The sequence below is a fragment of the Chiloscyllium punctatum genome, chromosome 36 (assembly GCF_047496795.1).
Source record: "Chiloscyllium punctatum isolate Juve2018m chromosome 36, sChiPun1.3, whole genome shotgun sequence".
Taxonomy (NCBI): domain Eukaryota; kingdom Metazoa; phylum Chordata; class Chondrichthyes; order Orectolobiformes; family Hemiscylliidae; genus Chiloscyllium; species Chiloscyllium punctatum.
Window position 1 is genome coordinate 32,885,385 of NC_092774.1, and position 72,089 is coordinate 32,957,473.

The 72,089-nt window shown below is 46.2% G+C and overlaps 3 non-coding genes across 3 annotated transcripts; 2 read left to right on the forward strand and 1 right to left on the reverse strand.

Annotated features, from left to right (window-relative positions):
* Positions 1-17,664: 17,664 nt before the first annotated feature.
* Positions 17,665-17,736, forward strand: trnae-uuc (transfer RNA glutamic acid (anticodon UUC)). Its single transcript has one exon. It is a non-coding gene; the product is annotated as a tRNA-Glu (tRNA).
* A 15,623-nt stretch (positions 17,737-33,359) lies between these two features.
* Positions 33,360-33,433, forward strand: trnan-guu (transfer RNA asparagine (anticodon GUU)). Its single transcript has one exon. It is a non-coding gene; the product is annotated as a tRNA-Asn (tRNA).
* An 8,651-nt stretch (positions 33,434-42,084) lies between these two features.
* Positions 42,085-42,157, reverse strand: trnaw-cca (transfer RNA tryptophan (anticodon CCA)). The gene has a single exon. It is a non-coding gene; the product is annotated as a tRNA-Trp (tRNA).
* Positions 42,158-72,089: the final 29,932 nt, after the last annotated feature.

A 72,089-nucleotide genomic window follows, 5' to 3' on the forward strand; every position in this document is an offset into this window, starting at 1 on the left:
AGTCCTTTAACCTGCAAACAACTGCCCCCAATCAGCTTTTGAAAGATCTTGCCTAATACCTGAGTCTTCCTCCAATTTAGAACTTCAACTTTTAGATCTGATATATTACTTTGAATCACTATTGTAATGTTAATAGAATTCTGGTTGCTGGCCCTTAGGTTTTGCACCCTCGCCAGTATGTACATCCTCAGTGTGAATTAGAAAATTTCCTTGTGCACACTTTAAAAATTTCTCTATTTGGCGGATAAGTAAATGGGCAGAAGTTATAGCTTGGGTCAACTCTTCCTTCATTCCAATCAACCCTAACCCCATTCCCACCCCAATAGTCCAACGGCACTTTACCTTGCAACTGCCGAATGTGTGACACCAGCCCATTTACCTGCTCCCTCCTCACTATCCAAGGGCCAAACTTACCTTCCAGGTGAAGCGGCACTTAACCTGCTCTTCCCACAACCCAGTCTACTGCATTTGCTGCTCACAATGTGGCCTCTTCTACATTGGTGAAAACGAAACATAAACTGGGTAACTGATGCACAGAACATCTACGTTCTGCCCGCAAAAAGACCCTGAGCTTCCAGTTGCCTGCCAATTCCACACCCCATCCTGTTCCCTGGCCAACATCTCTGTCTCAGGTTTGCTGTCGTGTTCCAGTGAAGCTCAGCACCAGCAGAACGAAGAACACCGAATATTTCACTTGGGGACCATACATCCCTCCGGTCCCAATATCGAATTCAATAATTCTAGGGCCTGAAATCCATAGTATCCTCGTCCCGACCATACACACCAAGACTTGTTATCACACAGTCTGTCATTGCACACTATGTATTCTGAGCCACGAACAGTCACCATTCACCCTCCCACACGGATCGTTATCAACTCCCTTTCCTGTCCAACAATTCTTCCCTCACTTTGGGGTCTGTCCTGATCTGTCATTTACTGCATCTGCCTTCCTCTCACAATATCTTCTGCATATAAACCAACGTTTTCCCAATTACAATCAGTTCTGTGGAAGGGTCACCGGCAACTCCTGTCTTTTTTGTTTCTGATATACAGCATCCACAGTTCTTTCAACTTTTTATTGAGGTAGAGTTGGCAATTGTTTCGGGAGACAGAAGGAGAGGGGGGAGAGACAGAACAGACATGAACTATTTATCTCCGTTGTTACTCATAATGTAAAATCATTGCAGTGCGATCACTTCCCTGAAGTATGAATAGAAGGAAGGAGCCATCCGTGACCGTGTAGCTGAAAGGTAGCGTGTCTGACTCCAGATCGGAAGATGGCGTGTTTGAATTACGTCAGATTCACTGACGTCGTTGTTGGGCTAAATGCTCATCTCCCCCAGTTCATCACGGGGTTTAAACACAGCCGTCTCCCTCTGGCAGCCGCTTCGTTCAGTTGGTGACAGTGCGGTGTGAATAACATAATACCAATATTCTTACAACATAATCCAGAGACTTCCGTCTTTATGTTTCAATCTATCAGGAGAGTGACAGCGAGTTCAGATAGAAATGTTTCTCACCAACAGCAAATCCTTTCCTCTCACTGGACACAGTTAAAATTATCTTTATTCATCAGAAGGAGCGGAAACCCTAGTCTGACGACCCCTCTCCACATTAACGGTGAGCCTGAATTTTATCAACGGTGTCAGTAAAATCCAGTGGCGGACACTGATTTGGTTCAATCGATTTTTTTTGCCAAGCGTAATTTACCGAGAGGATGTTGCTGTGTGAAACAGCGTGGGGAATTACTGCAGGGCCTCCTGCGCATGGAACACTCCGCAACTGATGTGTTTCACCTTCACCAGTTTATTCCTATCTCGGAGAAGAGAGGTTTGATGATTCGGATCATAGCAGCCAGACAGAGAACTGGAGAAGAGCACTCAGACCTTCACAAAATTGTCACCACAGCTGGGTCATCGTGGCCTGTGTATCAGTATGGGATAGAAATCTGCATCTACTGACTGGAAGCACAGCAAATTGGAGTGCTGGTGGGACTATCATACAGGAGAAAACGGCTTCGACCTATCAACTGGAGTGGTTCCCAATGCGCAACTCCGCTCACCTCAACTGAATAACTGTAAACAAATTACTCAGTGATTCAAAGGAATACTCGGTTTTGAATCTGCATTGTGTCATGTACCTTCGAGAATGATGTCAAAACACCTTCATTGCTGTGATGGAGTATCCTGTTGGGTAGAATATACCAGTTGTCAAATTTCCCACGTTCTGTTGGTCCAACTCCGATTTCACTCAGAATCACGAAATGTGTGACAGTGCAGACTGAGGCCATGCAGCCCACCTTAGCTCTGCTGGCTCAACACAATATGTAAATAAGTGTCTCATTCTGTCGCCTTCTCCCTGTAAATCTGCACATTGTTACATTGAACATGCCCACCGAATTCCCTTTTGTGTCCATTGAATCTGCTTCTTTCTCACTGTCAGACAGCGACTTACTGACCCCACTCCCTGTGCGAAAACGGTCTTCCTAATGTCACTTTTACTTATTTTCCTGATGACCTTAAATCTCTGCCAAATCGTTCTCGATCCTTTCAGGCCTGGGAGCATTTTCACTGCATTATTTCCTCTCTCTAAAACTCTCATGACGTGGAAAACTTCAATCAGACAAGCTTTCAGCCTTCTGTTCACCAAAGAGAGCTGCCCCAAACTTTCCAATCTCCCTTCATTGCTGACATTCCTCAGGACGGTATCATTCACGTTAACCTGTTCAGCGCCGTCTGCAATCACTTCACTTCCCCTCTTCCTGAAGTATCATCCTCAGAATTGAGGGTAATACAGTTGGAGGATTCATTCAGACTCGGATTGCGCGGGCGAAAAATCTGCAATACTTGTTCTCACTTTCACCACGTGTTTCCCTTCGCCGTGTTCACTGCAATGGCAGCTCTGCGCCGTCCCAAATTCAGGCAGTCCGATCTAAATTAACGAAGCGGCTTTAATTGACAAAATTGATCGGGCATTTTTGCTCATATCAATTTAAGGAATGATGGTTCGCCTGGGATTGGAACCCGGGAACTCTCACACGGCTGTATATGCTCGAAGACCCAAAGCAAGAATCACATCGCAGACTAACGAGCCACCAGCCATGGGAGTAGCCACCTCCTGGAGCAGCTGAGACTTGCTCAGTACGAAATTCATTGTACATTGCTCCCAGAATTGCAAGCAGGGAAGAGTTTCAAGAACATCTGCTTCTCAATCTGTCTCCCTGCTCCCAGGACGCTGCTGTTTGTACTGTCCCCAGGAACCGGGCTCTCTCCACTGTTGGATAATTGAACCATTTCGTTTCTACTTACAAGCTGTGCTGGTGGAAGGCAGAGCCCATTCACTCTTCTGCTCTCTCACACTATTACGTGAGGCAGGTTAAGTCAGTTACAGTCATGCGTAGGAAATGGGCAACTTTGAACTTGATCCAAAGGTCTTGTTAACGGAGAGACAGAAAGATGCTGTGCTGTCGGGACAGAGAGAAATGGACAGGAGACTCTTCCCTCAGGTAAATTGATATGAGTGAATTTTTGTGCAGCCTGCTTGGTGTTCAGAATTTGTCTTGACACAGCAATCCTGTAGAAAGTCATTTATTACACGGACGTTCGTTTCTTTACTGCAGGAAATGGACTAAAACAGCAAGTCATGTGTTTCAACTTCACCGGTTCATTGCCATCTGAGATAAGAGTTTTCACACGAGATCAGGCCACAGCGACGGAGAACAGGACAAGACATCTCAGATCTCCACAAGGCTGCCAGCGCAACTGTGTAAATTTGACTTGTGTATCGATATTGAGCTCAGATACCCGAAGTTTTGGGAAGCAAACGACATGGCAAGGAAAAGAACAAAGCGCCGTAAAAGATATTTAGACACTCCGGAAGTCGTTTGAAAGGCAAGATGCTGAACAGAGTACCACCACCAATGAAAGTCGCTCAAGGAGGCACTGAACGATAAGAGAGGACAGCTCCGATCCATCGACCTCTAGGTTATGGGCCGAGCACGCTTCCCGCTGCACCACTCTGCTCCTACTCGCCTAAGCCGTTGCCACCGGTCCTTTCAGCCTTTCGTCAGGCGCGTGGCATGCACGTTAGAGACTGATGTCAAAGATCTCCACTGCTGTCATCTTATATGGTGTTCCACAGACATATGGAGACTGTGTCAATATAAACTATTTCTAACTCCCCTCATTCTCTTGTGATTTCACTCTGATTAGACGTCATGCGGCCCACCTTCGTTCTGCTGGGTCGACACCGAAAGTAAACGTGGGTCTCTATTCGTATTCGTCTCTCTTGCCTTCTCCATGTAATTCTTCACATTGTTCCTTTCAACATGATCACCGAATTCCCGTTTGCGTCTAATAAATCTGCCTCTTTGTCAGTGTCAGTTATGGGTTTACTGACCCCAACCACTCCCTGTACGAAAGCATTCTTCCTCATGTCACTTTTGGTTCTTTTCCTCATGACTTTAAAACTCTGCCGAATCGTTGTCGATCCTCTCAGGCGTGGGAACATTTTGACTACATTACTTTCTCTGGCTAGACTTTGCATGACTTGAAAAGCTTCAATCGTGTCAGATTTCAAACTTCTGTACTCCGAAGAGAGCTGTCCCAAATTTCCAATCGACCCTCATCGCTGACATCCCTCAAACACCGCACCACTCACGTCAACCTATTCAACGCGATCTCCAAACATTTCACTTCCCTGTTTTCTGCCCCATCCGTATTCCTGGCAGCCTAACCTCGTTTCACGAAGGTGCTTTTTGAGAAAATTAATGGGCCATTTTTCCACAAATCAAGTTATGAGACGCAGCCTTTTTTGGGAGTTGAATCTAGGACCGCGCACAAGTCTGTACAGTTAAAGACTCTCCCTGAGAATCATGCCCCTAGACCAACAAGCCAAAGAGCGGCTATTTCCCCACCACACACTTCTTGAGCCAGCTGAGACTTGCTTAGTGTGAAATACATTTGACATTGCTCTAAGAATTGCAAGTGAAAAAGAGTTTCCAGAACAGCTGCTTCTCATTCTGTCCCCCTGCTGCTGTTTGTCCCGTCCCCAGGAACCGGGCTCCCTCCACTGTTTCGAAACTTTTCTCTGACACCCGAGTGGCCAGTGACAAGCATTGCCCTCCTCAACATAGGGTACAGAGAACAGGAGACCCCTCAGAGGTTGTCACCTCAACTGTGCACATTGGGCCAGTATATCATTGTGAAATATTTATGTCGAAGCTTTTTTGGGAAGCAGATGAGAAGGCAAGGTGCAGAACAGAGCGCTGTTATACGGGAAAGCTGCTAAACACGACGTTGAATGAATAGGAGAGAATGGTCTCTCTTTTGGGTTATGATCCCAATAAGCACGCGTTGTGCCATTCTCCTGCATTGCTCGGCTGTATTTCCAGAGAAGTATTCAGCTTTTCATCTGGCGTGTGGCAGGCACGTTTGAGAATGACTTCAAAAGATCTTCTCTGCTGTCGTGTCATTTGCTGTTGTGCAGACACATCGTCGATGTGCAAATATAAACTCTGTCTAAATTCCCACATTCTGTTTTTCGAACTGTGATTTCGCCCAGAATCGCTAATTTTCAAAACTCGCAATATTCAAACTTGAACAAAGTGCTCATAGAAATGATTAGTGAACACGTGGAAGAAATTCTTCCAAACTTAACTGGGGAATTTCGCTTTGAGTGGTTTTGAACTTTAACTGGAAGGAAGGGAAGTTTGCCTCGAGGCTGTTCAATGTGGAGATGTGTTCTCCATGTAAACTGGTCGTAGTTGACCATCCCAGTGCTTCCCGATGCAGGGCTGCGTGACCCCCAGGGAGGTTTACTTGTAGCAACTGGAGAGAATCCAGAGATGGTGCAGATTCTGCAAAGGTGCTCAAATACTTTCTATCTCTCTTTTTGGTATTTTCCTTGTGTATTCCCTCAGATTGGCACGTATGCAGTTTGCACTCTTGTAAATGATTGCTTTTTTCCTCATGTTCATAATTAAAAGTGTAGTTTCTCATGGAATTGAGCCGCATTGAAAGGATTGGCATATTGATATATATATGTACACGTATTTAGTTTAGGATCAGATTAGATTTCAATGAAGTTTTCCTCGAAACACACCTAAGCCTATCTGGCTGAATGAGTGATTTCAGGTTTCTGTGTGCTGGGTATTATGTGATCAGCAGGCATCTGGCAAACTACACGAACTGCCACCAATATTATGTTCGTTTAAGTATACTGACAATGATCACTTATTTTGTGATTTTTTTTGCAGGAAGACGTGCCGAAAGAAATCTGAAAACAAATGATACATCAACTTCTGACAGAGCCACTTGATTCATTGGGACTTGAATATCAGCAGCCATTCCAATCAAGAAGACATTGTTGCTTTTGTTTGCTTGAGAGATTTTGGACACTGGTGCGGCAGGAAGAACACTGAGACACCGAGTGAGGGAGATTCAGTGCGCTGACTGTGAAAAGTGCTTCACATCATTTACTCAGCTTGGAGGAATCAAAGTCTCATTCCTCACGGTGGGGATAGACTATGTCCTCGTTCTGATTGTAATATCAAACCCAGACCAACACATGGAAAGCTCCCCCAATGGGGAAACTGTGGAAATGTGGGGACTGAGGGAAAGGATTCCCTTCCCCATCCGTGTTGTAAACCCACAGATGTATTCACAGCGGGGAGAGGCCATTCACCTGTTCGGTGTGCAGGAAGGGCTTCAGTCGGATCAGCCATCCGGAGATGCACGAGTGGGTCCACAAATGAGAGAAGCCATTCACGTGCCCCATGTACGGAAGGGGGTTCACTCAGTCAGCTGCACTGCTGACCCACCAGTGGGTCCACACTGGAGAGAGGCCGCTCACCTGCTGTCAGTGCCGGAAGGGCTTCACCTGCTCCTCCTCCCACCTGCGGAGGCACCAGCGCGTTCACGTGCCATCGCAGGGGGGATGGAAGGAGCGATGGCCGAGCGCCGCTAACAACCCAGCTCTGGGGACTCTCAGGTTCGAATCCCGTCGCGGCAGACGGCAGAATTGGGATTCGCTCAGTCATCTGGACTTCAGAATCTCCGGATGAAACCATTTTCAGAGGGCAAAAACCCACCTGATTCACTCATGTCCTTTTCAGTGATGGAAACTGCCGTTGCCGGAAAGGATTCACTCAGTCGTCCCAGCTGCATGCTTTACCCGGCTGTACGAAGGATCCAGTTACAAATCGACAACTCAACTGACCAATAATAAAGAAAGTGTGGTGGGAGGAGTGGGCGTCAGTGTGTGCACTTTGAGCTTCAGGTGCGTTTTTTTAAGAAAAGCTAGTATTTGTACGCCTTGTGATGTGGAGACCTGAAGCTGCAACAAAGTTGGGTCGCAGTAAAGGTTACCTGAACTTACCGTCAGGCTTAAACTCTCATTGAAAGCTGGGAAATCCAACAGCTTCTCATTTCTTTCAGCCACCAGGACCGAGTTTCCAATGTCGTGTCTCAGAAGGAACAGTGAATGAGTCGATGGTATTGTTCGAAATTGTAAATTTTTTAGCACTGCAGCTTTATTGTTTCATTGGCATTGCAAAGTTTACTGGCAACAGTGGGAGGTGCGGGCTGTATTCACTTGAAACAAAGTTTTAAAATGACACAAACACCAGGGTATAGTCCAACAGGTTTATTTGGAAGCACTAGGTTTTGGAGCGCTGTTCCTTCATCAGGTAGCTGTTGAGTAGAATGGTAAGACACAGAATATATAGTAAAAGATTATAGTGTCATGCAACATAAATGATACATTGAAGAAACCTGTTAAGTCTTTCATCTTTTAAAATGGGTTGCAGATTTCAGTTCATTAATCTGTAAATCCTAGAACTTATTTTTAGTAACATTCTCCAGTTAACTTAATGTTTTACAAAGGGAGGTGACACCTGAGTTCAGATAACGCATGAGAGCTGTGAGGTTAGAGTCTGTCTGTATCCCAGTCTTGAGTCAGACTTTTACTATTTCCAAACATATAATCCTGCAAATGCAATTCACCCCAAAGACTTCTGTGTGTGAGTGCATTCATGAGACAGAGAGTCTGTGTGTGTGTGTGTGTGTGTGTGTGTGTGCATGCTGGGTAAAGTGTGCGTGTGATGGAGTTTCATTGTGTGAGAAGGTGTGTGCATGAATGTTAGTGTGAGGGGTTTATCAATGTGTTTCTGAGAGAGAGCCTGTCGATCAGAGAGGGTCTGCACGACCGTGTGAGTACGTCTGTGTGTGCGTGTGTCTGTGTGTGTGTGTGTGTGTGTGTGTGTGTGTTTGTGTGTGTGAGAGACAGAGAGAGAGATAGAGTTTGTGTGTATTGTGTAGCTGGGTCTCCTGTAGTGAGACATGAATCCAACGTTTCAGCTGAATTAATTCTCGTGTGTTCCAAACTTGTTATCAGCCTCTGCTCGGCCATTAGAAATGATTAAGCAGTTAAGCAGTTTCACAACACACACTGGAGAGGGCAAGGTGAAGGGCTTATATCTGAAACGTTGATTCTCCTGCTCCTTGGATGCTGCCTGACCTGCTGTGTTTTTTCAACACCACACTCTCGACTCTGATCTCCATCATCTGCAGTTCTCACTTTCTCCTCATGGGCGAGGTGGGATTTGTCTTTTATTCACTCATTCACTCTTACAGCCTATCCTTGGTTGTGGCCCAACTGTGCATCTGCAGTCCTCACTTTCTCCTCAGAGAATAGGGCCCCTCAAAGATCAGAAAGGCGGCCTTTGTGTGGAGCCACAGAAAATGGGGGAGATACTAAATGAATATTTTGCATCAGTATTTACTGTGGAAAAGGATATCGAAGATATAGACTGAAGGGAAATAGATGGTGACAACTTGCAAAATGTCCAGATTACAGAGGAAGAAGTGCTGGATGTCTTGAAACGGTTAAAGATGGATAAATCCCCAGGACCTGATCAGGTGTAACCACGACCTCTGTGGGAAGCTAGAGAAGTGATTGCTGGGTCTCTTGCTGAGTTATTTGTATCATCGATAGTCACAGGTGAGGTGCCGGAAGACAGGAGGTTGGCAAATGTGGTGCCACTGTTTAAGAAGGGCGGTAAAGACAGTCCAGGGAACTATAGACCGGTGAGCCTGACCATGGTGGTGGCCAAGTTGTTGGAGGGAATCCTGAGGTGCAGGATGTACAGGTATTTGGAAATTCAAGGACTGATTCGGGATAGTCAACATGGCTTTGTGCATAGGAATTCATGTCTCAGAAACTTGATTGAGGTTTTTGAAGAAGGAACAAAGAAGATTGATGAGGGCAGAGCAGTAGATGTGATCTATATGGACTTCAGTAAGGCGTTCGACAAGGTTCCCCATGGGAGATTGATTAGCAAGGTTAGATCTCAGGGAGAACTAGCCATTTGGATACAGAACTGGCTCAAAGGTAGAAGGCAGAGGGTGGTGGTGGAGGGCTGTTTTTCCGGCTGGAGGCCTGTGAGCAGTGGGGTGCCACAAGGATCAGTGCTGGGCCCTCTGCTTTTCGTCATTTTAATAAATGATTTGGATGCGAGCATAAAAGGTACTGTTAGTAAACTTTCAGATGACACCAAAATTGGAGGTGTAGTGGACAGCAAAGAGGGTTACCTCAGATTACAACAGGATCTGGACCAGATGGGCCAAGGAGCTGAGAAGTGGCAGATGGAGTTTAATTCAGATAAATGTGAGGTGCTGCATTTTGGGAAAGCAAATCTTAGCAGGACTTATACAATTAATCATAAGGTCCTAGGGAGTGTTGCTGAACAAAGAGACCTTGGAGTGCAGGTTCATAGCTCCTTAAAATTGGAGTCGCAGGTAGACAGGATAGTGAAGAAGGCGTTTGGTATGCTTTACTTTATTGGTCAGTGTATTGAGTATAGCATTTGGGCGGTCATGTTGCGGCTGTACAGGGCATTGGTTAGGCCACTGTTGGAATATTGCGTGCAATTCTGGTCTCCTTCCTATCGGAAAGATGTTGTGAAACTTGAAAGGGTTCAGAAAGATTTACAAGGATATTGCCAGGGTTGGAGGGAGAGGCTAAACAGACTGGGGCTGTTTTCCCTGGCGCATCAGAGGCTGAGTGGTGACCTTATAGACGTTTACAAAATTATGAGGGGCATGGATAGAATAAATAGGCAAAGGTTTTTCTCTGGGATTGGGGAGTCCAGAACTAGAGGGCATAGTTTTAGGGTGAGAGGGGAAAGATAGAAATGAGAGCGAAGGAGCAACTGAATCACGCAAAGGGTGGTACGTGTATGGAATGAGCTGCCAGAGGAAACGGTGGAGGCTGCTTCAATTGTCACATTTTAGAGGCTTTTGGATGGATACATGAATAGGAAGGGTTTGGAAGTATATGGGCTGGGTGCTGGCAGATGGGACGAGATTGGGTTGTGATATCTGGTCGGCATGGATGGGTTGGACTAAATGGTCTGTTTCCATGCTGGACATCTCTGTGACTCTATGATTTTGTTTGGCAGCTCAACGTTTGTATATCTATTCCCCAGGGTGGAGGAAATCCAAAACTAGAGGTGTTTAGACTGAGAGGGAAAAGGTTTAAAAGGGACCAAACGGGGTAACTTTTTCACGCAGAGCGTGGCGTGCGTTTGGAATAAGCTGCGAGAAGCAGTGGTCGAGGCTGGTAGGATTGCAACATTTAAAAGCCATCTGGATGACGTATGAATAGGAAGGGCTGAGAGAGATATGGGCCAAATGCTGGCAAATGGATCACTTGGTTAATTTAGGCAATGTTGTAGGCGTGGATCGAAAGGTTTGTTTCTGTTCTCTGCAACTTTATGACTGTATTTCTACATATTCTGAACCAATTTCACAAGACTCGGAATAGGCCATTCCAAGTTTCCCGGCTGTCCTCAATTGTGGCCGAACTGCGCAGATTTCAAAGCAAGTTTCAGAAAGATGTCTGCAGCTTTTTTTAAACATTTGAATGTGCTTTCAGACATTACTGATGTTTCTGAATACATCATTTTAGCTATTCTCAATGTTAAAGGTCAGCCATTTCTCACGCTTCCCTTCCCCACCCCCACCCCAGGTCGCCATCACCATCCATTCTCTCTCTCTATCATTAGAAGGGTTTGATCCAGAGATCAAAGAGGGCTCGAGGCACGAGAAAGGACGGGGAGGGTACTCAGAGTGAGATTTGACCGGGGGCGCAGAGACTGAGGGAAGAGAAAGAGGGAGAATGGGTAGGAGAGCAGAGCATTGGGGGTAGAGAATGCATGGGGGTACACAGGGTGGGAGCAGACAGAGAGAATGTGGTGAAGAGGATTGGGGAGGAGAGAGAGAATGCGGAGTTGCAAAGTGTGAAGTGAAAGAAATTGGTTGCAGAGTGTGGGGAGAGAGAATGGACGGGGCAGTGGGTGGAGAGTGAATGGACTGGGGCAATGGGTGGGGAGAGAATGGAAAGGGTTAAATGGGTGGGGAGATAATGGACGGGGACAGTGCGTGGGGAGGAAATGGACGGGGAATGGGTAGGGAGAGAATGGACGGGGCAGTGGGTGTGTAGAGAATGGATGGGGAATGGGTGGGGAGAGAATGGAAGGGGTCAATGGGTGGGGAGAGATTGGAAGGGGAGCAGTAGATCAGGACAGAATGGACACGGGGCAGTGGGTGGGGAGAGAATGGAAAGGGTTCAATGGGTAGGGAGAGAATGGACGGGGCAGTGGGTGGGGAGAGAATGGACGGGGAATGGATAGGGAGAGAATGGACGGGGCAGTAGGTGGGGAGAGAATGGATGGGGTCAATGGGTGGGGAGAGATTGGACAGGGAGCAGTGGGTGGGGACAGATTGGGGTGAGAATGGACGGGGTAGAGGGTGGAGAAGGAGAGCAACAATGAATGGCAGGCGAAGGTGGGGGAGATAAGGAATGGATGAGGGCAGCGTGTGGGAGGTGAGAGAAAATGAGTGTAAGGGAAGGGACTGGATTGGGGAAGGCAGAGGGTGGAGCGATAAAGGGAATGGATGGGGACAGAGGGTGGATGAGGGACTGGACAGAGGGCAGAGGGTGCAGAGATAGAATGGATGGGGTGGGGAGAGTGGCATGTGTGGGAGAGAGAGAGAAGGGACTGGTAGGTTAGGGTAGAGAGAGAGAGAATGGACAGGGGATGCTATGGGTGGCGGTGAGGGAATGGACATGGAACGCTATGGGGATGATTGGATGGGGAGGTGAGAATGCATCCCACCCACTCCCAGCAACCCCTTCTCTGCACATGTGCAGTGCAGACTTTTCGGAATGACACGAGAGACGAGTCTGGAACACTGTGTGAGTGCAGTCATCCTCACATCCTGGCATCAGCAAACCACTGCCTTTCTGTTTTAAAAACTAAATAAAGATGTGGGCTATATACTAAGGATGGCGAGATGTGGCTGAGAAACTGAACAGAGGGTCAGCACTTTCAGGAGAGGGGAGTTGGGCAAAGGCAGGAGGATGGAAGGATGAATTTGGGTTAGAATACATTGAAAGGTTTAGGATTTGAGAGACAGAGATTTCAGGTAGAAGAAAGAGAACGCTGTTCTGTGCAAACCAAATTTTTTTCATCCTATTTTCTGCCCTGCACTTACAGCAGTGATCTGTTTTCTGAAGTTATTAGCGGAGGAGGATTTGATTTTCAGGCATGGACAAGAAATTTAGTCAGGGCCTGAATATCAGCAGTGTTTGAATCCAGGAGGGGAAATGTTTGTCTGCAGGAAATGATTTCAAATATCAACATGCATTGAGAATCCCTGTGAATAGATGCAGCCTGCGTGGGAGTGCTCAAGGGTTCTAATTGCGGACAGAGGTTTAACTTTTTTTTTTTTAAATTTAACCCCCACACTACCGCCTAAGTGCGGTAGTGCTTATTTTTATTCCCCAGCACCCATGGTGTGTGTGCGTGTGTGTAGATGTGCGACACAGTGAAAGACGCAAAGTGCACAAATCTTTATTCAATTTCCACCACCAGGAAGATATGAAAAATACCCGCGTGGCCAGTGACAAGCACTGCCCTCCACATCAAAGGGCAATGCTGTGTGATCAAAACAGTGAAGGGGAGGGTAGGGACTAAATCAAAATAGAGTTGGAGGGGGAAATGATGCACTCCACTCCCTGCGGCGCCCACCTCTCCCTGAACGACTCCAGGGTGTCGGTGGACACCGCGTGCTCCTTCTCCAAGGACACCCGGGCTCTAACGTAACCCCGGAAGAGGGGCAGGCAGTCGGCCCTAACGACCCCCTCCACGGCCCGCTGCCTGGACCTGTTGATGGCCAGTTTGGCCAGGCCCAGGAGCAGACCCACGAGGAGGTCCTCGGACCTGCCCTCCCTCCTCCGTACCGGGTGCCCGAAGATCAGGAGCGTGGGACTGAAGTGCAGCCAGAAACAGAGGAGAAGGTTCTTGAGAAAATCAAAAAGGGAGTGCAAACGCCCACAACCAATATATACATGGTCCACGGACTCCACAGCGCCACAGAACAAGCAGTTGGGCTGGGAGTCCGTGAACCACCGCAACCTGCGGTTGCAGGGGACTGCTGCGTGCAGCACCCTCCACCCCAGATCCCCGAGAGAAAGGGGGGACAGAGGTTTAACTTTTTAGCGAAATGCAGACTAGTGTTCTCGCTATAGACGAGCCCTTCATTGGATCGTTGAATCTGCCGAACAACAACGACCCCTGCCACGTGGAAACTCTGTGGAAGCAAATTGAATTCCTCAAACTGATTGGAGTGTCAGTTTGAAGCCAGTCGATTGCCGAGAGTTGAAGATGGGATTCCTCGCAGCGCCAGGGACCTGGGTTCAATCCCACCCTCACAGTGACTGTGTGGATTTTGCACTTTCCTACCCCTCCCCCACCCCCTGTCCGCGTCGGTTTCCTCTGGGTGCTCGGGTTTTCTCCCATGTTCCAAAGATGTGCAGGCTAGAGTGGATTGGGAGTTCTAAATTCAGGGATTAGCTGTGGGGTTATCGGGTGGGTCGGGGGGTGGGGGTATGTTCTTCGGAGGGTCAGTGTGGACTTGGTGGGCCAAACGGCCTGTTTCCACAATGAATCCCCCAACGTGTCTGCAGCCTGGCTTCCAGCTCCATCTCTCTGTGCCGAAGGTCCTCCAGTATGTGTATTCCTTCGTTTCCAGCACTCAGAACGTCCCACCTTCTGCAAATCGAAAGACAAGTCCCACCCTGCCCTCTCCAATGTGTGTTGTGTAACTGCTTAATCATTTTTAGTGGCCCAGCAGAGGCTGATAGCCAAGTTCAGAAACCAGGAGGATGACCTCAATCGCGACCATGGGTTCATGTCACATGACAGGTAACCCCACTTCACTGTTACGCTCTCTCTCTCTCTCTCTCTCTCACTCTCACACACACACACACTCTTACATACTCACACGCTCGTGCAGAGCCTTTCCGATAGACATTTCTCTCTCAGACACACACTAATACGCCCCCCCACTCACACCCACGTATACATCTTCGCACGTGATTATACTCCATCACACACACACTTTACCCAGCATGCACACGCACATACACACTCTCTCTCTCTCATGCATGCACTCACACATTTGGGGTGAATTTGCATTTGCAGGATTATATATTTGGAAACAGAGCCAGTCTGACTCAAGATTGGGATACAGACAGACTCTCACCTCACAGCTTTCATGCGTTGTTTGATGTGAGGTGTTACCTTCTTTTATAAAACATTAAGTTTCCTGGAGAACGTGACTTAAAAGAAGTTCTGGAATGTACATATTAATGAACCGAAATCTGCAACCCATTTTAAAAGATGAAAGATTTAACAGCAATCTAGGTTTCTTCAATACGTCACTTATGTTGCATGACACTCTAATGTTTTTGCGATATATTCTGTGTCTTGTGATTCTACACCACAGCTACCTGAAGAAGGAGCAGCACTTCGAAATCTAGTGCTTCCAAATAAACATGTTAGAATATACCCTGTTGTTTGTGAGATTTTAAAACTTTGTTTCCAGTGAATACAGCCCACACCTCCCACTGTTGCCAGTAAACTTTGCAATTCCAATGAAACAATGAACATGAAGTCCTGAAAAATTATACAATTTGTAACAATATTAGCTACTCATTCACTGGTCCTTCTGAGACATGACATTAGTGCTGGAGGCTGAAAGAAATGAGCAGCTTTCAAACAAAAACCTGTTGGACCTCACAGAGTCTAAGCTGGGCGGTAAGTTCAGGTAACCTTTACTCTGACCCTATTTTGTTACAGCTTCAGATTTCCCCAGGAAAAAGACATACAAAAAGTAGTTTTTAAAGAAAACACCTCCAGCTCAAAATGCACCCACTGCCCCCATCCCACTTTCTTTGTTGGTCAGCTGAGTTGTCAGTTTGTAACTGGATCTCTGGTACAGCTGGGTAAAATATGCAGCTGGGATGACTGAGTGAACCCTTTCCCGCAACGGCAGGTTCCTTCACTAAAAAGGACATGAGTGAATCAGATGGTGTTTTTTCCCCCCGAAAAGTGGTTTCATCCTTAGATTCTGAAGTCCAGATTACTGACCGACCTCCAATTCTGCAATCGACCGCAGTGAGATTCGAACCTGGGACGCCCTCGTGCTGGGTTGATCGGAGCACTGGGCCATCGCTCCTTCAATCCCCGTGTGCTGGCACGTGAACTCGATGGTGCCTCCGCAGGTGGGAGGAGCAGGTGAAGCCCTTTTGGAACTTCCAGCAGGTGAATGGCCTCCCTCCAGTGTGGACCCACTGGTGGGTCAGCAGTGCAGCTGACTGTGTGAGCTCTCCCCTGCACATGGGGCACGTGAATGGCTTCTCTCTGTCTGAACCCCTTCCTGCACACTGAGCAGGTGAACGGCCTCACCCCGTTGTGAATGCGTCTGTGGGTTTCCAGCACTGATAGGGAAGGGAATCCTTTCCCTCAGTCCCCACATTTCCACGGTTTCCCCATTGGGTGGAGCTTTCCTCGTGTTGCTCTGGGTTTGAAATTACAAACAGAGCGGGGACATAGTCTTTCCCACCGCGAGGGGTGTGATTCTAATTCCCCAATCTGAGTAAATGGTTTGAAGCACTTTTCACAGTCAGCGCACTGAATCTCCCTCACTCGGTATCTCAGTATTCTCCCTGCCACACCAGTGTCCAAAGTCTCTCAAGCAGACAAAAGCAAACATTTCTTCAGGACCATGGGGGCAATGGATGACGCATCTGACTCTACCGACTTGTTTCAACTGCAGCTCATAGCTTCTTCACACATCCCAATTAATCTTTCTCATCGTCATGAAACCGGCGTATGGGTACAATTCCTAATCTGCAGGAATGAGAATCTTTTCACTGTCTCGCGTCAGTAAATGTCCCTGAGAACATCAGAGTCAACTCACAGCGCTCTCAGAGAAGGGGATGCTGTAAAAGCCCCACACGCTGCTCATGGGCACATTTCACCTTCCCCAACACACTGCCCCAACCACTGCGGCTCTTGGGAGTGGAAAGGGAACAAACACCAAAACCCAGTCTCAGCTTTGTAAATCTTCAGGAAATAAGAAATAAGTTCATCCCTTCGGATCTTCCATCCTGGGCAGACAGTGTTGATTTTAAATGGCTGTCCAGTCAGTGTCAATTTTTTTTGGCTGAAAATATCTTCCTTATCTCATCCCAGCATTTCTTGCCACAGAAAGTTGTACGGCAGAGTTCATGTATATATTTCCTTGTATGGTATTTTGTAAATTACATTCGTTTTCTGGTTGTTTGTATCGGGTATTTCAGGTTCATTAGCCCCTGTTTAAGTGTGTTGGTAAATTTGTGGGCTACCATGATGCTGAGAGGGTTGAGTTGTCCGGACATCATTTCCCAGATGTCTTTAATGTAAAGTAATGTGGCTCGGGTTTCTGCAGACGTTGTGTCTGCTTGTGTCAGTTTGTTGATGTGAAATCGGCACACTGGGTTTATTGGGTAGGCAAAAGTGAGGACTGCAGATGCTGGAAACCAGAGTTTAGATCAGAATGATGCTGGAAAAGCACGGCAGATCAGACAACTTCCGAGGAGCTGGAAAATCGACGTTTTGGACAAAAGCCCTTCATCGGGAATAGAGGCAGGACGCTTCCAGGGGTGGCGAGATAAATTGGGGGTGGGGTGTGCTGGGCCGAAGGTAGCAAAAAGTACAATAGGTGAATGGGGGTGGGGATGGAGGTGACAGATCGGAGAGGAGGGTGGAGCGGATAGGTGGGGAGGGAGGTTGGCAGGTAGGACAGGTCATGAGGACAGCGCTGAGCTGGAAGGTTGGAATTGATGTAAGGTGGGGGGAGGGGAAATGAGGAATCTGATGAAGTCCACATTGATGGCCTGGGGTTGAATTTACCCCAAGCGGAAGATGAGGTGTTCATCGTCCAGGCATCGTAAGGTGGGGGGAGGGAGCGGCGATGGAGGAGGCCCAGGACCTGCATGTCCTCGGCAGAGTGGGAGGGGGTTTGAAATGTTGGGCCAGAGGGCGATGGGGTTGATTGGTGCGGGTGTCCTGTAGATGTTCCCTCAAGCGCTGTGACTTGACACTGCGAGGAGTCTCCAGTCTCCCCAATGTGGAGGAGACCGCATCAGGAGCAATGGATACAAGAAATGACATTGTTGGATACACAGGTGAAAGCCTTCGACTGACCACGGCCCCCATTCGATTTCCGGGCAGGGAAGAAATTTTCAGTAGAGCTATCAGACTCGGTTCGTATCTCCCTGGTGGTCTAGTGGTTAGGTTTCGGCGCTTTCGCCGCCACGGCCCGGGTTCGATTCCCGGTCAGGGAAACCGATTTCAGGGGGTTTATAGCCTACCCGTTTTTCTTAAATGCTCTGTACAGTTGTTTATTGATATTCGTAGTTGCTGGGTGCTGCATTGTATCGTGGCTCGTTGAATTCGTGTCCTAATTCAGATTTGTTTGTATGTGTAGTGGTGATTGCTTCTGTAGTTAAGTTCTTGGTTCGCGTGCATTGTTTTCCTGTAGACGCTGTTTTGAATTTACCATTGACTGTTCGCTCTAGTGTGACATCTAGAAATGGCGCTTTGTTGTTGTTCTCCTCTTTTGTGAATTTTATGCCAGTAAGGATATTGTTGATGGTGTTATAGGTTACCTCTAATTTGTTTCATTTTTTGATGACAAAAGTGTCATCGCTGCAGGGGACTCAAAGTTTGGGGTGGATTGTTGGAAGGGCTGTTTTTTCGAGTCTCTGCATTATTGCTTCTGCTCGGAATCCTGATGCTGGTGGTTTCATGCGTATTTCGTTGATTTGTTTGTAGGGCTTGTTATTGAATATGAAGTGGATGGTAAGGCACAGTTCCACGAGCTTGACAGTGCTATCTTTGCTGATGAATTTGGTGCTCTTTTGTGTTTGTGTCTTTGGTTCTTCGAGTAGTGTCTTCAGTTTTCTTTGGTCACGTTGATGTTCATGGATGTGAACAGGGCTGTTATGTCAAAAATAATGTCAAAAACATTATTCCATCCTCTTCTATCTCAGTGTCTTTGGTGTTCAGGAATTCTTGGATGGGGTCAATGGAGTGGAGTGAATCTTCGACTCGGTGTTTTAGCCTTCAGTGGAGGCCTTTGACTCGTCTGTATATTGGTGTTCCAAGTGGTGAGATTATGGTCTAAGGGGGGGCTCCTGGCTTGAAGGGGAGGAGAACAACAAGAACGTGGCATTCCTTGATGTCACAGTAGAGCGAACAGTCAATGGGGAACTTCAAACTGGCATCTACAGAAAAAAAACACACACAAACCAAATCCTTAACTGCAGAAGCAATCATCCCAACACCCACAAAGCTGCATCAGGACATTATTTCAACGAGCCACTACACACTGCAGCACAGAGAAACTACGAAGAGCACAAGAGAAATACGTATATAGTGTATTTAAGGAGAACGGGTCCCCAATAAACCCCCTCCGCCGATTTCTCATTGATGCTTTCAAGGTGACTCTCAAAAATTCGGTTTATCCCTCCATTCTTTCCTGTTTGTTTTTTGTGGGTTTTGAAAGCGTTCGCAATCCTCTGATTGAGTATTGGTGTTGGGAAGTTATGTTGTGGCTGTACAGGACATTTTTTAGACCACTTTTGGAATATTGTGTACAATTCTGGTTTCCCTCCTATCAGAAGGATATTGTGAAATTTGAAAGGGTTCTGAAGCACCAATGGGTCCAAAAATAGGAAGAGGCTCTTCTGCTGCCCTGAGTGTGGGAAGGCCTTCAGTGATTCCTCTGCCCTGCTGACGCACCAGTTGGTCCACACCGGGGAAGGCTGTTCTCCGGCCCCAAGTGCGAGATGGCCTTCAGCAGTTCTTCCCACCTGCTGAGACACCAGTGGGTCCATATTGAGGAGAGGCCGTTCTTCTGCCCCGATTGTAGGAAGGGCTTTGCTCTTTCCTCTGACCTGCTGGCCCATTGGTGGGTCCACATGGGGGAGAGGTCGTTCAGTTGCCTAAGTGCAGGAAGTCCTTCATCAATTCCTCAGCCCTGCTGATGCACCAGTCCGTCCACACTGGGGAGATGCCATTCTCCTGTCCGACTGTGGGAAGGGTTTAACCCGCTCCTCCACACTGCTGAAGCACCAGCTGGTCCACACGGGGGGATGGGGGGCGGAGGGGGGGAGTCCTTTCTGCTGCCCTGAATGTGGGAAGTCCTTCAGGAATTCCTCCTCCCTGCTGAAGCACCAGTGTGTCCACACCGGGGAGAGGCCCTTCAGCTGGCCCGAGTGTGGGAAGAGGTTCATGTTTTCCTGCAACTTGCGGAAGCACCAGCGGGGGCAACAGCGCTCCCAGCAATCAGGACCCACCGGTGACGCTGCCTTTAGTCACCCCCAAGGACTGAACCTCCTGCCAGTTCTGACAGTGGGTGCAGTGGGATTGCCTCCCCCACCCTCCACATGAGCTACAACCTCATGGTGGCTCAGGGTTAGCACTGCTGCCTCATGGCACCAGGAACCCAGGAAAGCTTCCACCCTTGGGGGTCTGTGTGCAATTTATGGAGGGTAGAAAAATGGATCTGAGTGGGTTACTCTTCGGAGAATCTGTGCAGATGTGTTGGGCTGAAGGACCTGTTTCCACACTGGAGGAGTTCAACCATCATATGAGCTTTGCTTTCATTGGAAACTGCTGCTCATTGAGCCAGGGACTACACATTGCCAAATGAAATGATCCAGAGAAACGTAAGACCGCAAGAGCATTGGAGCAGAAGTTAGGCCATTCGGCCCATCGAGTCTACTCAGCCATTCATTAGTGACAAAAGTAGTGCAGATGAGATGAGCTACATTGTGGAAACAGGGCATTTGTCCCAACAAGTCCACATCGACCCTCTGAAGAGTAACCCATCCAGAACCATTTCCCTCTGACTAATGTACCTAACTCTATGGGCAATTAAGCATGACCAAGCGACATGACCTGACCGTCTTTGGACTATGGAAGAAAACAGGATCACCCAGAGAAAACCCACGCAGACACTGGGAGAATATGAAAACTCCTCACAGACAGCCACCCAAGGCTGGAATCAAACCTCGGTCCCCGGCACGGTGAGCCTGCAGTGGTAAACACTGAGCCACTACATGTTGCAACCCGAAGTCAGCAAGCAGGAGGCTGGGAGAATGCAGCAAACCAGGCAGCACCAGGATGTGGAGTAGTCAGTGTTTTGGGTACTAACCCTTCTTCCGGACTTAAACGTTGACTTCTCAGTGAGAAACGATTTACGGGAATGTTGCTGGGGGTTGGAGGGTTTGAGCTACAGGGATAGGCTGAATAGGCTGGGGCTGTTATCACTGGACCATCAGAGGCAGAGGAGTGACGTAATAGAGGTTACAAAATCATGAGGGGCATAGACAGGTTAATAGACAAGGTCTTTTCCCTGGGATGGAGGAGTCCGGAACTCGAGGGCACAGGTGTAGGGTGAGAGGCGAAATATATTAAAGGGACAACTTCTTCATGCAGAGGGTGGTGCTTATATGAAATGAGCTGCCAGAGTATATGGGTCAGGTGTTGTCAAATGGGATTAGATTAGTTTAGGATATCAGGTCAGCATGGACAAGTTGGACCGAAGGGTCTGTTTCCATGCTGTATGTGTCTCTGACTACTGGTCCTGATGTAAGTTTAAAATAGACTCCAAGTAACTTTGAATTGTTCAATCTTGTTGAGCTCACCTCCTGAAAAGTTTCAAATGAATCCCTGTTTAAACATGCTGAGTTGGACAAAGTATCCCATCAAGTTCAACACAAACCCAGAGTTGAAGAAGTCAGAAGTCAGAACACCAAGGGGACCAAAACTGATCACAATATTCCAGGTGCAGCCTCATCAACGTCCTGTATACCTACAACATAACTTGCCAACATCTATACTCAATTCCCGAACTGATGAAGGTTAGCGTGCCTAAAGCTTTCTTCACAGCCTTGTGTACCGATGTAATCAGAGATATCGGACCTACTTAAAACTGATCCACAATCCTGCTTCTGGGAGCACAGTGACTAATAGGGAAGGCAAAAGGGAGATTGGCCTTTAAATGTAGTATAAAAGTAGGGAGGTTATAGTGGAGGTTTTGATTGAAAGTGCAGTGAAGATTCAACCAGCTGGCAGTGGTTCTGAATCACATGTAGATCAGACCAGGTTCGGACAGCAGGAAACCTGATAGGTTTTTACAACAAATCGCAATGATTTCATCATTAGACTCTTAATTCCAGATTTATATTGAATTCAGATTCCACCATCTGCCGTGGAAGGTTGTGAATCCAATTCCCCGGAACATTATCTGGGTGAATAGTCTGGTGACAATAAAGTCGGCCATCGCCTCCCCTGAACACATTGGCTTATTCTGTTTAGAGGTAATCAAGGAGCAAGAGGTTTCAGCAGTTGCTAAGTTGTTGATATTACACAAGGGAACATCAACACTCTCAGTAATGGCACACACTGAAGTCAGTGTCCTGTCACAGAGGTAAGGGCTCGGGAACGGTAAGAAATAGGAACAGGAATATGCCATTCAGCCCCTTGAGCCTGCCTCTCCCTTCAGTAGGATTCTGGGTGATCTGGCATTCCCCACATTCACTTTCCTGCACTTTTCCTGCAACTGTTCATCCCCCGACTCTTCACAAATCTATCGATCCTAGTTTTAAAGTGACATGAAGGCTCTCAACAGAGTTACTGGGGTGGGGGGTGGGGACGGAGGCTCAGGTCGAACTTTGGGGCTAAAACAATGGCTTCACACTTCACAACATTTAACTAAGGGAATGTTTATGGTTATCCAATGCTGGAAATTGAGCAGGCATTCAGATGAAATTATTGGTAAATTATGAATGACAGAGGAGTCGAGAGAGAAGTGGTGATCAGGCACAGTTGGATATCATCAGTATAGATGCCAACACCAGCAGCTACGGTTAAACAAATAAGAACGGAAGACGCTAAAAGCAGACTCTCCCAGAGGATAGAGTGATGTTGGAGAGGGTCAGTACTGTCATTAACCCTGATCAAGGCTGTCCACAGTTCGATGAGGGAATGTTTAGCCCTGTCATTGTTACAAAGGATGTCAAATATGACCTTGATAAGAACTGTTTCAGGGGTAGAAACCAGACTCGAGGGCTTTAAACACAGAATTCTGGAAAAGATGGGAATGGCTAATTCAACAATGATACATCCAAACCAACACTTCCATTGGTGCGATAATAATAGAAGTGTTTTGGTTTTTATTTCGAAGATTCTCAGCATCACTGAGTAAGAAGCAACAAAATTAACACAAGAAACACTGCAACTGCTGCAATGTGCCTGCTCCCAATAGGGGGCCATCTGGTGTTCAACTAACTGTCTACAAGGGGCAATATTGGAAAGGAATTACCCAGTTCATAGCTATAAGAGGGGAGACACAGACTGTTTGATACAAACATATAATGGGCGGAGTAGGCCACTCGGCACTTCGAGCCTGCTGCAACATTCAATAAGATCATGGCTGATCTGAATTCAACCTCAACTCTACATTCCAACACATCCCCGACAATCTTTCATCCACTTAGTTATCAAGAACCTATCTACCTCTGCCTTAAAGATTTTGAATCCACTGCCTTTTGAAGAAGACACACAACCCTCAGAAAGAAAAGAAATCATCCTCATTTTTGTCTTCTACATTTAAAATATGACCCTGTACTTTCAGGTATTAAGATAGGGTCACAAGCTACATTCAAATAATACCTGTGGTACAGTTTACTATGTCAAAGTGCTTCACATGAACATAATGAGAATTCAATTAAAAATCACAAGACCGGAGCACAGATTAGGACAGGTGACCAAATACATGGTCAAAGGGACAAGTTTAGGGCAATCTTTTAAACAGGTTCAATTTCCCAAACATCAGAGGACAAAGACGTGAACAGCAAACACAAAATAGCAAAGAATGGGAAACAACAGTAGAGTCATAATGTCACAGGATGAGTAATCCAGGGAACATGAGTTCAAATCCCACCACAGCAAGAGGTAAGATGTGAATAATTCAAATCATAAATGGGGAACACAAAGTTAGTCTCAGTGTGGTATCGATGGCACTGACGTCAATTGTCATAAAAACCCATGTTCACCAACGTACTTTCAGGAGGGAAACTGCCATCATTGCATGGTCTGACTTACATGTGACTCCAGACCCACAACAATGTGGTTGACTCTTAAACTGCCCTCTGAATTGGCACAAGCAAGACACCTTTCACTTAGGGATGGATAACAAACATCAACCTTGTGAAAGTGTCATTACATAAATTTCTGGAGAAACTCAGCCAGTCTGGCAACACCGGTGGAGAGAGATAGCAAGAAACAGAGTCAATATCCTGGCTTGAGTCCAGAACAGTTGTGAAGAAGGGTCACAGCACTTGAAATGCTAACTCTGCTTCTCTCTCCACATGTGCTGCCAGTCCTATTGAGTTTCTCCAGCTTTTGACGCATTTTTGTGTTTCAGATCTCCATCATCTGCAGTTCTTCATTACACTGACTTAGGGAAGCTCAAATCCCATAAAAGGGTAGAGCAGAAGGGCTGGAATTACTCAGCAAGTCTGGAACCAGCTATGGAGATAAAAACAGTTCGTACTTCGGGTCATTGAATGATCTTACATCAGGGACAAACTTTTGGGGAAGCTGCAAGGGTAAAAGGCACTGGTGCAACTTCAACATCTGGGAGAACTCTCCCAGCCATGGGGGTCAGGCTGACTCAGCATTCAGGTCCTGTTCATGACCTGTTAAATTCTCCATTTGTTGTTCTTGTTATAAATCTACATGGTTGACACATTCCTATGTTTTAAAATGAAATTCCAAACACACAAGGATTTTCCATGTAAGCAATCATACATTAGAGGGTTTGGAACGTGAATGTAACTTTTAAACAGAAAGTATTTATTCATGCATGGGGTGTGGGCATCGCTGGCAATGCCAGCATTTATACCCATTCTTAACCACCCTGTGGTTGGTTGGAAAAGTGTATAAAGGTGTCTGAGACTATCTTGATCAGCACAGCAATCTCAAAGATGGGTGTGCTCAGGTAGAAGTACCCTCCACTCCCACAGCCAAGTCTGCATTCACTTCAATTATAGATGCCATCTAAACCTCCCAGGACAAGGACAGCATGGGATGACAATCAGAATAACGCTTCCTCTACTCTTCAATTGCAAGTGAAGCTACCTCAACACTGTCCCCAACAAACACTGCCAAGACAGAGACTACACTGGGTTAGATACAGAGTAAAACTCCATCTACACTTCCCCATTCATACAGTCCCAGGAGAAGGACAGCAAAGGGTTAAATAAACAGTAGAGCTTCTTCCATTCTGACTGACACTTAGTCCGTTCTACACCAATCCTCAAGGAAAATTCAGAACTGAGACGATTATCTGTTACTGAATTCACACATCCTAATGGGAATGACAGCAACAGAAAATCATGTAGTGAAACACAGATAAAACACACACAATGTACAACACAACTGACTGTTATTGGGATCAAAGACATGTAAGTAACAGGAGATATAGTCCCTGCAATGATCCGAATGTGAGCTGAACAACATTCTCATGTGAATACTATTCTCTGGGAATGCAATATCCACCTCACTGCTGTCTGGTTAGTTCCTCTGCTCTCGTTCAGGGCTGAGGTGCGGCTGACCACATTGTGGCGTGTGGGTCAAGACTTTGGACAGTTAAGGTCAACTTGGATTGAGGGCATCCATTGTCAAACCAGTGAGGTGGAGGGTCGCTCATTTACTCAACCTATAATCGGGGACAAGGGGATGTCAGGCTGTGCTTGTGTCAGTTTGAGTTTAGAAGAAACAGATGATCCGATGGAGCTGTATAACATCTGGAGAGGACTTAATGTAAATGTAATGTCAACTCAATTCTAGCCAGAGACTAGTCTCTCATTTAAGGTAGGAGAGTTTTGTTTTTCTCACAAGTGGTCTCGAGTCTTTGAAATTCACTTCTTTAGAGAGCAGCATGTGGTGGTGTCACGGTGGTTAGCACTGCTGCCTCACGGCATCAGTGACCTGGGTTTGATCCCACCCTCGGGCCGACCTTCTGTGTGGAATTTGCACATTCTCCCCTTGTGTCTGCGTTGGCTTCCTGTGGTGCTCTGGCCTCCTCCCACGGTCCAAAGTACGTGCCGTTGAGGGTAGATTTTCCATGGAAGATGCAGGGTTACAGGGATAGGGTAATGACTGGGTCTGGGTGGGACGGTCAGTCAATGTTGACTCGATGGGCTGAATGGCCGACTTGCACGCAATTGGCCTATATCAATTAATAGTATGCACAAACCTTATGGTTACCGACATCAAATTACATGAGTGGTTTTGATTATTTCATCTCTTATTATCGTCTTAAACAAACTACGGCATCTAGAAACTTGCTTCATTACAATATCCAATATCTGCAGACTACTTTTTCTTTTTGTCACGATCATTAACTTGAACTCTGACGTGTGACCTCCTCATTGCTGTCAAAGTTCTTTATTTGTCTCTACATTGTCATGTTTTTACTTTGTCGAATGTCTTCCTGGCATTTGCAGTTAACACCCTATATTCTGCCCTTGTCAACATTTTCCCTTACAATTCTCTACTAAGGATTTCATGAAAAACCTCAGAGTGTGGTGAGACTGCGGAACTCACTACCATAGTGAATAGTTGGGGTGGAAGACACGACAACTAAGGGTAAGCAACCCAATACAAATGAATGTCACTGTCACCAGATTCACAACACAGTGAAATTTAAACATGCAATGTCCCTCAATTTCTCAACTGTTCCGAACCAGACTTGATGAAGAACAGATCTTGCTCATCAACATTATAATTTAAACAAAAACCAACAATTATAAATATGGCAAATTTTCTCGGGCAAAGTTAAAGAAGATAATCTAATTAATACCAATGATTTAAACCCTTTGATCAAGCCCCCCACCATCTCAGAGACAGAGACTTAAGCGGCAAATTAAAAAAGATTTTTTTTTTAAACTTACCAATTCAAGCAAACAGTTTCCAACAATGGATTGCCAAGCCTTTGTGCAATATTTGGACTATGACGGTTTCACAGACACGTAACTGTAAATCTAATTTAAAAGTCACTGCTGAATGTGAATAGACACCCCAGTATTCAGCCGTTTCTTACAGGCTGTGACTCATTCCCAGAAAGAGCCAACAATTCTTTAACTGGACAGTAGAATCTAGAGAGAATAGCTCCTGGTCTCAATGAGCAGCAGTGCCCAATGGAAGCAAAGTTACAGGGGTGGGGGAGCACGACGGCATAAAACAAAAACAAAACGACCGATGTCCCATGAGAAGCACTGTCAGAATGTGCAGGGGTTCAGTGCTCTCAGTGACCCACAGCAGTTTCACCAGCAGAATCAGATTGTTGGGAGCACTGGTGTGCCTGCTGGTGCTTCTGCAAGGTGCACAATGATGAGAACCTCTGCTTCCACTCGGGGCAGGTGAACGGCCTCTCCCCGGTATGGCCCCACCTGTGCCTCAGCAGTTGGGAGGAATTGCTGAAGGCCTTCCCGCACTCTGGGCAGGGGAAGGGCCTCTCCCCCGTATAGACCCGAACGTGGGAGGCCTGGGTAAAGCCCTTCCCACGGTTGAGGCAGGAGTACGGGCTCTCCCCGGTGTGGACCCGCTGTTGCCTCAGCAGGGCAGAGGTATCGTTGAAGGCCTTCCCGTACTTGGAGCAGCTTCTCTCATATGTGGACCCGGCGGTGGGTCAGTAGGACGGAGGAATAGCTGAAGGTCTTCCCGCATTCGGGGCAGGAGAATGGCCTCTCGCCTGTGTGGTCCCGCTGGTGCCTCTGCAGAAAGTAGGAACTGCTGAAGGTCTTCCCGCACTCAGGGCAGGAGAACAGTCTCACCCCGGTGTTACTGCGCCCATGAGTCTCCAGGTCAGATGGGAAACGGAAGCCTTTCCCACAGTTGCCACATTTTCATGGTTTATCCACGGGACGGGATTCCTTGGGTTTCTCCATGACCGAGGCTTCAGCTGTTCACTAACGCGTGTACAGCACCTCCCTGCCGTGAATTCCTCCTCCCAGTCTGTATAACTTTTACTGGCTCCACAATCAGAGTGCTTCAATAGTCGGGTCTCTCATCCAGTCTCACTGATGCTGAAAACGTACTGAAAGAGGAACCAAAAAGCTTGGTTCCTTCTCACAGAATCATAGTCGAAAATTGTTATAGTCCCGATGGATTCAGTGACTGCCAGACATTGACGTGAAATTGAGGACTGCAAATGCTCGAGAGTCAGAGTCAAAGCACAGCAGATCAGACAGCATCTGAGGAGCAGCAGAGTCAATGGTTTAGGCAAAGCTCTTCATCTATTGATATTGAAACTTCCGTCTTCAGATCTTCAAATAATCTGTAAAAAGAGATTACAAAAGTCATCACTGTCAGTCCAGGTTGGAAATTCCAAACAAGCAATTCTACTTTCTGCAGAACATTCTTTTCTTTTTCGACAAAATTGAAAGCACCATTCCACCTCCTCTCACCCCTCTATTCTCACTCCGCTCAAACTAATTCTCCCGACGGAACTGATTCAGGATCTTACAGAGACCGAAAAGTGAAAACATCAAGACAGACACCTCTGAATTTTGGATACCTCCATCTGAGAGTTAGTATCTTTCACGACATCGAGGAGTGAGTAAGTCTGATTTTGGGAAGCAAACAAAAGTGTCATTTCAGGATGAACCTTCAATGCAGCTTCTTGAGAAACAACCAGACATGAAATAGTTAACATCTGGGAAGGTGGAAGTGGGGAGATGGAGGAAATGAGATATCAAGGCATTGTCACCGACACCAGACAGAAACTGAACACACAGGCAGGGCAAACATTACAGGCAAGCCAGAGTCATAGAGATACACAGCACAGAAACAGGTCCTTCAGTCCAACTCATCCGTGCCGACCAGATAGCCGAAATTAATCTCGTCTCATTTACCAGCACTTGGCCATATCCCTCTGAACTCTTCCTATTCATATACCCGTCCAGATGCCTTTTAAATGTTACAATTGTACCTACATCCATCACTTCCTCCGGCAGATCATTCCTTACACTTGCCTCCCTCACCCCAAACATAATTTCGTCCTGTTCTGGACTTTTCCCATCACAGGGAAATGACCTTGTCTATTTATCCTATCCATGCCTCTCATGATTTTATAAACGTCTGTAAGATTACCCCTCAGCCTCTGGTATACCGGGGAAAACAGCTCAAGCAATGCACTGCGTTTACTTTTAGCTTCACACTCACGGAACCTAACTCCCATGTAAAACATTGTTTCCCTCCCACACACTGTCCATGGGAAAACCAAAGAGTGCTGAGACTCTGGAGTTGGGGGAATGCCACGTAGAATTCCTGCAATGTGGAAACACGCCATTAAGCCCAACAAGTCCACATCGACCATCCAATGCGTAACCCATGTGGACACATTCCCCTATCCCATTCCACTACACTTACTGCACACTATGGGCCCATTTAGTATGGCCACTTCTCCCGAAACTGCACATCTTTAGATTTTGGGAGGAAACCAGAGCACCCGGAGGAAACCCAGCAGACACGGCAGGGAGAATGTGCAAACTCCACACAGACAGTCGCCCCAAGGCTGGAATCGAAAGCGGATCCCTGGTGCTGTAAGGCAGCAGTGCGAACCGCTGATCCATCGTGCTGCCCATGTGTGCAGAAAGAGGTGGGAGCGGGGAACTTTGTTAATTGTACTGCACAGTGGATTGTTGAGTAAGGTTAAATCTCACGGCATCCAGGGAGCGCTAACCAACTGGGTACAAAATTTAGAAGCGCGTTGTTGTAGATGCTGGAATCCTTCCTGAAAACAACAAATGCTGGAGATCACAGTGGGTCAGGCAGCGCTGTGCTACTCTATGACTGGATAGTGTGGACGTGGAGATGATGTTTCCACTCGGAGAAGGGTTGAGGATGCCAAGTCATTGAGGGCATTTAAGACAGAGATAGGTTCTTGATTAGTAAGGGGTCAAGGGTTATGAGGAGAGGGCAGCATAATGGGATAGGGAAACATATCAGCCATGATCGACTGGTGGAGCAGACTCGATGGGCCAAATGGCCTCATCCTGCCCCTGTGTATTATGGTCTTAAAACTGGGCAGATGACTTAAAGGGTTATCATAAACTATTTCAGAATCCTGAAGAGGAGTTGTTGGACTCGAAACTTTAACTCTGCTTTCTCTCCACAGATGCTTCCAGTCCTGCTGAATTTTTGCAGTGTTCTCAGTTTTTGTTTCAGATTTCCAGCATCCACAGTTCTTTGTCTAATTTATCAAATTCATTCCTTGCCCTTCCCAAGTGTCTGGAACTTCATCTCCCTGATCTACAAACTGTTCACTTACCCTAGAAATGACCACTTCCTCCTTATCAAAGTAGACCCCTTTGTTGCAAAATGATTGTTCAAATCTGTGACAAAAATTATTGCATTCGTAATTACTTTCACCAAGGACTCTCAATATCTCAGGCCAGAACACAGCTAGATTGTTTCAGACGGTACATTTATGTGATTTGATGCAATTCCCTATTCCTGACTTTACCAGCGTGTTGCTGGGAATGGAGGGTTTGAATTAAGAAGAAGCTGGGACTTTTTTCCAATGGAGCCGAGGAAGTTGACAGGTAAGTTTAGAGATTTTTAAAATCAGGAGGGGTATAGATAAGGTGTTATTTCCAGGAGGCTCAGAATATTTTATTGCTCCAGAAGGTGTAAAAGGGGGTCAAAGCTTCAACAGAAATCGAGCAGAGCTGAGAACAGACAACATTTAAATCTGTGGGAACAGGGAGATCAGAGGACAGAGAAATCAGGACTTGAAATCCGAGCTGACACCAGACTACCATGCTATCAGTGCTTTGATTAGCAGTGCCCACCCTCTACCGTTACTGAGCTTCTCACTCGACTTGAATGCCACGTATTCCCTCGATATTCCAGATCCAACCCTTGTCATTCTGAAGCCATAGCTCTGTATGGAGTCTCAGATCATAATTATTCTCTTCAATGTGTGCAGTCAATTAATTCGCTTTTGTTACAATGCAGCACACATTCATATACTGAGCTTTTAGTTTTATTTTTTGTGATGGTTAGAATCCAGTTTTGCTTTCTAGTACATTTATTCTCCTTGTCCCTTTCTATCATTCTCTGGTGTTTGGTTTCCACATCACTACATTGCTCACTGGCCTTGATTTGGATTGGCGATTATAAATTGCCCAGTGTCCAGGGATGTACAGGTTAGGTGGATTAGCCATGGGAAACGCAGGGTTATGGTTTCAAAGTAATAGAAGGAGTAGGCCATTTGGCCGATCGACCCTGCTCCGCCATTCATTAAAATCATGGTGGATCGATCAATCGTCTCAGCTCCTCCTAATTGCATTATCCCAACTTCCTTTAATTCCCTTACCACGCAAAAAACCCATCCAACAGTGTCTTACTGAAGCTGCCTCTACTGCTTCCTTGAACACAGAATTCCATTAATTTACCATTAACCTCATAGGTCCTGCCCTGAGTTGCCTCATCAAAATGCAACAGCTCATATTTGTCTAAATTAAACTCAATCCACTACTCCTTGGCCCATCGACTCATCTGATCAATTATAATTTATATTAAACTTTCTTTCCTACCTTATTCATTAAAAGCTGAAAATCTCCATCCCACACTCTCACCCTCCATTCTCACTTTGTTGAATCTAATCACGGATGTCCTCACCCTGAAGGGTTTGGTTCATGCTGATTAACAGGTCCACATTCAAGGGGGATCTAACTGAAACGTACAGAACAATGAACGGCCTGGACAGAGTGGACATTGGGAAGGTGTTTTCATTGGGAGGAGAGACTAATACCCATGGGCATAGCCTCAGCATAAAGGGAGAATGGAGATTAGGAGAAATTCCTTTAGCCAGAGAGTGGTGAATCTATGGAATTCATTGTCACAGAAAACTGTGGAGGCCAGGTCACTGAGTATGTTAAACATTGAGATAGAGATGTACAGCACAAAAACAGACTGTTTGGTCCAACTTGTCCATGCCGACCAACTATCCCAACCCAATCTTGTCCCACCTGACAGCACACTGCCCCATATTCCTCCAAACCCTTACTTTTCATACACCTACCCAAATGTCTTTTAAATGTTGCAATCGTACTCGCCTTCACCACTTCCTCTGGCAGATCATTCAATAAACGTACCATCCTCTGCGTGAAAAAGTTGCCCCTTAGATCTCTTTTGTATCTTTCCCCTCTAACACGAAACCCATGCCCTCTCGTTCTGTACTCCCCCACCCAAGGAAAAGACTTTGTCTATTAATCCCATCTATGCCTCTCATGATTTTATACACGTACAGTTACGACGTTTAAAAGACATTTGGATAAGTACATGAATACGAAAGGTTGGAAGGTTTATGGGCCAAACACTGGTAGGTGCGACGAGTTTAGTTTGAGAACATACTCAGCATGGACTAGTTGGATGAAGGGTCTGTTCAGTGCTGTCTGACTCTGTGACTGACTTGTACTGGTCATAAAACCATTTTCGAACCTCCCCCCATAAGCATCCACTTCTGTGTTGTTCAAAACTCAGATGAACTTAGCCTTGAATATGTTCAATGACCCCACTTCTGAACTCAATTCCTCTTCGTAATATATCACTTGCCTTGCTCATTGCCTGATGCATCTGCCCGACAACTGGCATTGACTGGTGTGGAGGTACTCTGAGACCCCTTAGTACAACCATACATCATTCCTGATGAAGGGCTTGTGCCCGAAACGTTCCCTGTCCTTCTCCTCAGATGCTACCTGACCAGTGACACATCTCCGTGCTTTTCCAGTGCCACATTTTTCGACTTTCACCTCTAGTCATCACTTTCTCCACATTTCAATGCGTCACCATTTAATCAATGCACTGCCTGTTTAAAAAAAACAGCAAAGGGTATAATTTCACATTGCGGTACTGCACTTGCCATGTGTTTGTCAATTGAGACACAGACCTGGACCAACTTCGGGAAGAGGCAAAAGACTGAGTTCTGAACAAAAACCGTAGCACACCCAAAACGTCGGCTCTGTTTCCCTTTCCACAGATGCTGCTCGACCCGTTGGCTTTCTGCAGTATTCTCTGTGTTTGTTCGACACAAATGCTGCTTTCCATTAAAGAACTTCAATCCCTGTCCTCTGGTAACTGACCCTAGTCAGTGGCAATAGATTCTTCTGATCATTAACCTGCCCATTCACACCACGTCTTCTCCCATCATTGCCAACAGGCCCTGGAAATCTCCAGTTCACCTTGTTTGCTCCAAAGAGAACATTCCCAAACTTGGGAATGTCTCCACAAAATCGAAATTGCTCATCCCTGGACATGATGCAAATGTTACAATGGGGAAGAGGTCTTAGCAAAATATTGTCAGTTAGCAGGTGCAAAAATGTTCAGGAAGTAAAACACAAATCCCAGTCTCCAGCTTTGTGAATCTTTAGAAACTCTTTGGGAAGTGGAATTAGAGGAGAATGAAGGATGAACTGACGGACTGAGCAGAGACAGTCCAGACACTGTCCCCTTGTTTAAGAGGCTGATTGACTCTGATATTCTCGGGACATGAACTGACCCGAGACATTGAAAGAATTCTCTGTACATCAGGAATTCAAACCCATTCTCGGCTCGGGGCCAATGAGAAAATTTGGGAAGAGGCAAAACACTGAAAGGATCGGAGGGCGATGGCCCCGGTGTAGGACAGCTCGTTCCTCGTGACATGGATGTGCCTGCAGATGGTGGGATCAGGCTGTCCCCATGTCTCCATAATGAATGTCCAAGGCTTTATTATGGAAAAGTAAAACTGATAGAGGAGAATGGTAATTTTGGGCGGGGCGGGTTGAATTATGAATTGATTAGTAGGTTCCTCAAAGACATTGTGCAGGTGGTTGCTGGGGTGGTCTCTGTGGCGCAATTGGTCAGCGCGTTCGGCTGTTAACTGAAAGGTTGGTGGTTCGAAACCACCCAGAGATGCAGTGTTTCTTGTTCTCGCTCCTACCGCTTTCTTGGCTGCGAAAATGCACGTTTTTAATGGTTTCAGGAAAATGTTTCCCAAACGGAAATCTTATCCACTGAGGCAGTAAAAAGGCGTTTCTGAATTGATTTAATTTCTAACGTAAAGGACTGCGGATGCTGAGAATCCGAGACAGAAAGCGAAACTGCTGGAGAAACTCAGCAGGTTTGGATGTACTTGGATGAGGAAAAAAACGAGTTCTGAAATGTTGTCTCTGATTCTCCTTCCAAAGATGCTGCCTGGCCTGCTGAGTTGCTCCTGCAATTTCTGTTTTTGTTTTTAACTGAACGTCCATTTCATCTTTCGGGATGAAACACCCAGACTCGCCATTTGCAGATATTTAACCCTTTGGAAACCTGTGAAGTGATTGAATTCAAACAAACTCTGCAATGATTCACTCTTTCTCAGCTCCACAGGCAGAGAGACCTGGGAAATGAAGCTGTCAGTGTGGTTCTGTATTGATGGGCCGAGTGGTGAATGCGATGGACACGAAATCCATTGCGGTTCCCCCACACAGGTGTGAACCTTGCCGACTACACTTGAGAAACGACATCAAAAGAAAAGGGAGATTGCTCCACGGTTTTTTTTAAAATGCAAATTAGTGGAGGGGTTGAAATATTTCAATCACATTGGGACTGGTCGGGAATCTGTAGCCCACTCCCTGTCAGGGTGGAACAAGCAGATACCCGCAGAGCTGCTTTTGAGGCTCTGAGCCAAGAGTTTGGAAATGAGACTAGAAAAGTGAGGGGCGTGAAGTCGTGATCGAAGTTAAACAGGCACCTGAGGACAAGGGTGTTTCATTTGCCTGTGAGAGATACTGCTTCACAAAGTTGGGACTATGGAAGGGAAGCATTGACGGTGATTATCTTTGACTGTTCCTCTTGTGAATGTTCCCATTGCTGCCCATGTCCGTGTCAACGTCAGACCTCTGCTGCATGGCGCCGGCGCAATGGATGACGCATCTGACTCCACCTACCTGTTTGAAATGCAGCTCACAGCTTCTTCACACACCCCAATTAATCTTTCTCATTGTCCTGAAGCCGAAATACGGTTTGAATTCCCGATCTGCGGGAATGAGAATCCTTTCACTGTCTCGCGTCAGGAAATGTCCCTGAGAACATCAGAGTCCCGTCACAGCGCTGTCAGAGGAGAGGAAGCATAAATAGCCCCACACGCTGCTCACGGGCACATTTCACTTTCCCCCAACTCACCGCCCCAACCACTGTGGCTATTGGGAGTGGAAAGGAAACAAACACCAAAACCCAGTCTCAGCTTTGTAAATCTTCAGGAAATAAGAAAACTGTTCATCCCTTCGGGTCTTCCATCCTGGGCTGACAGCCTTGATTTTAAATGGCTGTCCAGTCAGTGCCGATTCGTTTTGGCTAAAAAAAAATCTTCTTTATCTCATCCCAGCATTTCTTGCCACAGAGAACTGTGTGGCAGAGTTCATGTATATATTTCCTTGTATGGTATTTTGTAAGTAACATTCGTTTTCCGGTTGTTTGTATCGGGTATTTCAGGTTCATTAGCCGCTGTTTAAGTGTGTTGGTAGGTTTATGGGCTACCATGATGCTGAGAGGGTTGATTTGTCTGGACATCATTTCCCAGGTGTCTTTAATGTAAAGTAATGTGGCTAGGGTTTCTGTAGACGTTTTGTCTCCTTGTGTCAGTTTGTTGATGTGAAATCGGCACACTGGGTTTATTGGGTAGGCAAAAGTGAGGACTGTAGATGCTGGAAACCAGAGTTTAGATCAGAGTGGTGCTGGAAAAGCACAGCAGGTCAGACAGCTTCCGAGGAGCAGGAAAGTCGACGTTTCGGGCAAAAGCCCTTCATCAGGAATAGAGGCAGGACGCTTCCAGGGGTGGCGAGATAAATTGGGGGGTGCTGGGCCAAAGGTAGCAAAGAGTACAAGAGGTGAATGGGGGTGGGGACGCAGGTGACAGGTCAGAGAGGAGGGTGGAGCGGATAGGTGTGAAGGGAGATTGACAGGTCCTGAGGACAGCGCTCAGCTGGAAGGTTGGAACTGAGGTAAGGTGGGGGGAGGGGAAATGAGGAAACTGGTGCAGTCCACATTGATGTCCTGGGGTTGAATGTATCCGAGGCAGAAGTTGGGGCGTTCTTCCCCCAGACATCGGGTGGGGAGGGAGGGGCGATGGAGGAGGCCCAGGTCCTGCATGTCCCAGGCAGAGTGGGAGGGGAGGTTGAAATGTTGGGCCACAGGGCGATGGGGTTGATTGGTGCGGGTGTCCTGGAGATGTTCCCTCAAACGCTGTGACTTGACTCTGCGACGGGGCTCCAGTCTCCCCACTGGAGAGGAGACCGCATCGGGAGCAATGGATACAAGAAACAACTTTGGTGGAAGCCTTCGAACTACCGTGACCCGGGTTCGATTTCCGGGCACGGAAGCAATTTTCAGTAGAGCTGTCAAACTTCGATGTCGTCTCGCTGGTGGTCTAGTGGTTAGGATTCGGCGTTTTCGGCGCTTTCACCGCTGCGGCCCGGGTTCGATTCCCGGTCAGGGAAGCTCTTTGCAGTGTGTCATTTTGGCTTCCCATTCTCCTTAAATGCGCTGCAGAGTTACTTATTGGTCTTCGTCGTCACTGGGTGCTGCACTGTGTTGTGGTTCGTTGAAATCGTGTCCTCGTTCAGATTTGTTTGTATGTGTAGGGATGATTACTTCTGTAGCTAAGTACTTGGTTCGCGTGTGTTGCTTTCCTGCAGAGGCTGTTTTGAATTTACCATTGACTGTTCGGTCTACTGTGACATCTAGAAATGGCACTTTGTTGTTGTTCTCCTCTTTTGTGAATTTTATGCCAGGAAGGAGATTGTTGATGGTGTTGTAGGTTTCCTCTAATTTGTTTCATTTTTTGATGACAGAAGTGTTTCATGGGCGTTTCGTTGATTTGTTTGTAGGGCTTGTTACTGAATATAAAGTGGGTGGTAAGGCACAGTTCCACAAGGTTGACAGTGTTATCTTTGCAGGCTGAAGTTGGTTCTGTGTTTTTGTCTTTAGTTCTTCGAGTAGTGTCTTCAGTTTTCTTTGGCCACGTTGATGTTAATGGATGTGAACAGGGCTGTTACGTCAAAGGACAACATTATTCCATCCTCTTCTATCTTCGTGTCTTTGGTGTTCAGGAATTCTTGGATGGAGTAAATGGAGTGGCATGAATCTTCGACTTGGTGTTTTAGTCCTCAGTGGAGGCCTTTGACTAGTCTGTATATTGGTGTTCCAAGTGGTGAGACTATGGCCTGAGGGGGGCTCCTAGTTTGAAAAAGAGGAGAACAACAATAAACTGCCATTCTTAGATGTAACAGTAGAGCGAACACTTAATGGGGAACTTCAAACTAGCATCTACAGAAAAACAACACACACAAACCAAATACTTAACCACAGAAGCAATCATCCCAACACCCACAAACGAAGCTGTATCAGGACATTATTTCAACGAGCCACTGCACACTGCAGCACAGAGAAACTACAAGAGAAATACGTATATAGTGTATTTAAGGAGAACGCGTCCCCAATAAACCCATTCCGCCGATTTCTCAGTGATGCTTCCAAGCTGACTCTCAAAAATTCGGTTTGTCCCTCCATTCTGTCCTGTTTGTTTTTTGTGTGTTTTGAAAGCTTTCCTAATCCTCTGACTGATTATTAGAGTTGGGAAGGTAAAACAATGACTGCAGATGCTGGAAACCAGATTCTGGATTAGTGGTGCTGGAAGAGCACAGCAGTTCAGGCAGCATCCAAGTCGCTTCGAAATCGACGTTTCGGGCAAAAGCCCTTCGTCAGGAATAAAGGCAGTGAGCCTGAAGCATGGAGAGATAAGCTTATCTCTCCATGCTTCAGGCTCACTGCCTTTATTCCTGACGAAGGGCTTTTGCCCGAAACGTCGATTTCGAAGCTGCTTGGATGCTGCCTGAATTGGAGTTGGGAAGTTATGTTGTGGCTGTACAGGACATTGGTGAGACCACTTTTAGAATATTGTGTGCAATTCTGGTGTCCCTCCAATCAGAAGGATATTGTGAAATTTGAAGGGTTCTGAAGCACCAATAGGTCCACAGAGGGGAAGAGGCCCTTCTGCTGCCCTGAGTGTGGGAAGGCCTTCAGTGATTCCTCTGCCCTGCTGACGGACCAGTTGGTCCACACCAGGGAAGGCTGTTCTCCCGCCCCAAGTGCGAGATGGCCTTCAGCAGTTCTTCCCATCTGTTGAGACACCAGTGGGTCCACACTGAGAGGCCGTTCTTCTGCCCCAACTGCAGGAGGGGCATTGCTCTTTCCTCCGACGTACTGGCCCATTGGTGTGTCCAAATGGTAGAGAGGTCGTTCAGTTGCCCTAAGTGCGGGAAGGCCTTCAGCAATTCCTCTGCCCTACTGAAGCACCAATGTGCCCACACCTGGGAGATGCCCTCCAGCTGGACCGAGTGTGGGAACAGGTTCATGTTTTCCTACAACTTGCAGAAGCACCAGCGGGGGCACCAGCGCTTCCAGCAATCAGATCCTACCAGTGATGATGCCTTCAGTCACCTCCCAGGTCTGAACCTCCTGCCAGTTCTGACAGTGGGTGCAGTGGGAGAGTAGGTGGGCTGTTTTAGACTTCTGCTGGACTGCAATTGCCTTCCCGACACCCGACAATCACAGCTCCATGGTGGATCAAGGTTGGCACTGCTGCCTCATGGCACCAGGAACCCAGGAATAATTCCACCCTTGGGAGTCGGTGTGCAAGTTATGGAGGGTAGGAAAATGGATCTGAGTGGGTTAGTCTTCGGAAGATCAGTGCAGATGTGTTCGGCTGAAGGACCTGTTTCCACATTGTGGGGGTTCTATGATTCTATGAGCTTTGCCTTCAGTGGACACTGTTGCTCATTGAGCCCGGGACTGCACATTGCCAATGAAATGATCCAGAGAAACCTAAGACCGCAAGACCATCGGTGAAGAAGTTTGGCCTACTCTGCCATTCGTTAGTAACAAAAGTATTGGCTGAGATTAGCTACAGTGTGGAAACAGGCCATTTGTCCCAACAAGTCCACACCGACCCTCTGAAGTGTAACCCATCCAGACCCATTTCCCTCTGACTAATGTACCTAACTCTATGGGCAATTAAGCATGGCCCATCCACATGACCTGCACATCTTTGGTTTATGGAAGAACACAGGACCACCCAGAGAAAACTCACTAAGACATTGGGAGAATGTGCAAATTCCTCACAGACAGCCACCCAAGGCTGGAATCAAATCTGGGTCCCCGGCACTGTGAGGCTGCAGTGGTAATCACGGAGCCACTACATATTGCAACCCGAAGTTGGCAAGCAGGAGGTTGGGAGAATACAGCAAGCCAGGCAGCACCAGGATGTGGAGTAGTCAGCGTTTTGGGTATTAACCCTTCTTCATGACTGAAAGAGTGACTTATCTATGAGAAAAGATTTACATGAATGTTGCTGGGGGTTGGAGGGTTTGAGCTGCAGGGAGCGGCTGAATAGCGTGGGGTTGTTTTCACTGGAGCATCGGAGGCAGAGAAGTGACCTAATACCGGTTATAAAATCATGAGGGGCATGGACAGTGTAATAGACAATTTCCTTTCCTTGGGTAGGGGAGTCCAGAACTAGAGGGCATAAGTTTAGGGTAAGAGGCGAAACAAATTAAAGGCACAACTTCTTCATGCAGAGGGTGGCATATGTATAAAATGAGCTGCCAGAGTATATGGGTCAGGTGCTGTCAAATGGGAGTAGATTAATATCGGATATCAGGTCAGCATGGACAAGTTGGACCGAAGGTTCTGTTTCCATGCTGTACGTGTCTCTGACTACTGGTCCTGATGTAAGTTTAAAATAGAGTCCAAGTAACTTTGAATAGTTCAATCTTGTTGAGCTCACCTCCTGAAAAGTTTCAGATGAATCCCTCTGAGAGATACTGTTTAAACATGCTGAGTTGGACAAAGTATCCCATCAAGTTCAACACAAACCCAGAGTTGAAGAAGTCAGAAGTCAGAACACCAAGGGGACCAAAACTGATCACAATATTCCAGGTGCGGCCTCATCAACGTCCTGTATAACTACAACATAACTTGCCAACATCTACACTCAGTTCCCTAACTGATGAAGGCCAGTGTGCTGAAACCTTTCTTCACTGCCTTGTGGACCGATGTAATCAGAGATATAGGACCTACTTTAAACTGATCCACGATCCAGCTGCTGGGAGCACAGAAGTAGAGAATTGCTGCGAGAGTGTGCTGGGTAGATAACCCAGAGGTCGATTGGTAAAAACCATGTGATTCTATTGCTCAATGACTCTGTAAGCTGCTTTCATATACAAAGGTTCTCTGTTCTGTATCTTGCCTTTGCATCTGCTTCCCAAAGCTTCTTCAGTGGAGGCGTGGCCGCTGGAGCCCAGGAGTTCAACAACCCCCCGGCGCTGGAGGAAGGTCCAAGCTCCAAGAAGGAGGGGTAAGGCTGGAATCTGGATTTGCTCAATGCTTGTATTTTTAACTCATTTAAATGGTACCTAATGTATGGGGCTATGGTTTACATTAAAACCGAAAAATCATATCAGAGTGTTAAAATTTAGCAGTGGTAGTTGGCAAAATGCACTCTCTGGGGGAGCACTTTCTATGATGCTGCATTTCTCGCCTTCTGCCCTTCCCCCATTTCTTATCTCCCATCTTGATTTTATATTTTTTTAGTCAATTTAATTTCAGATTAATCAGACTTGCGATTCACTGTGTGCTATTAATTTGTTTGTTCGAATATTTCAAGTCAAAATTAATGCTGTAATTTAATTTCTGATGTCAGAGTTTGACATTGAATGTGCAGGTGTGAATACCAGTAAGTTGTGAAAATAAATCAAGAACTTGTGGTTTTTAACAAAAAGAGCAGTTCACTGATATTCATGGTATCGTTTCATTTGGGAGTGATGATTCAAATCTGACCAACAAACCGTTTCATGCAGTCATCCAATTGAATAAAAATTTTCTTTAATTTAATAAAAGAAAATAATTCTGGCAGGCTAAGACTTATGCAATCTATTTATAAGATTTTGTCCATTGCTCGCAATATGGTCTCAACCACATTGGGGAAACTGGATGCCAACTAACCGAATATTTCAGGGAACAAATCTTGGACTCTAATTCTAACCGACACACCGCTCTGTGGCAGAACACTTTATCCCACCCTCCTCTAGCTTATCTCTCCACGCTTCAGGCTCACTGCCTTATTCCTGATGAAGGGCTTTTGCCCGAAACGTCGATTTCGCTGCTCGTTGGATGCTGCCTGAACTGCTGTGCTCTTCCAGCACCACTCTTCCAGTATTTGGTTTTCAGCATCTGCAGTCTTTGTTTTTACCACTTTAACTCCCCCTCCCATTCCACCAAGGACATGCAAGTCCTGGGCCTCCTCCACTGCCAACCTCTTGCTACCCGACACTTGTAGGAAAAACACCTCAACTTCGGCTTTAGGACCCTCCAACTACATGGTATCAATGCAGTTTTCATCAGTTTCCTTATTTCCTCTCCCCCCACCTTGTCCCAAATCCAACCTTCCAATTCGACACCAACCTCTTGACCTGTCATACCTGTCCACCTTGTGTCTCACCTATTTGCTCCACCCTCATCTCTGACCTATCACCATCAATCCCTACCTCCATCTACCTATTGCACTCCCAGCTGCCTTCCCTCCAGCCCCACTTCCTTCCCATTTATCTCTCAGCCCCCTTGGGCCACCCTTTATTCCTGATGAAGAGCTTATGCTCTAAACCAAGACTGTGATGAAGCAACATCCTCAACAAATAGGAAATAGCTCCCAAGTCAGATTTCATTCCCTCTTCTGTTTCCCAGTTCTTTCAGAAATAAGGAATGTATTTTCCTTCCACTAGAAAGTGGTCTTCCACTTTGCGCTGTCTGAAGTGTTGTCCCTCACCACTCCTTCAGACACCTTTTAAGAATCCTTTCAACCTGTTTTTCTAACAATTGTGGAGGTGACCAAAAGCAAACATTTCACTCCTCCTCAATGCCCCATTTCTCCTCCTATGAGCCATTTTGTCATGTTGTCTCTGTTACAAGCAGCCGAGTGCACTTGGTTTCTGAATTGAAATTTGGCCATTGAAGTGAACAGGATTAATATTTATCGATGGCTAGCTGTGTTTGCACTAACTGTAATTATCTACCAATACGATGTCTTTTGTTCCACTAAAATTGGAAAAAATGATCTGTGTTTATATTGCAGTTGGATGTAGAAAATCATCCCAGCGATCTTCACGTTATTATAGTTTACTGAGGCCATAACAGCATTACGTGGCAGTTTGATGTGACTAAAACCTGGATGGCAATCTCTAGATTATGTTGTAAAAATATCGGTATAATGTTATTCACACCCCGCGGTCACCAACTGAACGATCCGGCTATGTTTAGATCCCGTGATGAACAGTCTGTGTTTTACTTCTCACATTGTGGGGAGCTGAGCATTTACCCAAACAATGCTCAGCACACCACCTCCCTGACACAGTGTTCACAAATCAAACTGACAGCAAAGATTCACGTGAGATCGAAAGTTTCCGCAAAGAAAATTTGACACAACGGATATCCGGAGTGAACATACTCCTTTCTGAAGACGTTGACTGTAGTGAGCCTGACGTGATTTGAACACGCAACCCTTCTAATCTGGAGTCAGACGCGCTACCGTTGCGCCACAAGCTCACAGATGCACCATGCGCTCTATTCATGCTTAAGGGAAGTGATCGCCCTACAATGATTTTACGTTCATGTCTGTTCTGTTTCTCCCCCTTCTCTTTCTGTCTCTCGAAACAATTTCCAACTCTCTCTCAATAAAAATCTGGAAGAACTGCGGATGCTGTATATCAGGAACAAAAAACAGGAGTTGCCGGTGACCCTTCCACAGAACAGATGGTGATTGGGAAAATGTCGGTTTATGTTTAGGAGATATTGTGGGAGGAAGGCGGAGATCAGGACGGACCCCAAAGAGAAGGAAGAACTGTTGGACAGAAAAAGGAGTTGATAACGATCTGCGTGGGAGGGTTAATGGAGACTGTTCGTGGCTAAGTAGTGTCGAATGACAGACTATGTGATAACAAGGCTTGGTGTGTGTGGAAGTGGCGAGGATACTGTAGAGTTCAGCCCTAGAATTATTGAATTCGATATTGGGACCGGAGGGATGTATGGTCCCCAAGTGTAATATTCGATGCTCTTCGTTCTGCTGGTGCTGAGCTTCGCTGGAACACAACAGCAAACCTGAGACAGAGATGTTGGCCAGGGAACAGGATGGGGTGTGGAATTGGCAGGCAACTGGAAGCTCATGGTCTTTTTGCGGGCAGAACGTAGATGTTCTGTGCAGCAGTCACCCAGTTTATGCTTCGTTTTCCACAATGTAGATGAGCCCATATTATGATCAGCAAATGCAGTAGACTGGGTTGTCGGTAGTGCAGGTAAAGTGCCACTTCACCTGGAAGGTAAGTTTGACCCCTTGGATAGTGAGGAGGGAAAAGGTAAATGGGCTGGTGTCACACATTCGGCAGTTGCAGGGGAAAGTGCAACTCAACCTGCAACTCTACTTTGAGAAAATCCTGGACTTGAACTCCTAAGTCTCTTTGCACTTCGGATTTTGCATTTTCTCCCCATAATCCTTCTGCTCCAACAGTGACTATCTGGTGTCAGGGTAGCACCAGTGATTTCCTGACATATGGATTGTATTTGGGGATACCAAGGAATGTCAGGAACTGCGAGTATCTCAGGAGCAATCGTTATTCCTGGGGGAGGCAGAGAGGAATGTGGTGTGGTCCTGTAAACTCCAGAACTTTGATAACTTCATGAGTCAGCAATAACTCTTTCTGGACCAAGAAACGAAAGGGCCAATGAGAAACTGCTACAAGGGAGTTAATAAATAACATACATTAACTATCGCTGGGAAGGAGGAGGCAAAACAATGAGCTGTTCCTTTGGACAGATGAGATAATGGTGTTTAATAACTGTGTGACAAAAGGACAATTACTTCTGCCTGTAGAAGGAAGGCCTTGGCGTAAAGGGGTTAATTGCAGGACAGGCTGTTTCAAACAGGTGGAAAACCCTCAAGGATAAGAAGGTAAGCTACAGACCAGAGGTCTCCAGAAGAGTGGGGAGGTGGTGTAAGAATCTAAAGAAACGTTACACCACAAATCTGAAAGTGAGGGAACTCCACCAGAATTCAACTCCAGAATGATTTAGCAGCAGTACTTGGAAGAACAACACTGCATCAAACCCCTGTAAACTTTCAGAGATGGGCACTGTTAGGAGAAACAATGTTAAATTCCACCATCACTTGGGTGATAGCCAAGATGGAGGGGGTGTGGGGGCGGGGGGAGAGAGAGGCTGAACTTGCTTACTTGAGGAGTTTTATATTTTGGTTGCTACTTACAATAAAGTGAAAATCATGGTTCAACAGTTGGTTGTCTGTGCAGTTTCTGAGTCAGTATTCAAATCAAAGCGATTCACCCACAACCAGAGCGAGAGGCTGGGATTAATAATGACTGGTTTGCATTCAGCAGGACGGCACGTCAATACTGTTACAGCGAATGCTGAATCCCCTCCCCTCTCTGAGATCTCAAACCGAAGCACCAAAAGAGGAGCGCATTGCTCTATAATCTATAAAATTAGTGTGAAAAGTGGTGTCATCTTCTCTAGTCTTAAAAACAAAAATAAATCCCTGACACTTTAAAATCAAGAAAAAGCAATTTACGTATCCAACTTGAATGGTGAACAACTGAACTAATCTATTAACAAACCGAATAAATCCCTTCGAACTACTGACAATTCTGGCATAAAACAGGATTCTTGTCATATGCTGTTCCAATAAATAGAAGACCCACCAATACAACAAGAAATAGAATTTAGTCTCTCTGATTACAGCCAGGTTACATGTCTTCCAGAATATTCTATGCATCCTTCTATTGAATCTTTTGTCAGGAATGTCTCCTCCAATTCCTGCTCTTCTGGTTTGTTTGTAAATGATGCTCTCTCATTCACAGATGACTGTCAGAGCTGATGTCTCTCTCTAGTGCTGAGGACTCTTAGCTCTAGCAATGGGGAGTTAGTTCTGGGGCTCTGTCCAACTGTCCCCTTCTTTTATACCCTTGATGCTCTATTGAGTTTTTACAGTAGGATTGGTCCTCTGTTTTCAGATTTAGGCTCAATAGGTTTTGGTAGCCAAAGGACCCGATTTAAATTAATTGTCTAAATTGAAAAGTCATTATCTCGGCCTGCTAACTGTACGACCTTTTGATAGAAATGTTTCAGCTTGTGTGCACTCTGTTGTGATGATGTTACTCCTTTAAGAAGATTATGTTGTTCTTGATTTTTTTTCCCAACAGTGGTTGTAAAAGGCAGAGGGTCTGATCCGTTTGGGCTAAGGGACTTCACTAATGGCCAACAGATATTGGCAAAGGCAACAAAGGGTTTAGATCTTTTTTTTACTAAAATGTTTCTCCCACAAAACCGTCTGTAAGGTCACCCCTCAGCCTCTAACCCTCCAGGGGAAATAGCCCCAGTCTATTTCAGCCTCTTGCAGCAGCTCAAACCCACCAACCCTTGCAGTATCTTTGTAAGTCTTTTCAGAACCCTTTCATGTTTCACAACTTGTTACAAACATGTCGACTAATTCAAAGAAGCCTCTCAATTACAGCTGTAAATGGTGAAAGTGTGTTTAATAATGAGTCATGAATAAAGGCTGCATTAATCTTTTACTGTGAAGTTTTACTCCTACATCTCAAAACAGAGCATACACACCTGGTCAGAAGCAGCCTATGGGATTTAAGACACAATTGGCTGTTTTCCAATGAGGACTGACTTTGCACAGAAACCATAGACATTTTAAATGAATGGGGTACCATTCGTTTTAAGGGCAGGTAAACTTAAGTGGCACTGCATTGGCTTAGAAATGAGAGATCCTTGACACACACACAGCTGAAATCATCACTGCGCCATTATTAACAAATTGGAATTAAGGCTGGGATGTTTTCCCCTGGAGCAGAGGAGGATGAGAGGCGAAGTTTATAAAACCGTGAGTGTTATAGATAGGGTTAAGGATTGTTGTCTCTTCCCAAGTATGGATAATTTCAAGACTGGGGATACATTTGTATCGTGAGTGCGGACACATTTGCATGGTGAGAGGGGAGATATTGTAAAATGTTTGCCCCACATATTTTTTCAGAGTGTGGTTTGTGTATGGACTGAGCTGCCAGTGGAATTGGTTGAGGTAGGTACATTAACAACAGTTAAAATACATTTGGTCAAATACATGGAGAGGAAAGGCTTAGAAGGATAGTGGCCAAGTGCAGGGAAATGGGGTGACTGTTGATGGACATTTTGGTCAGTGTGAACTAGTTTGGGCCGATGGGCCTGTCTCCGTGCTGTAGCACTGACTCGTGTCTCTTTGTCGCTCCAACAGTTTTGAGTTTTCAGATCACTTAATCACCCTGAATAAAATTTGATCTCATTAGTCTGATGTGGACGTGCTGGTGTTGGATTGGGCTGGACAAGGGCAGAAGTTACACGGCACCAGGTTAGAGTCCAACAGGTTTATTTGAACTCACGAGATTTCAGAGCACTGCTCCTTTGTCGGTGAAGTGATGAAGCAGCAGCATTGAAGAAGGAGCAATGCCCCTAAAGCTTGTAATTTCAAATAAACCTGTTGGTCTGTAAGCTGGTGTTGTGTGACTTCTGATGTCTTTAGCTGTGGGTTTGCGTCGAACTCAATGAGATATTTTGTCCAACACGGAATTTTTAAACAGTATCACTTGGAGGGATTCATTTAAAACCTCTCAAGAGGTGAGTTCAACAAGACTGAACTATTCAAAGTTACTTGGACTCTATTTTAAAACTTACATCAGGACAGGTAGACATAGAGATTTACAGCATGGAAACAGACCCTTTGGTCCAACTCATCGATGCTGACAAGACATCCTCAATTAATTTGGTCCAATTTGTCAGTATTTGGCCCATATCCTTCCTGTTCATGCCTTCTCAGTGGCATAATTGTACCAGCCTCCACTTTCTCTGGAAACTCATTCCATACACGCACTACCCTCTGCATGAAAACATTGCCCCTTATGTCCCTTTTAAATCTCTCACCCAGCCAAATAGCCTCTCCCTGCAGCTCAAACCCTTCAACCCCCGGCAACATCCTAGTAAATTGTTTCTGATGCAGAAGTCAATGTTTTGGGAAGAACCCTTCTTCAGTCCTGAAGGAGGGTTAATACCTGAAATGCTACCTTCACCTCCTAATGCTAGCTGGCTTGCTGCGTTCTCCCAGCCTCCTGCTTGCGTACTTTGGGTTCCAGCAATCGCAATTTTTATTTTGTTTCTAACAAATGGCGGAGCAGACTCAGTTGGCTGAATGGCCTAAAGTCTGCTCTTATGGTCTGAGCTTTCTGTGGATTGTTTCAGTGGGAACGTGCAGTCCCAGACTCCGAGTAGTGTTGCCCACTGGAAGCAAAGTTTATGGAATCACAGAATCCCTACAGAATGTAAACAGGCTCTTTGGCCCAACAAGGCAACACCAACCCTCCGTAGAGTTACCCACCCAGACCCATTCTCTTAACCCTATTACTTTACATTTACTTGGAGAAAGTGAGGACTGCAGATGCTGGAGATCACAGTCGAGAGTGTGGTGCTGGAAAAGCACAGCAGATCAGGCAGCATCCGAAGATCAGGGGAATCAACGTTTCAGGCATCATTGCTGAGGAAGGACTTATGCCCAAAACGTCGATTCTCCTACGCCTCAAATTTTGCCTGACCTTCTGTGATTTTCCAGCACCTCACTCTCGACCAGTCTACATTTACCCATCACTAATGCACACACTTACACATCCCTGAACACTATGGACAATTGAGCTAGGCTAACTCACCCTAACTTGTACATCTTTGTATTGTGGGAGCAGAACCGGAACACCCGGAGGAAACCCATGCAGACACGGGAGAATCAAACAGTAGAATCAAACCCGGGTCCATGGCTCTATGAGGCAGCTGTGCTAAGCACTGAGCCACCAGGTCGCCCCGAACCACGTTAGGATTGCACTTGGGGGTGCGAGGCGGTGTGTAGTCCAGAAAATTGTTTTAAAAGCCCAACAACGTTCCCACTGCACCCATTGTCAGAGTGGGGCACAAGGTTTAGTCCACAGCAGCGTCACTGGCGGTATCCGATTGTTGGGAGCACTGGTGCCCCCGCTGGTGTCTTTGCAAGTTGCTGGAAAATGTGAACCTCTTGCCGAACTCAGGGCAGCTGAATGGCCTCTCCCCTGTGTGGACCCGCCGGTGGGTCAGCAAGTTTGAGGAATCGCTGAAGCCCTTCCTGCACTCAGGGCAGTAGAACGGATACACTCCCGTGTGGACCCACGGGTGGGCCAGTAGGTGGGAGGAGCGGTTAAAGCGTTTCTCGCACTCTGGGCAGGAGAAGGGCTTCTCCCCGGTGTGAACACGCTGGTGCCTCAGCAGGTCAGAGGATGTGCTGAAGGCCTTCCCACAATCAGAGCAGGGGAAGGGCCTCTCCCCGAGTGGACACGCTGGTGCGCCAGCAAGTGGGAGGAGTGGGTGAAGCTGTTCCCGCACTCAGGGCAGGTGAATGGTCTCTCCCCAGTGTGGACCCGGCGGTGGTCCAGCAGGTGGGAAGAGCGGATAAATCCCTTCCCCCACTCTGGGCAGGAGAACGGCCTCTCCCTGGTGTGACTGCGCTGATGAATTTCCAGGGCAGATGGGACACTGAAGCCTTTCCCGCAGTCACCACACTTCCACGGTTTCTCCATGGGGCGAGATTCCTCTGTTTTCTCCATGGACAAAGCTTCAGCTGCACACAAATGCATGTACAGCCCCTCCCTGCCGTGAATTCCTCTTTCCACGCTGTCTAATTGTTACAGACTGCACACTCAATGCGCTGCCGCAGTAGCGTCTCTCATCCAGCTCCACTGATGCTGAAAGCGGATTGAAACAGAAACCAAAGAGTTTTGCTCCTTCTCATAGAATCATAGTCGAAGATCGTTACAGTCCCAATGGATTGATTGACTGTCTGTCATTGACGTGAAAATGAGGACTGCAGACGCTGGAGAGTCAGTCAAAATGTGTGGTGCTGGAAATACACAGCAGGTCAGGCAGCATCCAAGGAGCAGGAGAGTTGCTGTTTCGGGCATAAGCCCTTCAACTATTGAATTTGAAACTTCAGTCTTCAGATCTTCAAATGCACTTGAAAAAAAGATTATGAAAGCCATCACTGGCAGTCAGGGCAGAAATTCAGAACAAGCAATTCTACTTTATGCGGAACATTCTTTTCTTTTGTAATTCCATGAAATTGAAAGCACCATTATCCTACTCCGATTGCTCTACATTTACACCTGATTAATGCATCTAACCTGCACATCCTGGACACTATGGACAATTTAACATGGCTAATTCTTCCAAACCTGCACATCTTTGGATAGTGAGAAGAAACAGGTGCACTGGAAGAAATCCGCCGAAAACACCAGTTGGAGAAAGTGCAATATCCACACAGACAACGGCCCCGAGGCTGGAATCGTATCTGGGGCCCTGGTGCCGTGAGGCAGCAGCACTAACCACTGAGACACCGTACCTTCCTTTTCCAGTCCCGCCACCAAGTCACTCCACTTAAGCTCAAGCAAAGCACTACCTTTAATTTTCGCTTCACACTCACTGAACTTTCAGCCCGTCCCCACTTCCCCTGAGAGCTGGGGGTTGCCACTGAAAATCCCTACAGTGCAGAATGAGGCCATTTGGCCCAACAAGTATATACTAACACTCCGAAGAGTAACCCACCCACACCCATTTCCGTACTCCTATCACTCTCCATTTACCTCCGACTGATATACCTAACCCACACATCGCTGAATACTATGGGGCAATTTAGCATGGCCAATTCACCCTAACCTGCACATATTTGGACAGTGGGAGGAAACCGGAGCACCTGGATGAAACCCACACAGCCATGGCGGAGGGGGGGTGGGGGGGTGGAGGGGAGACAATGTGCAAAGACCACACAGACATTCACCTGAAGCTGGAGTCAAATCCTTATCCCTGGTGCTGTGAGGCAGCAGTGCTAACCAGTGAGCCACGTGCTGCCCATGTGTGCTGAAAGAGATGCAATGTGGAATTTTATTGACTGTATCGCACAGTGGATTGTTGAGTAAGGTCGAGTCTCGAAGGTTCTGGGAAGAGGTAGCCAACATTCAGGAGCGCATTGCTACAGATGCTGGAATCCGTCCTGAAAACAACAAATGCTGGAGATCACAGCTGGTCAGGCAGCGTCCACATAGAGAGAGCAAGCTAACATTTCAGGTCTTCTTAGAGATTTATAAAATCTTGCTGGATACAGAGAAAATGAATCTCAGGAGTCATTTCCCTGGAATAGGGGATTTCAAGACGAGCGGACTTATTTTTAAGGTGAGAACAGCAAGATTTAAAAACAAAATAAGGGGCAACATTTCACACAGAGACTGCTTCATGTGTGGAATGAATTTCCAGAGGAAGTGGTAGATGCTCTTACAGTCACAACATTTAAATGACATTTGGAATAGTACATGAATAAGAAATGCTCAGACGGATATTGGGCCAAACACATGTAGGTGGGACTAGTTTAGTTTGGGATTATGGTCGACATGGACTGGTTGGACCGAAGGATCTGTTTCCATGCTGTGTGACTCTGACTGGAAACAGTGGATATGGGGAAGATGTTTCCACCAGTAGGAGAAACGAGGACCAGAGGACACAGGCTCAGGGTGAAGGAATGCCCTTCAGAACTGAGAGGAGGAGGAATTTCTTCAGCCAGAGGATGGAGAATCTGTGCATCTCATTGCTGCAGAGCGCTGTGGAGGCCAAGTCACTGAGGGCATTTAAGACAGGGATAGATAGGTCTTTGATAAGTTAGGGGATCAAGGGTTACGAGGAGAAGGCAACAGAATGGGGTTGAGAAACATATCGGCTATGATCGACTGGTGGAGCAGACTCAGTGGGCCAAATGGCCTCATTCTGCTCCTGTATATTGTAGTCTTAAAACTGGGCAGATTACTGAAGTGGTTTTCATGAACAATTTCAGAGTCCTGATGGAAAGTCGTAGAGGTGTACAGCACGGAAACAGACCCTTTAGTCCAACTCGTCCATGCTGACCAGTTATCCTAACCTAATCTCGTCCCATTTTGCCAGGACTTGGCCACTATTGCTCTCAACCCTTCCTATTCATATACCCATCCAGATGCCTTTTAAATGCAGTAATTGTACCATCCTCTATCACTTACATCCCATACATGCACCACCCTCTACATGAAACACTTGCCCCTGAGGTCCCTTTTAAAATCTTTCCCCTCTCACTCTAAACCTGTGCCCTCTAATTCTGGAATCCACAACCCAGGGAAAAGACTTTGTCTGTTTATAAAATCATGAGGATTATGGATAGAATAAACGTGTGGAAGGTGTATTTCCACCACCACCACCACCCCCCCTCCCCCGCCAAGGAAAAGCCACTTACGCTCCGGGAAAACAGCCCGAGTCTATTCTGCCTCTCCAGCTAAAATCTTCCAAACCCGGCAACATTCTTGTAAATCTTTTCTGAACCCTTTCAAGTTTCACAGCATCCTCCTGTTAGGAAGGAGACCAGAATTGCACACAATATTCCGAAAGTGGCCTAACCAGGTGCTCTATACAGCTGCAACGTGACCTCTCAACTTTACTACCCAATGCTCTGACCGATAATGGAAGGCATACCAAATGCAGTCCTCAATGTTGTATCTACCTGCGACTCTACTGTCAAGGTGCTTTGAACCTGCACTCCAAGGTCTCTTTGATCAGCAATACTCCCTTGGACCTTACCGGGTTTGCTTTTCCAAAATGCAGTACCTCACATTTATCCAAATTAAACTCCATCTGTCATTCCTTAGCCCGTTGTTGTGGTTCTGTTCGTCGAGCTGGGAATTTGTCTTGCAAACGTTCCGTCCCCTGTCTAGGTGACATCCTCAGTGCTTGGGAGCCTCCTGTGAAGCGCTTCTGTGCTGTTTCCTCCGGAATTTATAGTGGCCTGTCTCTGCCGCTTCCGGTTGTCAGTTCGAGCTGTCCGCTGTAGTGTCCGGTATATTGGGTCCAGGTCGATGTGTTTGTTGATAGAGTCTGTGGATGAGTGCCATGCCTCTAGGAATTCCCTGGCTGTTCTCTGTTTGGCTTGCCCTATAATGGTCGTGTTGTCCCAGTCGAATTCATGTTGCTTGTCGTCTGTGTGTGTGGCTACTAAGGATAGCTGGTCGTGTCGTTTCGTGGCTAGTTGGTGTTCGTGTAGACGGATCGTTAGCTGTCTTCCTATTTGTCCGATGTAGTGTTTTGTGCAGTCCTTGCATGGGATTTTGTACATTACATTAGTTTTGCTCATGTTGGGAAACTGAAACACCTGATCAGTGGATCCAGACAATCTATACAATCGACGCAGGAATTCTTGGACATCATCAGAAATATACACATAGACAAGGAAGAAACTATGGTCTCATTCGATGTAACGATACTGTTCACCTCCATCGACAAAACACTAGCCAAAGAAACAATTGCCAACCTGCTGGACAGACATAACAGACAATAGGACGTTGAACCTATCAACAAAGACGGCATACTTAAACTACTGGACTTGTGTCTCACAACACACTTCACATTCAATAACCAAATATACGAACAAATCAACGGAACACCCATGGGCTCACCGATCTCTGGACTCATAGCAGAAGCAGTAATGCAAAGGTTAGAACAAACAGTCTTACCACAACTTCAACCCAAACTCTGGGTCAGCTACCTTTGTAATAATTAAAAACACAGAAATAGAGAACACACACCAGATCATCAACGCCACACTCACAGGAATCCGATTCACTGCTCTGCCCTCATCAATCTCTTGTTACTTCTTCAAAAAACTCAAACAAGTTCGTGAGACATGATTTCTCACGCACAAAGCGATGCTGACTATCCCTAATCAGTCCTTGCCTTTCCAAATACATGTAAATCCCGTCCCTCAGGATTACCTCCAACAACTTGCCCTCCGGCAATGTCAGGCTCACTGGTTGATAGTTACCTGGCTTTTCCTTGCAATCTTTCTTAAATATTGGTACCACGTTAGACAACCTCCAGTCTTTCATCACCTCGCTTGAGACTATCAATCGTACAAATACCTCAGCAAGGGACCCAACAATCACTTCTCTAGCTTCCCACAGAGCTCTAGGGTACACCTGATCAGATCCTGGGGATTAATCCACTTGCATGCATTTCAAGACATCCAGCACCACCTCCTTTGTAGTATGGACATTTTTACACTTTTCAAGATATCATTATCTGTTTCCTCACATTCAATTTCTTCCATGTCCTTCCCTACAGTACACCGATGCAAAATACTTGTTTATTATCTACCCCAACCCCTGCAGCTCCACACATAGGCTGTCTTGCTGATCTTCGAGGGGCCCTGTTCTGTCCCTAGTTACCCTTTTCTCCTTAATGTATTTATAAAAACCCTTTTATTCTCCTTAACTCTACTTGTCGAAGCTATCTCATGTTCCCTTTTTGCCCTCCTGAGTTTACTCTTAATTATACTCCAACTGCCTTTGTACTGTCAGGATTCACTCGATCTCACCTGTCTATACTTGACTTATGCTTCCTTCTTTTTCTGAACCAAAAGCTCAATTCCTCGAGTCATTCAACATTCACTACACCTACCAGCCTCCCCTTTCACCCTAGGTTCTGGATTAGAGTGGTGCTGGAAAAACACAGCAGTTCAGGCAGCATCCGAGGAGTAGGAAAATCGATGGTTTGGGCAAAAGCTCTTCATCTAATCTAGAATCTGGTTTCCAGCATCTGCAGTCCTTGTTTTTATCGAGTTTTTCCCGTTTCACTGTAACAGGAATATACTGTCTCTGGACTCTCAGTTTCTTATTTTTGAAGGTTTCTCATTTTCTAGCCATCCCTTTACCTGCAAACATCTGCTCCCAGTTAGCTTTTGAAAGATCTTGCCTAATACCAAGTTAGCCATCCTCCAATTTAGATCTGGTCTATACTTTATCATTACTCTTTTATTGCTCATGCAATTATGGTCACTGGCCCCAAAGTGCTCCTCCACTGACAGCTCAGTCACCTGTCCTGCCTTATTTCCCAAGAGTCGGTCACGTTTTACACCTTCACTAGTCAGAACGTCCACTTACTGAATCAGACAATTTTCTTGTACACATTTAAATTCCTCTTCATCTAAACCCTTAACACTGTGGCAGTCCCTGTCTATGTTTGGAAAGTTAAAATCCCTGACCATAACCACCCTATTATTATTACAGATAACTGAAATCTCCTTACAATTCTTTTCTCAATTTCCCTCTGGCTATTAGGGAGTCTGTAATAAAATCCCAATAAGGTGATCATCCCTTTTCTTATTTCTCAGTTCCACCCAAATAAGCTTCCTGCATGTATACACAGGAATATCCTCCCTAAGCACAGTAATATATCCCTGATTTTAAAAAAGCCACTCTCCCTCCTCTCCTGCCCCCCTTTCTATCCTTCCAATAGCATGTGTGTTCTGGAACATTAAGCTGCCAGTCCTGTCCATCCTTGAGCTATGTTTCTGTAACTGCCATGATATCTCAGTCCCAAGTTCCTAACCATCATCTGCCTTCCCTGTTCGGCCTCTTGCAATTGAAATAAATGCAGTTTAATTTACCAGTCCTACCTTGTTCTCTGCTTTGTTACTTCCTGCTCTGATTGTTTGACTCAATCCCTTTCCCAACTGGACCAGTCACAGATTGATCTCTTTCCTCACTATTTCTCTGGGTCTAGCAATCCCTGCCCCCCACCCACCCCCACCTTACTAGTTTAAATCCTCCGGAGCAGCTCTCATAAATCTCCCAGCAATATATTAGTCCCTTTCCAATTTGGGTGCGATCCATCCTTCTTGTACAGGTCTTTTCTGCCCCAGAAGAGATTCCAATATTCACATTTTTGGATCCATTCTCCCATGCACCAGTTCCTCAGCCACGCATTCATCTGCCCTGTCCACCTATTCTCACCCTCACGAGCAACATTCCCCATTAACTGGTTGAGTCCTGGATTGCTTTTCTAAAATGCAACACCTCACGTTTGTCTAAATTAACTCCATCTGCCAATCCTCGGTCCGTTATCCCGTCCGATCGATTATAATTTATAGCAAACTCTCTTTGCTCCCTTATTCGCTAAAAGCTGAAAATCTCATCTCACACACTCTCCTTTCATTCTCATTTTACTGAACCTAATCCCTGCTCTGCCTCATCCTAAAAAGTCTGGTTCATGCTGATTAACAGGCCTACACTCAAGGGGGATTTAATTGAAACATAAGAATGCTGAATGGCTTGGATAGAGTGCATGTTGGGGGAGGTGTTTCCATTGGTAGGAGAGATGAGGACTCGAGGGCACAGCTTTCGAGTAAACGGAAGATCTTTTCGAACAGAGATAAGGAGAAACTTCTTCAGCCAGACAGTGGCGAATCTATGAAAGTTACTGCCACAGAAAGCTGTGGTACTCATGTCACTGAGTATATTTAAGACTGAAACATATAATTTCTTGAGTATCAAGGGGAGAAAGCTGGAGAATGGGGTTGAGAAACGTATCAGCCATGATTGAATGGTGGAGCAGACCCAGTGGACTGATTGGCCTAATTTCGGCTCCTGTGTGCTATAGGCTCTTGCTGTTCTGGACACAGTGAGAGAAACTTGGGAGCAGGAGTAGGCCATTTGGTCTTTCAAGCCTGCACCAGCATTCAACAGATCATGACTGGATATTAATCTACCTACATCTAGGTGGATAAACTGGGATTTTTTTTTCACTGGAGCATAGGATATTGAGAGGTGACCTTACAGAGGATGCTAAAATCATGAAGAATAGAGATGTCCTTTCGCTCAGATGTGAACTTCAAGATTAGGGAGCAAATTTTTAAGGTGAGATGAGGAAGATTTTATAAAGACATCAGAAGCACCCTTTTTTATGAGTGGTTTGTGTGTAGAATGAATGTCCAGAGAAAATCCAGAGGTCAGATCAATCCAAGGAAAGCGATGGGTCAGATGTCGGACCAGGCCGTGCACTCAGAGCATGTGCAGATCAACTGGCAGAGGTCTTCTCGGATATCTTCAACCTCTTCCTGCAGCAGGCCATTGTCCCTGCCTGTTTCAAGAGGGCCAACATCATCCCTGTGCCTCAGAAGACTCATGCAATACGTCTCAATGACTACCGCCCAGTTTCCCTAACTTTGGTGGTGATGAATTGCTTTGAAAAGCTGGTCATGGTATTAATCAACTCCAGCCTTCCCACTACTCTTGCCCCACTCCAATTTGCCTATCGACAAATTGTGATACACGTCAGATGCATTATCATTTACCCTTCCCTCCTCCCTTGAACTTCTTGACACTAAGAACAGCTACGTAAGAATCCTACTTGACTACAGTTCAGCCTTTAACACTATTATCCCCTCGAGACTGATTACGAAACTTAGTGATCTCGGACTAAGCCCCACTCTCTGCAACTGGATCCTCAGTTTCCTGACCCACGGGCCACAATCAGTGAAGACTGGGGACAACATTTGATCCTCACTAACACTCAACACTGGAGCCCTCCAGGGGTGCATACTCAGCCCCCTACTGTACTCACTGTATACCCATGACTGCATCAACAAATACAAGACTAATGCCATTTACAAGTTCACTGGTACCATCATAGTCAGTCAAATCTCAGATGGCAACGAAAGAGACTGCAGACGGGAGGTGGAAGACCTGGAAAAATTATACACTGAAAACAAACTAGATCTCAATGTTAGCAAAACCAAGAAACTCGTTATTGACTTTTGGCGGGATGTTACTCATGCCCCCATACACATTAACTGGACTACATCCACCAGTTGAACTGAATTGAATTTATTTATTGTCACATGTACTGAGGCACAGTGAAAAGCGTTGTCTTGCGATCAAAAAGGCAGATCACACAGTTAAGTGGAATCGTAAATGATAGGTAAACAGCGGCAAAAACAAAGACACAAGTTCAGGCAAATCCTGAGGTACAATGATAGGAGAGTGTCAAGCTACAGTTGTTATGGGGGATTTTAACATGCAGGTAGACTGGGAGAATCAGGATGGTATCGGGCCTCAAGAAAGAGACTTTGTGGAGTGCCTCAGAGATGGATCTTTAGAGCAGCTGGTGCTGGAGCCGACCAGGGATAAGGCGATTCTGGATCTGGTATTGTGTAACGAACCAGAATTGGTCAGTGACCTCGAAGTGAAGGAGCCATTGGGAAGTAGTGACCATAATACAATAAGCTTCAATCTGCAATTTGAGAGGGAGTGGGTACAATCTGAAGTGACAATATTTCAGTTGAATAAAGGGAAATATGGAGCTATGAGGGAGCAACTGGCCAAAGTTCAATGGTTCAATACCTTAACAGGGAAGACCGTGGAGGAACAATGGCGGATATTTCTGTGTATAATGCAGAAGATGAAGGATCAGTTCATTCCTAAAAGGAAGAAAGATCCCAGGAGGAGACATGGGCGGCCGTGGCTGACGAGGGAAGTAAAGAAACATATAAGGTTAAAAGAGAAAAAGTATAACTTAGCGAAGATAAGCGGGAAAACGGAGGACTGGGAAGCTTTTAAAGAACAACAGAGGATTAGTAAGAAGGAAATACGCAGAGAAAAAATGAGGTACGAAGGTAAACTGGCCAAGAATATAAAGGAGGATAGTAAAAGCTTTTTTAGGTATGTCCAAGGCAAAAAAAATGGTTAGGACAAAAAATGGGCCCTTGAAGACAGAAGCAGGGGAATATATTACTGGGAACGAAGAAATGGCAGAGGAATTAAATGGGTACTTCAGATCTGTGTTCACTGGGGAAGACACAAGCAATCTCCCTGAGGTAACAGTGGCTGAAGGACCTGAACTTAAGGGAATTTCTATTTGCCAGGATTTGGTGTTGGAGAGACTGTTAGGTCTGAAGGTTGATAAGTCTCCGGGACCTGATGGCCTGCATCCCAGGGTACTGAAGGAGGTGGCTCGGGAAATCGTGGATGCGCTGGTGATTATTTTCCAGAGTTCAATAGAATCGGGGTCGGTTCCTGAGGATTGGAGGGCGGCTAATGTTATGCCACTTTTTAAGAAGGGTGGGCGGGAGAAAGCAGGAAATTATAGACCAGTTAGTCTGACCTCAGTGGTGGGAAAGATGCTGGAGTCTATTATAAAGGATGAAATTACGGTACATCTGGATAATAGTAACAGGATAGGACAGAGTCAGCATGGATTTATGAAGGGGAAATCATGCTTGACTAATCTTCTTGAATTTTTTGAGGATGTAACTCGGAAGATGGACGAGGGAGATCCAGTGGATGTAGTGTACCTGGACTTTCAGAAAGCTTTTGATAAAGTCCCACACAAGAGGTTAGTGAGTAAAATTAGGGCGCACGGGATTGGGGGCAAAGTACTAGATTGGATAGAGAATTGGTTGGCTAATAGGAAACAAAGGGTAGTGATTAACGGCTCCATTTCGAAATGGCAGGCAGTGACCAGTGGGGTACCGCAGGGATCCGTGCTGGGACCGCAGCTTTTTATAATATATGTAAATGATATAGAAGATGGTATCAGCAATAACATTAGCAAATTTGCTGATGACACAAAGCTGGGTGGTAGGGTGAAATGTGATGAGGATGTTAGGAGATTACAGGGTGACCTGGACAAGTTAGGTGAGTGGGCAGATGCATGGCAGATGCAGTTTAATGTGGATAAATGTCTGGTTATCCACTTTGGTGGCAAGAACAGGAAGGCAGATTACTACCTCAATGGTCTCAAATTAGGTAAAGGGGCTGTTCAGAGAGATATGGGTGTTCTTGTCCACCAGTCAATGAAGGCAAGCATGCAGGTACAGCAGGTCGTGAAGAAGGCTAATAGCATGCTGGCCTTCATAACAAGAGGGATTGAGTATAGAAGCAAAGAGGTGCTTCTGCAGCTGTACAGGGCCCTGGTGAGACCACACCTGGAGTACTGTGTACAGTTCTGGTCTCCAAATTTGAGGAAAGACATTCTGGCTATTGAGGGAGTGCAGCGTAGGTTCACGAGGTCAATTCCTGGAATGGCAGGATTGCCTTACACGGAAAGACTGAAGCGACTGGGCTTGTATACCCTTGAGTTTAGAAGACTGAGAGGGGATCTGATTGAAACGTATAGGATTATGAAAGGACTGGACACTCTGGCAGGAGGGAACATATTTCCGTTGATGGGGGAGTGCCGAACCAGAGGACACAACTTAAAAATACGGGGTAGACCATTTAGGACAGAGATGAGGAGAAACTACTTCACCCAGAGAGTGGTGGCTGTGTGGAATGCTCTGCCCCAGAGGGCAGTGGAGGCCCAGTCTCTGGATTCATTTAAGAAAGAATTGGATAGAGCTCTTAAAGATAGTGGAGTCAAGGGGTATGGAGATAAGGCTGGAACAGGATACTGATTAGGAATGATCAGCCATGATCATATTGAATGGCGGTGCAGGCTCGAAGGGCAGAATGGCCTACTCCTGCATCTATTGTCTATTGTCTCCTGGGAGTGGTCATCCACAACAAGCTGTCTTGGATGTATCACTACCTAGTATGGCAACTGTACCATTCAAGATTGGAGACGGATACAGAGAGTGGTGAACTCAGCCCGGACAATCACAAAGGCCAACCTCCCATCTATAGAATCCATCTACCAGGCTTGCTGTCAAGGGAAGGCCGCCAGCATTCTTAAAGATCCATCCCACTCTGGCAACGTTTGTCTACAACCTCTACCATTGGGGAGAAGGTACAGAAGCCTGAACACACGCACCAGCCAGTTTTGTAACAGTTTCTACCCGACTATTGTTAGAACACTGAATGGACTCTCAAACTCTCATAATTTGCCTGAACCTGTGTCTTTGTTTTTGCCGCTGTTTACCTATTATTTACTATGCCACTTAACGATGTGATCTGCCTTTTTGATCACAAGAAACTGAATGAATCCTTTCCCACAACAGCAATTTCCTTCCCTAAAAACGCCATAAGTGATTCAGATGAGGATGTTTTCTCCTTGAAAATGGTTTCACCATTAGATTCTGAACTCCAGATTTCTGACCACATTCCAACCTGCCGTGGCGAGATTCAAACGCGGGAGTTCACAGAGTTGAATGTGTAATTCAGTTGACAATACCACTTCGCCATTGCTCCTTCAAGCAGCGTGATGGCACTTGAACTCATTAGTGCCTCCGGAAGTTGTCCACCCAACCAAATCCCTTCCTGCACTCAGGGCAGGAGAACAGCCTCTCCCAGTGTGGACCCACTGGTATGTCTACAGGGTGGATGAACTCATGAACCCCTTCCTGCAGTGACAGTAGGTGAACAGCCTCTCCCCAGTGCGGACCCAAGAATATTTCAGCAGGCCAGGAGAATTGACGAATGTATTCGTGTACTTGGAGCAAGTGAATGGCTTCTCCCCGATGTGAACATGCCAGTGCATCAGCTGGTTGCACAACCAACTGAATCCCTTCCCACACACAGAGCAGGAGAATGGCCTCTCCCCATGTGAATGCTTCTATGAGTCTCCAGCACTGACGGTGAAGGGAACCCTTTCCCACAGTCCCCACATTTCCACAGTTTCCCCATGGGGAGAGCTTTCCTTGTGTCGCTCTGGGTTTGAAATTATCAACAGAATGGGTACACAGTCTCTCTCCACCGTGAGGAGTGAGACTGATTTCCCAAACTGAGTAACTAGTTTCAAGCACCTTTCACAGACAGTGCACTGAATCTCCCTCACTCGGGTATCTCCGTATTCTTCCTGCTAAAGTGTCCAAAATCGCTCAAGCAGACAAAAGCAAACGTTTCTTCTCGATTTGAATGGTTACTGATATTCAAGTCCCAATGAATCAAGTGGCTCTGTCAGAAGTTGATGTATCATTTACTTTCAGATTTCTTTCTATATGTCTTCCTGCAAAAATAAATTCACAAAATACGTGATCACAGACAGTACTGTTAAATGAACATAACATAGGTGACAATTTCTGTAGTTTGTCAGATGCCTGATCACATCTTATCCAGGACACAGAAACCCGAAAACCCTCATGCAGCCAGATAGCCTTAAGTGTGTATGGAGGAAATCTTCATTTCGGTGACAATAACCTGGAACAAGCTGCCTACAAAGGCGCTGGAAATGGAGCTGAATCAAGGACAATGAAAATGAAATATCAAGGCTACTTGAGAAAAACAAACCAGTAAAGTTGCTGAATGACTTTCTGCTGTCCTATTCAATAAAAAAGATGACAAGAAATACAGAATATAACTTCTGTGCTAGATTAGAATGTGAAAAATAATAGCCACAAAGCTTTTATAACAGCGAATAATATCAGATATACACCATATGAAGCAACATATGTCTACATTTTATATCAACGTGCCAATCCCTTAGATTCTGCTCCATCCCATGAGTAACTACCCTTTTAATTCTGAACACGAGGAAAGAAGTGGTCTTTTTCCACAATGCAAATTGTATTTAAATAAACGTATCAGACTGAGGGGAAAAAAATTAATATACCGTTAAGAAGAACAGAGAGCATCTGACACCTTTGCAGAGTCTGCTCCCTCCCTGGATTCACTTCAGTTGCTACAACTGAATAGTGTTTCCTCCCTCTCTCTCTCTCCCTCCCAGGATGAGGAATGGAAAGGGCGAAGATATTGCTTTGCTCCCACGATTTCACCATGATGTGGGAATCCTTGTCTCTCTCCAGCTTTGACAATCGGTTGAAAGACCACTCATGTACGGAATGTGTTCCATCTATTACTGCTGAGAATGGGGTGTTCCTATTTCAGGCTGTGTACCCGCTTAAAGCTCTTCCCACAGTCAGTTCATTGGAACACTCTCACTCAGGTATGCATACCTCAGTCTCACTGATGTTTGAAACCTTGTGAAGCAGACAGGACAGGAGAGAAATTTTAAAATTCTACTAGATTCAAAAGCCGATGATATTCCCGTGTCAATGAATTGATTGTCTCTATCAGATCTTGTTTTGAGATTTCTGGCTGTAAATCCTCCCTTTCTCGTATCCTGTAAAAGGAGATTACAGAAGACATTGCTGTCTAGACAGTATAGAAATTCAAAACAAACAATTCTGGTTTCTGTGAAACATTCTTTCGTTTCTCCTTCCCTCAAAAATGTGAATCTTAATGCTACAGTCTCCCTCCATTCTTAGTCTGCTGTAGCTATTATCACCCTCATTCCCGTTCTCCTTAAAATGCTGACAAATGTTGACTGACAGATCTATGCTCGCCTTCTCCCGTCCTGGACACAGGCTGTAAGAGACTGGGCCAGGAGTGGGCCATTCAGCTCATGGGGCTTGTTCTGCCATTCCACAAGATCATGTCTGTGCTGCTGTGGCCTTAACTCCATTTCCTGCCTGCTGTCTATAACCTTTCACATACCTGTCACTCACAATTATGTTCAATTCAGCCTTGAAGACATTCCATGGGCCAGAATCCATTATTCTCTGAGGGGAAGCATTACACAAATTAACGAGAGAATAAATTCATCATTTCTGCCTGATATTGGGAGGGCCCTGATTTGTAATCTGTGTAAGTGAGCTCTAGACTTTCTGACTGGGAAGGATTTTATCAGAACCTGTGTTGATGAGAACCCTCAGAGTTTTATTGGTTTAAAATGACGTCACCCCTCATTTTTCTCAAAGCCAGTGACTGCTTACCCAATCTGCTCAACCTCTCCTCATAAGACAATCCTCTTCATGACAGGAATCAGTCGAGTGAACCTTCTCTGAACTGCTTCCAATACAAGTACATCCCTCATTAAGGAAATGACCCAGAAATTCACAGAATATATTTGAGCTGTGGTCTCACCAATACCATGAGCAGCTGGAACAAGCCCACTCATCCTATAAACTCTACCCCACTTTCATCTCCTGCAAAGTCAACAAGTTAACCTCAGAATGAGAAAATAAATGGAAAAGGAGAGGGTGAGAAAAGAGTGTGTGGTACTCACAGATATCATATAGAGGAAGGAAGTTGCAGTCTGGGGTGAAGCTCAATCTTCGTTCAGAGAGAGAGGCGCAACAGCTTCAGGAACTCATGGTCCAACTTCTGCAATCAGACATAGGGGGTTCTGATTGACAGGAAGACCTAACAGCCTTGCGGTCCTCCAGGAATTCCAATTGGTCAATCTCCAGGCACATGCGAGGGCAGTTGACCAATGCGAGACAGGCAGTTTAAAACACATGGACATCACTGGCTGGCACTGCGGCTCCAAGGCCTTCAAATTTCTTCCTCTCCTGGGGTCCCCAATGGTACCCCTCCAATGACGCACTGATTCATTTGGCTGAACTGGTTCTCACCCTCAATAATTTCTCCTTTGAATCCTCCCACTTCTGCCAGACCAAAGGGGTAGCCATGGGCATAGGAGTAGGCACCAGCTATGCCTATCTCTTCATTAGGTACATAGAAAAGTCAGTCTTCCGCAGCTACACTGGGACCATTCCCCACCTTTTCCTCCGTTCCATTGATGGCTGTATCGGTGCCACCTTGTGCTCCCACGTGGAGGTTGGACACTTCATCAATTTCACCAACACATTACACCTTGACTTTAAGTCCACCTAGACCATTTCAGACACTTCCCTCCCTTTCCTGGACCTCTCCCTCTAACAGTGACAGATGCAACACGGACATCTTCTGCAAACCCACCGACTTCCACAGCGTCCTGGACTACAGCTTCCCCCATCCTGCCTCGTGTAAAAACGCTATCCCTGATTCCCAATTCTTCCGCCTCCACCACATCTGCTCCCAGGAGGACCAGTTCCACCACAGAACACACCAGATGGCCTCTTTCTTCAAAGACCACAATTTCCACTCCAATATGGTCGATGATGGCCTCCAAGCGCATCTTATCTGCTCCCCAACCCAACCCACTCTCCAATCTTGGCACCTTCCCTCACCACTGCAAGAATTGGAAAACCTGCGCCCACAGCTCCCCTCTTACCTCTGTCCAATGCCCTAAAGGAGCCTTCTACGTCCATCATAGATTCACCTGCACTTCCCCACACATCATTTACTGTCTCCATTGCTGCTGATGCGGTCTCCACTACCTTGGGGAGACAGGGCAACTACTTGCAGAACACTTCAGAGAACATATTCAGGACAGATGCACAAAGCAACGCCACTGCCCAGTGCCTGAATGCTTTAACTCCTCCCATTTCGCCAAGGACATGCAGGTCCTGGGACTCCTCAATCGTCAAAACCTAACCACCCGACGCCTGGAGGAAGAACGCCTCATCTTCCACCTTGGGACCCTCCAACCAGACGGGATTGGTGTGGATTTCACCAGTTTCTTCATTTGCCCTCCCCCCACTTTATCCCAGACCCAACCTTCTAACTCAGCACCGCCCTCATGACCTGTCCATCTTCCTTCCCACTTATCCGCTCCAAACTCCTCTCTGACCTATCGCCATTACCACACCTTCACTACCTGTCACACTCTCAGCCACCTTCCCCCACCCACCCCCATCTCTACACCCCTCTCATTTATTTCTCCACCCCCTTGGCTCACAAGCCTCATTCCTGAAACGCCAATTCTCCTGCTCCTCGGATGCTGCATGACCTGCTGTGCTTTATCAGCACCACACTCTCAAGACTGCGGCTCCGATTGGCTCCTCCAAGAATTCTCTGCCATGATTCTGTACGTCACAACGCAGAAGCAGCCCTATCAGTTTCAGAGTGAAACTCTGTACCTCTGCGCGACATCGGGGAGAAAAACAACGTTTCTCTTTTCCCATTCCTCATCCTGGGAGAGTAAGAAAGGTGGCGGGGGGTGGGGTGGGGGTGGCGAAAAACCACTGTTCACTTGTAGCAACTGGAGGCCGAGGCTGTGAATCCAAGGGTAGGAATTTCACATTCTCTCTCTCCAGGTTTCAGATCCTCATGGCACTTATCAGTATTGGAACTTAAAAAGGGACACAGATCTGTCTGGTGCTACTGAAGCATTTAATGCACTAATCGTGGTTCTCTAAGATTAGATAATAATTATTTGTGGTAATATTGTGTTTTAGATATGTCAATATACTTCCAATTATACTGTTATTGAAGGGGACAGTAAGTGAGTATTGGACGGAGAGTCACAACAATGTACAGCACGGAAATAGTCCAACACATTCAGTCCAACACATTCATGCCCAGCAGCTATCCTGGACAAATCTACTCCGATTTGCCAGCATTTGACCCATATCCCTCTAAACCCTTCCTATGAATGTCCCCATCCAGACGTCTTTTAAGTGTAGTAATTTTACAAGCGTTTAGCAAATCCGCTGGCAGCACACACCACCCTCTGTGTGAAAAGGTTACCTCTTTATGCCCCTTTTAAATCTTTTCCCTCTCACCTGAAACTTCTGCCCTTGGACAGTTTTGGACACCCCACTCTGGGAAAAGACCTTGTCTCATTACCCTACCCATGCCACTCATGATTTTATAACCCTCTATTCGGTCACCCTTCAGCCTCTGATACTCCAGAAAATCAGCCCCAGCCCATTCCGCCTCTCTCCATAACTCAAACACTCCAACCCTGGCAAGATCCTTGTGAATCTTTTCTGAGTCGTTTTAAGTTTAAAACCCTTCCTAAATCAGGGAGACCCGAACTGAACACAGTATTCCACAAGCGGCCTGACCAATTTGGGATATCTGATCGGCATGGACATGTTAGAATTGAAAGGTCTGTGTCTGTGTTGTCGAGTTCTATGACTCTATCATGGGTATGTAACCCAAGTCCACATTCCCTTCTCCATCCTGTCACTTGTTGTGTGGCTCAGACCCTGGAAACCTCAGTTGGTGAACAAACCCTGACAATGTCCAAAACCCTCTTGGCATTTCTCACAAAAGCCACCAGGATTGTAAGCTTCCGTCAGAAACATTATTTTCCTATTTGTGCAACCTGAAACAATGGATGAGAATTCCCTGTTTCACATGCGTGGTCTTCTCCTGTTCCCTGTATTCGATGTTGAGGAGGGCAATGCTTGTCACGGGACGCACGTGTGTCAGAGAAATGTTTCAAAACAAAATGGTTGAATTATATGCCAGTGGAGAGAGTTGTTCATGTTCCCCGCATCAATGTAACTGACACCTCTCACCTCAAGAGTTTCAGAGAGAGAGAGAAAGAGGGAGAGAGAGCAGAAGAGCGAATGGACTCTTGCCCTCCCCAAACCCTACTTTCCCCCACCCCCTCTCCCCCCAGAACAACGTGCAAGTAGAAATAAAATGGTTTAATTATCCGCCAGTGGAGATAGTCCAGTTCCTGGGGATGAGACAAACATCAGCCCCCCGGGGACAGAATGACAAACAGATGTTCTGGAAACGCTTTGCTGCTTGCAATTCTTGCAGCAATGTGGAATGTACTTCACACTGAGCAAGTTTCAGTTGGCTCAGAGTCTCCAATGTTCATTGCTGTGTTTGCCGCCAGCTCAGAGAAAGAACAATATGAAGGACATAGGAGTGAATAACGATCCTCGTGAGAGGGCGAATAACTGTTAATGGAGACTCTTAGTGGCTCACAATGTGTCGTGTGTCATAGCAGACGAGGTGATGAACAGGAGTCTTTCGTGTGGTAGGGGTCAAGGACATGGGGGAGTTCAGGCCCTATAGTTATAGAACTCGATATTGAAGACCGGAGGGCTGTAAGGTCTCCAAGTGGAAAATGAAATTTGTTGTTTTTTCATCTGGAGCTAGAACACTGCTGCAAGCCTGAGACAGGGCTGTTGGCCAGGGAACAGGGTGATGTGTTAAAGTGGCAGGCAACCGCAAGGTCAGGGCCTTTAGTTTCTGCGGGCAGAAGCGGGATGTTCTGCGAAGCAGTCACCCAGTTTATGCTTCATGCTACGTTGGGGAAACGACACTGTGAGCAGCGAATGCAGTGGAATGAAATAGCAGCAGGGAGACTGGATGAGAAGCAGCTGTTCGGGAAAGTCTTTGCCGCTTGCAATTCTGAGAGGAATCTCAAATGTATTTCATACTGAGCATGTCTCAGGTCGCTCAAGAGGTCTGGGGCATTACCTGCGTGCGTGCTTTCTGGCTCGTTGTTCTAGGCGTATGACTATCGCTTAGGGTCTGTTACTGCGCTGATTTGCGAGAGGTCCTGGGTTCAAATCCCGCACGAGCCTGCTTTTTTTTTTTAACTTGACTTGTGCAAAACTACCTGATTAACTTTCTCAAAAAGCATCTTCGTGAAACGAGCGTGGGCTGCCTGGAGTCCGAATGAGGCAGAAAACAGAGAAATGAAATGTTTGGAGATGTGTTCACTTTCAGTGAGAAATTGCAGGAGGAACTCAGCGGGGCAGGCAACATCTGTGGAAAGAGAATCAGAGGCAACATTCCAGAATTTTGTTTGCTCCGACAGGTACTGTAAAACCTCTAGAGTTTCTCTTTGGGTCTCGTCTTTTCAGCATACGCAGTCCCTCAGGTTAGACATTAAGTCAATTCGCAACCCCTCTGCGGAGAAGATTTCCGTTTGGGGAACATTTTCCTGACCCCATCCAAAGCGCACAGCGTCGAAGCCTAAGGAGAGCAGCGAACGCCCCGCCCCTGGGTGGGCTCGAACCACCAACCTTTTGGTTAACAGCCGAACGCGCCGACCAATTGCGCCACAGAGACAGGCGCAAACGTTAGTGGCGCCATCGCTTAGTGATTTTATAATTCAGCCTCCCCGCCTAGAATTACAATTGTCGTCTCTCAGTTTAACTTTTCCATAATCAAGCCTGGGAGATGTATTCTGGAGATACCGGGGGCTGTCTGGAGACACATTCATGTCACGAGGAACTAGCTTTCGTACTCCGGGGCCGTCGCCCTTCGAGCCTTTCAGTGTTTTGCCTGTTCCCGAGTTCTCTCATTGGCTCGGAGGCAAGAAGGGGTTTGAATTCCTGATGTGCAGGAACGACAATTCTTTCGATGTCTCAGATCAGTTCGTGTGCCGAGAACATCAGAATCAACCTCCTGGCCTCTTCAACAAGGGGACGGTGTCTGGACTGTCGGACAGGTCATCTTTCATTCTAGTCCAAATCCGCTTCCCAAAGTGTTTCTAAAGGTTCACAAAGCTGGAGACTGGGATTTCTGTTTTGCTTCATGAACATTTGAACATTTTTCCATTTCCTAAATGACAATATTTGGCAAAATCTCTTCCCAATTGTACGCCTTGCCTCATGTCCAGGGATGAGGAATTTCCATTTTGGGGAGACATTCCCAAGGTTGAGAATGTTCGCTTTGGAGCAAACAAGGATAACTGGAGATTTCCTGGGGCTGTTGGTACTGATGGGAGAAGAAGCGGTGGGAATGGGCAGATTAATGATCAGAAGAACCAATTGCCACTGACCAGAGTCAGTTACCAGAGGACAGGGATTGAAGTTCTTGAATGAAAAGCAGCACTTGTGCCTAATAAACACGGAGAATACTACAGAAAGCCAACAGGTCGAGCAGCATCTGTGGAAAGGGAAACAGAGCTGACGTTGTGAGTCTGGTACGTTGTTTGTTCAGAACCCGAGTTTCCTGCATGGCAATCAATTCCCAGACATGAGAAAACGGGACTTTATTGAGACGGGTTTTGTGAAGTTTGAGCGATAATGCAACCAACAGGAAGTCATTTAAAATCGCCAGTGAAGAAAGCATAGTCAGCAGGTTACCACCCTGGGCGGGGGAGCCCCAATGGATCTTTACACCAACACCTTAAGTGTTCGGCCACAACTACACGCCCAAAGTTGAGGTCTAAACTTTCTCATGGAATAGTTCTAACAGGAAAGGTGAGTATTGGGCTTGTCCTGTCCGCACCATAGCCCCAACGTTTCCTGTTCCCCTGGATTTGATCAGGACAGAGGAGGCTGATGGGAGATCGCATTGAACTAAACACATTGATGAGAGATAGAGTGGCTGGGAAGGATCCATTCCCATGCGTAGAGAGATTAATAATCAGGGCCGAAAATAAGGAGCCACTTCAAGAAATATGGGGTTCATTCAGCAAAGCTAATGTAGAACTGTTCACAGAAAATTATGATGAAAGTCTCTCGAGTTATTTTGATGAGAAGTGTTGGTGATGTTAATACAATCGATAGGATGAACGTAGATTGGTAAATGTATTTGGTGACAGTTCTGTTCTAGCCCTGTGAGCGAAACCTGGATCTGAAGGAGTAGAAGGGACAATTAACAACATCGATCTGAAATTGGACACGTGACAAGGAACAGAGCCATCATTCACAGTTGGCTTTTGAACAGGACAAGGTTTCTCGTGAAATTAGCTTGAGGCTTGAGGTATGCAAGGTCAAGATAATTTAGGTAAAACACGGAAACGCTATCCTCATTAGCAGACAGTGAAAGGATTACAAGACACAAATTAAACATTTTCGACAAGTGATACAGGGAACTGGGAAGATAAGTATTAGAAACTGGCAACAACAAAGTTCTGCAGCACAACACTTACATTCAAAGACCGAAAACATCTAGGTGCTGATTAATCAGATGGCATTGTGGTGCTTTTCTGCAAAACATCCACTTGCAATGTCCTACAAAAGAGTGACAAAACCCATCCCTGTCAGCCCAGGATAGAAAATCCGAAGGGATGAACGTTTGCTGATTTTCTGAAGATTCACAGAGCTTAGACTGGGTTTTGGTGATTGTTTCTTTTCCACTCCCAGGAGCCGCAGTGGTTGAGGCGTTGAGTTGGGGAGAATAAAATGTGCCCGTGAGCAGCGTGTGGGGCTATTTCAGCTTCCCCTCATATGACTGCGCTGTGAGTTGACTTCGATGTTCTCAGGGACATTTACTGACGCGAGACAGTGTAAGGATTCTCATTCCCGCAGGTCGGGAATTCAAACCGTATGCCGGCTTCAGGACAATGAGAAAGAATAATTGGGGTGTGTGAAGAAGCTGTGAGCTGCATTTCAAACCGGTAGGTGGAGTCAGATGCATCATCCATTGCGCCCCGGCCCTGTGCGGATCTCACGCCACCATGCTGCAGAGTTCTGACGCCAAGACGGACATGCGCAGCAATGGGAACATTCACAAGGTGAACAACCAAAGATAATCACCGTCACTGATTCCCTTCCACAGGCCCAACTTTGTGAAGCAGTATCTTTCACTGGCAAAGGAAATGCCTTTGTCCACAGGTGCCTGCTTCATTTCGATGACGATTTCAAGCGTCTCACTCTTTTAGTCTCATTTCCAAACACTTTGCTCATTGCCTCAAAAGAAGCTCTGCGGGTATCTGCTTGTTCCACCCGAACAGGCAGTGGGTTGCAGATTCCCACCCGTCCCAATGTGAGTGAAATATTTTTGACCCTCCACTGATTTGAATCTGAAAGAAGAAGCCGGGGAGCAAGCTCCCTTTCTTTACGACGACATTTCTCATTTTCTACTCGGCAGGGTTCACACCTGCGTGGGGAAACCGCAATGGATTTCATGTACATCGCATCAACCACTCGGCCCACGAATACAGAACCACACTGACAGCTTTATTTCCCAGGTCTGTCTGCCTGTGGAGCTGAGAAAGAGTGAATCATCGCAGAGTTTGTTTGAATCCAATCACGTCACAATGATTCGAAAGGGTTATATATCTGCATGTGGCATCTCTAGTTGTTTCGTCCCAAAAGATGAAATGAACTTTCAGTAAAAAACAAAACGAGAAATTGCAGGAGGAACTGAAAAGGTCAGGCAACGTCTGTGGAAAGAGAATCAGAGACAACATTTCAGAATTTTTTTTCTCCGACAGGTACTGTCAAACCTGCCGAGTTTCTCTTTTGGTCTCGGCTTCTCAGCATCCGCAGTCCCTTACGTTAGACATTAATTCAATTCGAACCCCCTTTGTGGAGAAGATTTCCGTTTGGGGAACATTTTCCTGACCCCATTAAAAGCGCACAGCTTCGAAGCCATGGCCTGTGTGAACTTGAGGCGCAATCGCGATTGGCTCCATTACGTCGACTCCTTATGTTTCAAATCACGAAAGGAGTCCGTTGACTCCGTATATTGGTTGTGTCAAATGTTGCCGTTTGCGTCTAATGTCAGTTCGGGATTTACTGACCTCAACCACTCCCTGTACGAAAGCATTCTTCCTCATGTCACTTCTGGCTCTTTTCCTTGTGACTTTTAAACTCTGCCGAATCGTTGCCGATCCTTTCAGGCGTGGGAACATTTTGACGACATTACTTTCTCTGTCTAGACTTCGCATGACTTGAAAAGCTTCAATCGGGCCAGATTTCAAACTTCTGTACTCTGAAGAGAGCTGTCCCAAATTTCCAATCGATCCTCATCGCTGACATCCCTCAAACATGGTACCACTCACGTCAACTTATTCAACGCTATCTCCAATCATTTCACTTCGCTGCTTTCTGTCCCATTGGTCCTCCAGGAAGCCCAACCTCGTTTTACGAAGGCGCTTTTTGAGGAAATTAAATAGGCACTTTCGCACAAGTCATGAAACCCGGGCTCCTAACCCGGGATCTCTCGAACGCCTGCGTTAATGAAGACCCAAAGCGAGAATTACACCCCGACACCAATGAGCCACACGGCTCGCCACACGGGCGCCCCTGCCCCCGCTCTACCTCTTGAACCAGCTGAGTCTTGCTCAGAGGAAAGTCCAGTTTACATTGAACAGACTGGGGCTGTTTTCTCTGGAACGTCGGAGGTTGAAAGGTGACTTTATGGAGCTTTACAAAATTATGATGGGCATGGATAGGATAAATAGGCAAAGTCTTTTCCCTGGGGTCGGGGAGTCAAGAACTAGAGGGCAGAGGTTTAGGGTGAGAGGAGAAAGATATAAAAGAGATCTAAGGGGCAACTTTTTCACGCAGAGGGTGGTGCGTGTATGGAATGAGCTGCCAGAGAAAGTGGCGGAGACTGGTACAATTGCAACATTTCAGAAGCGTTTGGATGGATATATGAATAGGAAGGGTTTGGAGGTATATGGGCCGGGTGCTGGCAGGTGGGACTAAATTGGGCTGGGATATCTGGTCGGCATGGACAGGTTGGACCGAAGGGTCTGTTTCCATGCTGTACATCTCTATGACTGTATGAACAGCTGCTTCTCATTCTGTCTCTCTGCTGCCGTTTGCCTGTCCCCAGGAACCGGGCCCTCTCTACTGGCAGAAGATTAACCCGTTTTCTGTCTAAACTTTTCTCTGACACCGGAGTGACCAGTGACAAGTATTGCCCTCCTCAACATAGGGTACAGAGAACAGGAGAAGACCCCGCAGACCTCCACGAGTGTGTCATCTCAACTCTGCATACTGGGCCTGTGTATCAATGTGAAATATTTACGTCGAAGTTTTTTGGGAAGCAGATGAGAAGGCGAGGTTCACAACAGTGCGCCGTTATACGGGAAAGCTGCTAAACTCGACATTGAGTGAATAGGGAAGATGGTTTCCATTCTGGGTTATGCTCCCATCGCGCACCGGCAGACATATCGCCGACGAACAAATATTAACTCTGTCTAAATTGCCACATTCTGTTTTTACGAACCGTGATTTCACTCAGAAGCACAATTTACCTGCTCCCTCCTGAATATCCTTCCAGGTGAAGCAGCACTTTACCTGCACATTTTCTCCAACCTA